The sequence below is a fragment of the Erythrolamprus reginae genome, chromosome 5 (assembly GCF_031021105.1).
Source record: "Erythrolamprus reginae isolate rEryReg1 chromosome 5, rEryReg1.hap1, whole genome shotgun sequence".
In the NCBI taxonomy this organism is placed as follows: Eukaryota; Metazoa; Chordata; class Lepidosauria; order Squamata; family Dipsadidae; genus Erythrolamprus; species Erythrolamprus reginae.
The window spans coordinates 116,564,013-116,635,932 of NC_091954.1; the positions used below are offsets into that span (position 1 = coordinate 116,564,013).

The 71,920-nt window shown below is 44.0% G+C and overlaps 2 protein-coding genes across 2 annotated transcripts; one reads left to right on the forward strand and one right to left on the reverse strand.

Annotated features, from left to right (window-relative positions):
• The first annotated feature begins 14,109 nt into the window (after positions 1 to 14,109).
• On the forward strand, positions 14,110 to 31,730 carry SLC51A (solute carrier family 51 member A). The gene is made up of 9 exons (XM_070753835.1): positions 14,110 to 14,242; positions 19,706 to 19,800; positions 21,875 to 22,029; positions 22,739 to 22,812; positions 23,889 to 24,047; positions 24,152 to 24,263; positions 25,818 to 25,964; positions 29,364 to 29,469; positions 31,198 to 31,730. The coding sequence occupies exons 1-9, from the start codon at positions 14,187 to 14,189 to the stop codon at positions 31,332 to 31,334; spliced, it is 1,041 nt and encodes a 346-aa protein (XP_070609936.1). The 5' UTR covers positions 14,110 to 14,186; the 3' UTR covers positions 31,335 to 31,730.
• A 3,148-nt stretch (positions 31,731 to 34,878) lies between these two features.
• Positions 34,879 to 58,904, reverse strand: PCYT1A (phosphate cytidylyltransferase 1A, choline). The gene is given in 12 exon segments (XM_070753834.1): positions 34,879 to 36,338; positions 38,886 to 39,074; positions 40,378 to 40,520; positions 41,386 to 41,422; positions 41,424 to 41,465; positions 42,388 to 42,507; positions 42,509 to 42,540; positions 42,880 to 42,996; positions 46,541 to 46,640; positions 48,905 to 48,970; positions 48,972 to 49,058; positions 58,817 to 58,904. Coding segments are annotated over 11 exon segments (1,104 nt in total). The 5' UTR covers positions 49,023 to 49,058; positions 58,817 to 58,904; the 3' UTR covers positions 34,879 to 36,131.
• Between the last annotated feature and the right edge of the window lie 13,016 nt (positions 58,905 to 71,920).

Below are 71,920 nucleotides of genomic sequence, written 5' to 3' on the forward strand. Positions count from 1 at the left end.
TAACACACCAGACATCCTGATTGGAGAAAAAGAAAGTATGGATCATCGACATCGCAATCCCAGGAGACAGCAGAATTGAGGAGAAGCAGCTAGAGAAATGAGTGAAATACAAAGATCTAAAAATCGAGCTGCAACGACTCTGGCATAAGCCCGTGAAAGTGGTCCCAGTGGTACCTGACACGCTGGGCGCAGGGTCAAAGGATCTCAGCGGACATTTGAAAACCATTGGAATTGACAAAATCTCCATCTGTCAATTGCAAAAGGCCGCTTTACTGGGATCGGCAAACATAATTCGCTGCTACATCAGGCAGTCCTAGGTGCTTGGGAAGCGCCCGACTGGTGATGAAATACGAAATCCATCATAGTGATCTCATTTGCTGTGTTGTACTGACATAATAATAATAATAATAATAATAATAATAATAATAATAATAATAATAATCTCTCTCTCTTTCTCTCTCTCTCTCTCTCACTCTCTCTCTTTCATTTTTCTTTCTTTCTTTCTCTCTCTCCCTCTCTCCACCCACACCTGTCAATGACCAGAGCAGACGAGATGGAGGAAATCAGCCCTTTCGCTTTATCTTCCCAATACAAAAACACCGGGCGGGATCTGGCTGGCGGGCACTGAGGGAGGGTCCTCAGATGTCGGAGACGGAGAGCAGCATGGCGGTGGGAGAGGAGGGGGCCCGCCTGCTGCTGTGGATCTGACCCTTCCAGTGGAGCTCCTGCACTGCCTCCGGGTGGTCTCCGGATTCCAGGATGTCGGGGACTGGACAGGAACAAAAACCGGCAGGTTACCATTCATCGCACTGGAGGATTTCGATTGGATGATGTCTCAAAGGGTAGAGGCTTGAGCCGGGGGCTGGACTAGATGACCTGCCAGGTCCCTTCCGACTCTAATCAATCGAATAAAATAAAATGAAATAAAATAATAAAATGAAATAAGATAATAAAATAAAATAAAATGAAATAATAAAATAAAATAATGAAATGAAATAATGAAATAAAATAAAAATAAAATATGAAATAAAATAAATAAAATAAAATAAAATAATAAAATGAAATAAAATGAAATTAAAAAATAAAATAAAATAAAATAAAATAAAATATGAAATAAAATAAAATAAAATAAAATAAATAAAATAAAATAATAAAATGAAATGAAATGAAAAAATAAAATAATATAAAGTAAAATAATAAAATAAAATAATGAAATGAAATGAAAAAATAAAATAAAATAAAATAAAATATGAAATAAAATAAATAAAATAAAATAATAAAATGAAATAAAATGAAATGAAAAAATAAAATATAAAGTAAAATAATAACATAAAATAATAAAATAAAATAAAATATAAAATAAAATGAAATAATAAAATGAAATAAAATGAAAAGAAAAAATAAAATAATATAAAGTAAAATAATAACATAAAATAATAAAATAAAATAAAATATAAAATAAAATAAAATAATAAAATGAAATAAAATGAAATAAAAAAATAATATAATATAAAATAAAATAAAATATGAAGTAAAATAAAATAATAAAATAAAATGAAAAAATAATATATAAAATAAAATAATAAAATAAAATATGAAATAAAATAAAATGATAAAATGAAATAAAATAAATAAAATAAAATAAAATAAAATAAAATAATAAAAGGACTGCCTAGGTATAGGGCCCACCGCCTTGGGCACAGGGGCTGGACTAGAAGACCTTTAAGACCTCCTTTCCAGCAGCTTAGTTTGCAGGATCTTTCTGGAAGAACTCACTTGTGATTGCCATACTTCTGTTGTCGGTGTTCAGCTGCCACAGGTTTTCTTTCTGGTTCACCTGCCAGGGCAAAAAGGGGGGGAAAAACCACTTTCAGAAATATCCCCCACTTCCCTTCAGATTCCCCCCAAAACCTCCAAATACAAGCTGAATAAACAAGACCTTGCAGGCAGCCCTCACTCCATAAAAGACCTTGGAAGGGTGGGGGCGGTACAAATCTCCAGGGGGAGCTGATTCCAGAAGGCCGGGGCCGCCACAGGGAAGGCTCTTCCCATAGGCCCCGCCAAACAATATTGTCTGGTTGACGGGACCTGGAGAAGGCCGACTTTGTGGGACCTAACCAGCTGCTGGGATTTGTGTGGGAGAAGGCGGTCCTGTAAGTAATCTGGTCCGATGCCACGTAGGGCTTTGTAGGTCATCACCAACACTTTGAATTGTGTCCGGAAAGCAATCGGCAACCAGTGCAGTCTGCAGAGTGTTGGAGAGACATGGGGATGCCTGGGGAGGCATCCCCATGTCTTTCTGAACACTCTTCAAAGGTAGCCCCAAGTATCCTTCTATCTTCTGGTCCTCGAAATCTGTGACCCAGTTTTTGTTGTGGTTAGCTCTGGTCCAGCTCCTGCCCCAAGGAATGTGGAGGTGGATGCAGGGGAAACATCAACATGTCATAGGCCTGTTTTATTGCCGGCAGAGTCAGGTAGTGAAGTTTCCTCAGAAGAAGAAGGAGGTGGGGGTGACTTGGAAGAGGGGGGGCTTGGCACACAGCCCAGGAAGCCAATCTCCATTATCTGTTCGACACCCGAGCTCAAATTCGGGATACGAGCCGAGCATCCACTAGGTGGTGCAAGAATTCGATTTTTTCCAGTTATCTCAGCGCAAAAAGCCAAATCTAAATGCATTCATTCGAGATACGAATTGATCGACATACGAGGTCGGCTCTGGCACGAATTAAACTCGTATGTTGAGGTACCACTGTACCGCCTTGTTTATACAAGAAATCCCTTTGAATTCTAAAAGGGAGTTTTGCTTGTCTTTTGTTGAGATAAAAAACATTTACTGGACTTCTACTGTGTGTGTGTGTGTCTGTTTTGAACCAATTTCCTTTTCATTGGAGGCTTGTACTAGAAGCCGGCAGAACAAGTTTGGCCACATTCATCCCCTTGGGGTCTTCCCCAGCTCGGATGCAACACCCACTTGTGCACCTGTGCGAACACACAGCCCACTCACCTCCTGAGCATCTTTTCCTGACCGGGTGTCCACACAGGGGCGCAGGAATTGGCCCACGGCTGAGAGCAACTGTCCCCATGACTTCAGCACCTTTGGCTCGCGACGACGGTCCGGCAGATGGGCAGGCGGTTTGGAGGCAGGGATGGCGGTGCTGGTGATCCAGAGGCTGGAGAAAGGCTTGGCTCCCTTCGTGCCGGGCCTTGCCGCTGCCACCCAGACTGAGCTCCTTTGCGGCCTGTGGGAAGAGACATTTGGCTGGGGCAGCGAAATGGGGAAGTCCGAAAGGGATAAGAGGAGAGCAAAAATTGAGCAGAGCTTGGAACTGGCAGAGAGAGAGGCAGTTAGATGCTGGGTTAGAGACCAGGAGAAGGACTGGGACGGTTCTGATCCTGTTACTCTAAATCCTGTTACTCTCTTAAATCCTCCTCTCCTAAATCCTGTTGCTAAATCCTGTTACTCTCTTAAATCCTCCTCGCCTTGATCCTGTTACTCTCCTAAATTCTCCTCTAAATCCTGTTACAGGTATATCCTCCTCTCCTAAATCTTGTTACTAAATCCTGTTACTCTCTTCAATTCTCCACCCCTAAATCCTGCTGCTAAATCCTGTTATTCTCTTAAATCCTTCCCTAAATCCTATTACTCTCTTAAATCCTCCTATCCATATTCTTTCACTAATTCTATTTCCTCGAAGGTGTCCTCTATTACCTTCATTGTGTATTATTGTGTATTGGACAAAATAAATAAAAAGTAAATAAATAAATAAATAAATAAATCCTTGATCCTGTTACTCTCCTAAATTCTACTCTAAATCCCGTTAGTCTCTAAATCCTCCTCGCCTTGATCCTGTTACTCTCCTAAATTCTCCTCTAAATCCTGTTACAGGTAAATCCTCCTCTCCTAAATCTTGTTACTAAATCCTGTTATTCTCTTAAATCCTCCTATCCATATTATTTCACTAGTTCTATTTCCTCAAAGGTGTCCTCTATTACCTTCATTGTGTATTATTGTGTACTGGACAAAATAAATAAAAAATAAATAAATAAATCCTTGATCTTGTTACTCTCCTAAATTCTACTCTAAATCCTGTTACTCTCTTAAATCCTCCTCTCCTTGATCCTGTTACTCTCCTAAATTCTACTCTAAACCCTGTTACTAAATCCTGTTACTCTCCTAAATCCTGCTGCTAAATCCTGTTACTCTCTTATGTCCTCCTCTCCTAAATCTTGTTACTAAATCCTGTTACTCTCCTAAATCCCTCTTTCTGACCCTTCCTCTTACTTACTTGGCATCTCTCAGCTTGCACAGCGTAAAGAAATGGCGGCTCCAGGCTGAAGGGCAGCTGTCTGAGGGATCCTGGGGAAGGAAACAAAGCTTGAGCCAGGCATTCACTTATTTTATTTTGGAAGATGCCTTAATCCCTGGGAGCCAATCCCGGCTGAGACTAGAAGAACTTGTCAGATGGGCAGCTAGACAGCAATAGACAACAATAGGTAGGTAGGTAGGTAGGTAAGTAGATATAGATAGATGATAGAAGAGAGAGATGGTCACAAATAGATTATAGATATAAATGGATGAGAGAGAGACAGATGATAATGATAGACAGACAGACAGACAGACAGACAGACAGACAGACAGACAGATAGTTGGTATATAGATAGGTAGGCAGGCAGGTAGGTAGGTAGGTAGACAGACAGACAGACAGACAGATACATACATACATACATACATACATAGGTACATAGGTACATAGATACATTATACATAGATAGGAAGATAGATGGATGGATGGATGGATGGATAGATGGATGGATACATAGATGATATATATGTAGGTACAGATAAACAGATAGACAGACAGACAGACAGAGATAGATAATGGGTGGATTGATGGATAGATCAATGGATAGATAGATGAAGATATTAATTGATTAACAAGATAGGTAGGTAGATAGATAGATAGATAGATAGATAGATAGATAGATAGACAGACAGACAGATAGACAGATAAGACAGATGATAGAGATAGGTAGATAGGTAGGTAGATAGATGGATGGATGGATGTGAGAGAGAGGGATAGATAGATAGATAGATAGATAGATAGGTAGGTAGGTAGGTAGGTATAGACGATAGATAGATAGACAGATAGACAGACATATGATAGAGATAGATAGGTAGGTAGGTAGATAGATGGATGGATGGATGGATGGATGGATGTGTGAGAGAGATGGATAGATAGATAGATAAATAAATAGACAGACAGATAGACAGATAGGCAGATGTTATAGACAGACAGACATAGAGATATGGATTAGATAGTTGAAAGACAGACAGAAGACAGACAGATGGACTGAGGTAGACAGATAGAGTGAAAAGGGGAAGCAACCTTGAATCCCTATGTAGCCACAAACTCCAGCCTCCCCGATCCCACCCTTAGCAAGTGAGATGGCTCTTTACGAAAATTCCCTGCGCGTAAACTTTTAGTAGTACAAGACACTTAGGTGACCCTCCAGTCTCTGGACTTGCCTGCACCCAATAGGAAAGTCCCCCACCATAGCTCTCTGGACCTCCCCACTCTGCCTCTCTTTGCCATACCTCCCACCCACTGCAGTCCGATTCTCTCCAAGAAGCTGACCTTGAACATGCCCGAGTCTTGAGCAGCTCCGAACCGGATGATTTGGTGGGTGAGCAGGGTGAGCAGCGGCACAAGGGTGGAGGCAGCAGCAATGGACAGGAGAAGCCTGGCCCAGGTCACCCCGTTAAGGTTGATGTGGGACAAGAGAGGAGTTGGGGGTTGGGGCTGCCTCGAGTGGGGTTGTGGTGCAGGGTTCCAGAAACATGGACCCAGATGGGAGCTCCAGAGGTCAATTGGGCGTGCACGACCTTCAGACGGCATCTACCTGCAGAGAAGGTGCTTCAGCCTGTTAACAGAATCACAGCAGTTGGAAGGGACCCTGGAGGTCTTCTAGTCCAACCCCCTGCTTAGGCAGGAGACCCTACAATACTTCAGACAGATGGTTATCCAACATCTTCTTACAAACTTCCAGTGTTGGAGCATTCACAACTTCTGGTGACAAGTTGTTCCACTGATCAACTGTTCTGAGTGTCAGGAAATTCCTCCCTAGTTCTAAGTTGCTTCTCTCCTTGTTTAGTTTCCATCCATTGCTTCTAGTTCTACCCTCAGGTGTTTTGGAGAATAGTTCGACTCCCTCTTCTTTGTTGAAACCCCTGAGAGATTGGAAGACTGTTATCCTGTCTCCCCTGGTCCTGCTTTTCATTAAATTAGACATGTCTTCTGTCCATCCATGATTTGCTCAGATCTATCTATCTTTCTTTCTTTCTTTCTTTTTTTCTTTCACTTCGCAGAGCATGGAATGTTCAAATATCTTGAAACAAACGGAGACAGGATCGCAGTCTTCCAATATCTCAGGGGTTGCCGCAAAGAGGCACCTGAGGGCAGAACAAGAAGCAATGGGTGGAAACTAAACAAGGAGAGAAGTAACTTAGAACTAAAAAGAAATTTCCTGACGGTGAGAACAATTAACCAGTGGAACTACTTGCCTCCAGAAGTTGTGAATGCTCCAACACTGGAGGTTTTTAAGCAGATGTTGGATAACCATCTGTCTGAAGTATTGTAGGGTTTCCTGCCTATGCAGGGGGTTGGACTAGAAGACCTCCAAGGTCCCTTCCAACTCTGTTTTTTTTGTTGTTGTTGTTGTTGTTGTTGTTATTATTATTATTATTATTATTATTATTATTATTATTATTATACAGAAGGGAAAGGGGGGACATGATTGAAACATTTAAATACGTTGAAGGTTTAAATAAGATCCAGGAGGGAAGTGTTTTTAATAGGAAAGTGAACACAAGAACAAGGAGGCACAATCTGAAGTTAGTTGTGGGAAAGATCAGAAGCCACGTGAGAAAATATTATTTTACTGAAAGAGTAGTAGATGCTTGGAACAAACTTCCAGCAGACGTGGTTGGTAAATCCACAGTAACTGAATTTAAACATGTCTGGGATAAACATCCATCCACCCTAAGATAAAATATAGGAAATAGTATAAGACTATTTGGACCAGGTGGTCTTTTTCTGCCGTCAATCTTTTATGGTTGTTGTTGTTGTTGTTGTTGTTGTTATTATTATTATTATTATTTGGATGTAAGAAATGTAAGAAAACGGGCAAAGATCTGTATCATTCAATTATAGGGATGTTTTTAAATTGAAAAACAAATAAATAAAACTTTTAAATAAATACAATCTCCGACCTTTTCCCCCCTCCCCATCTCCACTAACCTCCCCCCCCCCACCGTCTCTCTTTCCCACTGCGTGTCCAAAGGACTCATTTCCCACTGCTGATGTGATAGAAGGCTGGCCTGTTGCTTTTTTTTCTAACCTGCATTGTATAATTTTTTTATAAGAGCCGGCCGCCATCTTGACTTTTTTGACCTCACCCCCCCAGCCAACATGGGGACAAAAGAGGCTCAAAAGAAAAGAGAGGCGGGCGCTGGGCCAAGGATACGTGCAGATCTTCTCCACGCCGAAGGGCTGCTGGGAGTTGAGGGCCAGGTAGGTGAAGCAGGCCAGGAGCACAGCCAGGTCGTAGCTGGTGAGGAAGAAGATGAAGAGCAGGAAGAAACGGACGTTGTGGCAGCCGATACAGTTGTTCACCCACAGGCAGTGATGGTCGAACTCCTGCGCCAAGCGGCCAGAGAGAGAGGTGGGAGGGTGGGGGAGGGTGAGAAAATTGACATTTGGGGGGGGGCGTCTTCTATGGAAAGGGGGCCCTCCCTTACTACATTCACACAACCTAGAACTAGCCAATTCGGTTCAGCTGGCTGGGTGACTTTGGGCCAATCACCAGGAGACGGGGAGTTCTAGTCCCGCCTTAGGCATGAAAGCCCACTGGGTGACTTTGGGCCAATCACCAGGAGATGGGGAGTTCTAGTCCCACCTTAGGCATGATAGCCCACTGGGTGACTTTGGGCCAATCACCAGGAGACGGGGAGTTCTAGTCCCGCCTTAGGCATGAAAGCCCACTGGGTGACTTTGGGCCAATCACCAGGAGATGGGGAGTTCTAGTCCCACCTTAGGCATGAAAGCCCATTGGGTGACTTTGGGCCAATCACCAGGAGATGGGGAGTTCTAGTCCCGCCTTAGGCATGAAAGCCCACTGGGTGACTTTGGGCCCATCAGCCGGAGATTTCCTCTGAGAGAAAATTTCACGGACGTTCAGCTTTGCTACTTGATGGGGGAGAAATTGTGTTGTTTGTGTCTTCCGGCTGTACCTTACCTCCACGCAAATGTTGCACCACTGACAGTGAAAAGTGTGCGGCAAGCCGTACAGCTGGCAGTGGTTGCACCAGTGTTGCTGAGCGCTACCCAGTGTGATTGCCTGGTTCTCCAGCTCTTCTTCAATGCCTGGGAGGGAAGGAAAGGAGACCACAAGGTGTGAAAACTGGCTCAGCAAACGAGATCACTATGCTGGATATTGTACTATTATTATTATTGTTGTTGTTGTTGTTATTATTATTATTATTATTATTATTATTATTATTATTATTATTATGTCTGTTTTTCTCCCAGTGCCTAGCCAGCTAGGTGCACAGATGAATTGGCTGCGTTGCCTGTGGGCAGGACATGCGCATAAGCAAAAAATCACCAAAATCTCTCTCGCCCGCACATGCGCATGAAGCAAAAATACAGTGGGACGCGCATACGTGCATGTTGTTCATGTTGTTTTACTACTGTTGTTGGCCGCCCCGAGTCTGCGGAGGGGGCGGCATACAAATCCAATTAATAATAATAATAATAATAATAATAATAATAATAATAATAATAATGCAAGGGAACTGAAGCGCAACATTCGCTACCGGTGCTCCGTCCTCTACTGTCCCGGCAACTGCCCACTCCTGGAAGGGAGGCGGCCTCCCGCTTACCTTTGTGGAGGATGCCGGTGTCGGTGAAACTGGTGAGGAAGAAGTAGAGGATGGTCGGGAAGAGGAGGTGGCTGCAAATGATGGGGAAGGCCCAGGAGACATTCAGGCCCAGCCAGGAGCCCCTGGGGAAGGAGGACAGGCTGGGTCAGGCGCACCAACTTCTTCTCTCCAACACACGGGTTGTGGCCTGCACGGCTGGGAGCGGATTCAGGCAGAGAGGAGGCTGGGGGGGGGGGTGATTTGCCAGCAGCCTGTGCAACTGGCTCCCTCCTCCTCCTTTTCTTCCTCCTCCTCCTTTTCCTCCCCCCTTCCTCCTCCTCCCCGTCACCAGCCTCTTTCTCCTCCTTTTCCTCCTCCTCCTCCTCCTCCTTTTCCTCCTCCTCCTCCTCCTCCTCCTCCTCCTCCTCCTCCTACTACTACTACTACTACTACTACTACTCCTTTTTCTCCTCTTTCCTTTCCTCCTGCCTTTCTCCACCTCCCCACCAGCCTCTTCCTCCTCCTCATTCTCCTCCTCCTCTTCCTCTTCCTCCTCCCTTTCTCCTCCTTCTGCACTTCACCAGCCTGTTTCTCCTCCTCCTCATTTTCCTCCTCCTTTTCTTCTTCTTCTTCCTCCTCCTCCTCCTTTTCCTCCTGCATTTCTCCACCTCCTCTTCACCAGCCTCTTTCTCCTCCTCCTCCTCTCCTCGACCCCCCTTGCCTCCTAGCCCTGATGATGCTCCCTAGCTGGGCCAGGAAATGTCTGCCAGAAATCGGCCAGTCTCCGAGAGCACCCGGGAACCACCCCATACATTTCAACCCCTTGAGCGACCCCTCTTCTCCTTCATCCACCCATCTTCCGCCCCCGAGAACCACCAGAGGAAGGCAGCGACCACGTCTCTCCTCCTCCTTACTCACGGGAAAGTGAAAAACAGGCAGCTCAGGGCCAGGAGGGTGCTGAAGTGGAAAGAGGCGAAGGACCCCGAAATCAGTGGGTGGCACCCACCCCTGCCGGACGCCATGGCTGCAGGAAGAGACCCCCCCGGACGCTCTTGGCCCAAGCCAAATGGGGAACTCAAGTGGAGGCAGTTGTCATGGCAAGGCGGTGACAATGGCTGGAAGAGGGGAGGGGGCGACAGAATGTTGCTGGGTGGCAGTTGGAGAAGCTGCTGGGACCCCCAACCTCCTCTTCCCTTGTGGGGGGGGGGGGTTGAGGGGTGGTTGTTAGCACTGTGTACATAACTGGTTGGGTTTGGTAATCGAGTTGTCGAAGCGTGGCATTCACTACCGGACTCTGTAGTCTCATCCCCTAACCCCCAACACTTTACCCTTAGACTATCCACGGTTTGACCTCACCAAGTCCCTAAGAGGTCAGTAAGGGGAGTACATAAGTGCACCAGAGTGCCTACCATCCCCTGTCCTATTGTCTCTCCTATATCTCCTATATCTTCTCTTCTATCCCTGTATCTTTTTCTGCTATTCTCTCATAGTTATATTTTACTCCTTTATTTTCTCCTCTATTCTCCCTTTAATACATTCTACCTGATTACATCCTCTATAACCCTCATTGTGTATTATTGTGTATTGGACAAAACAAACAAACAAATAAATATATAAACAAACTAACAATGTATGTTTAAATGTATTAAAACACTATTGCTTTAAGAGTTAGTTTTGCTGTTAGCCATAAGAGGGAGCCAAAAGCATGGTTCCCTTTCTGATCATTCTCTGATTACTTTCTGGTATTACTGTTCTCTGTGACTACTAATTTATATATTTGTTAGCTAAATAAGCTGTCTAGTCTGGAGGACCAAAGAGAAAGGGGGGACACAATCGAAGCCTTTAAATACGTGAAACGGTTCAATAAGGTTCAGGAAGGAAGTGTTTTGAATAGGAAAGTGAACACAAGAACAAGGGGGCACAATCTGAACTTAGTTGGGGAAAAGATCAGAAGCAACGTGAGAAAATATTTTATGGAAAGAATAGTAGATGCTTGGAACAAACTCCCAGCAGACGTGGTTGGTAAATCCACAGGAACTGAATGTAAACATGCCTGGGGAAAACATAGATCCATCCTAAGTTAAAATATAGGAAATAGTATAAGGGCAGACTAGATGGACCAGGAGGTCTTTTTCTGCAATCAATATGTTTCTATTGACTGACTTAACTGTGTATGACTAGGACTATTCTTGACTAAGGTGCTTGCCAAAATAAATAATAATAATAATAATAATAATAATTATTATTATTATTATTATTTATTGGATTTGTATGCCGCCCCTCTCCAGAGACTCGGGGTGGCTAACAGTAATAATAAAACAGTGTACAGTAATAATCCAATCCTAAAAATGATTAAAAACCCATTAATATAAAAAACCAAACATACGTACAGACATACCATGCATAAATTGTAAAGGCCTAGGGGGAAAGAGCATCTCAATTCCCCCATGCCTGGCGGCAGAGGTGGGTTTTAAGTAGCTTAATATTTTATACACTTACCGTATCTGGGTTGTATTACTGAACCATTACTCGTATCTGTGGCCTATCAGCTGGATATCTGCTAGGCAAACCCATGATTACATGATGATCATGGCTTACATTAGCCTTTCCCTTGGTTACAAATCATTTACCTGCATTGTAATATTACCTCCAGAAATAAACTTACCGGTATTTCTGACAACGCTTCTGAGTAGTGTGAATAACAGTGGTGAAGATGTCCCATCAATTTTGTGGCCTGCAAACCCAGACGCCCCGAATCTGGGGTAGAGCCGAGAAGAATTTGACCCCTCAATTTGACAATCAGGTGTCATTCCCTCCCTTTGCAAAGGGGGTCCTTGGTTCACCCCAAAATAGGAATATCTACGTAACTCAGGTCAGGCAAAAAAACACATTTATTAAAGCGGATTTTTTTTTCCAGATATTTATTAAGAGGAATTTCCTGACAGCAAAGACAATTCACCAGCGGAACGACTTGCCACAAGAAGTTGTAGGTGCTCCATCAATGGAAGTATATAAAGAATAGCAGTAGCATTTAGACTTATATACCGTTTCCTAGTGCTTTTACAGCCCTCTCTAAGGTGTTGACAGAATCAGTCTCTTGCAAATCCCAACAATCTGGGTCCTCATTTGACCCCCCTCGGAAGGATGGAAGGTTGAGTCAACCTTGAGCTGGTGGTGAGATTTGAACTGCTGAACCTACAGATAGAGTCTTTGGAGAGGGGTGGCATACAAATCTAATAAATAATAAAATAATAATAATAGAAGTTAGCCGAAGCAGCCTGCAGTGCTGCACTCTAACCACTGCTCCACCATTGCTGGCTTCCTTCCTTCCTTCCTTCCTTCCTTCCTTCCTTCCTTCCTTCCTTCCTTCCTTCCTTCCTTCCTTCCTTCCTTCCTTCCTTCCTCTCCTTCTTTGTCTTTCTTTCTCTTTCTCTCTCTTCCTTCCTTCCTCTCCTTCTTTGTCTTTCTCTCCCTCCCTCCTTCCCTTCCTTCCTCACCTTCCTCACCTTCCTTCCTTCCTCTCCTTCTTTGTCTTTCTCTTTCTCTCTCTTTCTCCTTTCCTTCCCTCCTTCCTCTCCTTCCTTCCTTCCTCTTCTTTGTCTTTCTCTTTCTCCCTTCCTTCCTTCCTTCCTCACTTTCTCCTGTTTCTTTTTCTTTCTTTCTTTCTTTCTTTCTTTCTTTCTTTCTTTCTTTCTTTCGCATTTAGATTTATATCCCACTTCCTAGTGCTGTTCCAGCTCTCTAAGCGGTTGACAGAATCAGCCTCTTTTACCCCCAACAATCCTGGTCCTCATTTTTACCCACTTAGGAAGGATGGAAGGCTGAGTCAACCTTGAGCCGATGATGAGATTTGAACCGATGACCTGCAGATCTAGCAGTCAGCTTGAGTGGCCTGCAGTACTGCCCTCTACCCACTGCGCCACCTCGGCTCATCTTTTATGACGGTCGCCATATCCCAGGGTTGCGCGATTCCCTTTTGCAACTTTTTGATGAGCAAAGTCCACGGGGGCCAATTGAACAAATTCAGTGGTTCACTTAATGACGATGTGAAGAAAGGTCACAAAATGAGGCCAAACGCATTTGGCCACGAACTCACTGGGCACAATTTGGGTATCTACGAGACCGCCTTCTGCCACACGAATCCCAGCGACCAATTAGGTCCCACAGAGTTGGTCTCCTCCGGGTCCCGTCAACTAAACAATGTTGTTTGGCGGGACCCAGAGGAAGAGCCTTCTCTGTGGTAGCTCCGACCCTCTGGAATCAGCTCCCTCCAGAGATTAGAACAGCCCCCCACCCTCCTTGCCTTTCGTAAACTCCTTAAAACCCACCTCTGTCGTCAGGCATGGGGGAACTGAAACATCTCCCCCTGCCTATGTAGGTTTTTATGTATGATATGACTGTATGTATGTTTTTATATATTGGGGGTTTCTTGCTTTTTAGCCTTTTTAAATGTATTATTGTTATTTTAGACTCTAATTATTAGATTTGTTGTTATATATTGTTTGTATCATTGCTGTAAGCCGCCCCGAGTCTACGGAGAGGGGCGGCATACAAATCTAAATAATAATAATAATAATAATAATAATAATAATAATAATAATAATAATAATAATAATAATAGCTTCCCGTGAGATATACCAGCACTGAGAAGCGATATATACTGAAACATCTCCCCCGGGCACGTACAATTTATGTATGGTATGTTTGTGTGTGTGCTTGTTAGTATATCGGGGTTTTTTAAAAAACTTTTTTAAATACTTAAATTTATTTGAATCTACTCTATCTGGATTTGTACGATTTGTTTATGCCTGTTGTGAGCCGCCCCAAGTTCACAGAGAGGGGCGGCATACAAATCTAAATAATAAATAAATAAATAAATAAATAAAATAAATAAAATAAATAAATATAAGTCTAAATATAAGGCTATTGCTGTTGCCTGCACAAACCTGGGCATTTTCTCGGTTCATTTTTATTTTTTAATTATTGGCACGTTTTGCCAGTTCCTGGTTCATTAACCCAGCAGCCTCTCAGGTGAGGGGAACTGGCATCTCTGCCAATGAACTCCAGCGCTTGGCATCAAGAGCAGAGAAAGGAGAGAGAGAAAGCAAATTCAGGACCGAGATAAAATTATTCCCGGCGGCCCCAGGCAGAAGGACTCTGACCCCAATTTGCCAGAGAAAGCCAAGCTTCCCGAAAGACCAGATCTTTTTCAACGGCGGCTTCTCGTGGGATCCAGAAGGTCTGATAAGCCTGGGATAAACCACCGATGGAAGCAAGCATGGAAGAAGTCTCTTCTTTGGAGAACTTGATGCCAAATCCAAGGTAGGGCCCCCTTTCTTCTCTCTGAAGACCCCTCGGCGCTAGTTTGATATGATGGTTAAATAAAATACCGATGGAACAGAACAGAACAACAGAGTTGGGAGGGGGTCTTAGAGGTCTTCTAGTCCAACCCCCTGCTTAGGCAGGAAACCCTACACTACTTCCGACAGATGGTGATCCAACATCTTCTTAAAAACATCCAGTGATTATGATTTATTAGATTTGTATGCCACCCCTCTCCGGTGTTGGAACATTCACAACTTCTGGAGTCAAGCAGTTTATTTTATTTTATTTATTTATTTATTTATTTTGTCCAATACATAATACACATTGAAGAGAATAGATATGTAATAATATAAATAAAGAATAGAAGAAAACATAGAAACACAGAAGATTGACAGCAGAAAAAGACCTCCTGGTCCATTTAGTCTGCCCTTATACTATTTCCTGTATTTTATATTACAATGGATATATGTTTATCCCAGGCATGTTTCAATTCAGTGACTGTGGATTTACCAACCACGTCTGCTGGAAGTTTGTTCCAAGCATCTACTACTCTTTCAGTGAAATAATATTTTCTCACATTGCTTTTGATCTTTCCCCCAACTAACTTCAGATTGTGTCCCCTTGTTCTTGTGTTCACTTTCCTATTAAAAACACTTCCCTCCTGGACCTTATTTAACCCTTTAACATATTTAAATGTTTCAATCATGTCCCCCCTTTTTCCTTCTGTCCTCCAGACTATACAGATTGAGTTCATGAAGTCTTTCCTGATACGTTTTATGCTTAAGACCTTCCACCATTCTTGTAGCCCGTCTTTGCACCCGTTCAATTTTGTCAATATCTTTTTGTAGGTGAGGTCTCCAGAACTGAACACAGTACTCCAAATGTGGTCTCACCAGCATTCTATATAAGGGGATCACAATCTCCCTCTTCCTGCTTGTTATAATTCTAGCTATGCAGCCAAGCATCCTACTTGCTTTTCCTACCGCCCAACCACACTGCTCACCCATTTTGAGACTGTCAGAAATCACGACCCCTAAATCCTTCTCTTCTGAAGTTTTTGCTAACACAGAACTGCCAATACAATACTCAGATTGAGGATTCCTTTTCCCCAAGTGCATTATTTTACATTTGGAAACATTAAACTGCAGTTTCCATTGCTTTGACCATTTATCTAGTAAAGCTAAATCATTTACCATATTACAGACCCCTCCAGGAATATCAACCCTATTGCACACTTTAGAGTCATCGGCAAATAGGCAAACCTTCCCTACCAAACCTTCCCCTATGTCACTCACAAACATATTAAAAAGAATAGGACCCAGAACAGACCCTTGTGGCACACCGCTTGTAACCTGTCTCTGCTCAGAATACTCGCCATTAACAATATCAATAAACAATATTAACAATAACATTAACAATAAAGATATAAAAGTATAGGTGAACATATTTGAAAGGAAGAAAAGATAAATGAGATATGGAGAGACAATTGGATAGGGGACGGAAGGCACACTGGTGCACTTATGCACTCCCCTTACTGACCTCTAAGGGACCTGGAGAGGTCAATCGTGGAGAGTCTAAGGGAGAAGTGTTGGGGGTTGACAGGTAATGAGTTCCACACTTTGAAAACTCGGTTGCTGAAGTCATATTTTTTACAGTCAGGTTCCACTGGTTAATTGTTCTCCCTGTCAGGAAATGCTTGATTATTTTATATTTATTTATATTTGTATTTTTTATTTTATTTTAAAAGGACTTTATTAAATCATTTAAAATAACACAGTTAAAGAAATAGTTGATATTCAGTTGATAGACCTATTAAACATTGGTTGCAGTTTGAAGGTATACATGTCATCAATTTACCATTCCTCCCTCTATGTAAGATTTCTATCAGCTAAGTGCCTTTACAATAATTTATTCTTATTTAGTTATGTAGTTGTCTTCTTCTGTATACAGGCCAATTTAATGTATTTATTTTATTTACAATAATTTATTCTTATTTAGTTACATAGTTGTTTTCTTCTGTATGCTTAGGCCAATTTTATGTATTTATTTTATTTTATTTTATTTTTGTTTGTTTGTTTGTTTGTTTACTTACTTACTTACTTACTTACTTACATATATTTCTTACAATCGGTAAATCGCATTTGAAAAGGCAGCTTGCCCTCAATTTACAACAGCAGGGGTTTTTTGTTTTCTTTGAAATGGTTTTGGTTCAGTCAGAACCGAGGAAGCTCCTTAGATGAGAAATGAAACATTTTTAAGGGGAGGAAAAAAATCTAGAATATCCAGTTGCTTTAAAAAAAAAAAAAACACCTGTGGGATAAAAGAAGAGCAATATTTACTTAGCAAATGAATGTCTTAAGGCAAGGGGTCCCCAAACTTGGCAACTTTATGAACTTGTGGACTTCAACTCCCAGAATTCACCAGACAGCATAGCTGGCTGGAGAATTCTGGGAGTTGAAGTCCACAAGTTCTTAAAGTTACCAAGTTTGAAGACCTCTGGTTTAAAAGCACTGAAGCACATGGTCCTTTCCAATGTGCTTTGAACCGCTGGTAGGTCATTCAACTCTCCAAGGTCATGGGACGTCTTTCCAAATTGAAACCGCCTCTCACCGACCTGCGCATGGCCCTCGCTGGTTCTTTCTAGAGGCAGGGAAACCGGTGTAAAAGGTCAAAAAAGTCAAGATGGAGGCTTTGATCCCCAGGGATCAAAGAGGCACCTTTTTATTTGCGTTGGAATTCCAATGTGAGAAGGAGCTTCAATCAACTCGTACAATCCGAATGGAGCTGGAAGGGACCTTGGAGGTCATCTAGTCCAGCCCCCTGCTCTAGCAGGAGACCCTATATGGGATGAGTGTGGATGATTGCTTTTAATGTATTGGGATTTTAGATCTAATTTTAAAGTTAGATTTCTTATATACTGTATTATTGTATTTATTTTGTTGTGAGCTGCCCTGAGTCTACGGAGAAGGCAGCATAGAAATCAAATCAAATCAATCAATCAATCAATCAATCAATCAATCAATCAATCAATCAATCAAACAAACAAGCAAACAAGAGGAGGAGGAAGAGAAGGAGGACTATGGGACTATCCTTGGTGCTCTCTGAACTTGGTGACTTTCTTGCAAACGTTTCATAGAAACATAGAAGATTGATGGCAGAAAAAGACCTCCTGGTCCATCTAGTTTTGCCCTTATACTATTTCCTGATTTTTTATCTTAGGATGGATCTATGTTTATCCCAGGCAGGTTTAAATTCAGTTGCTGAGGATTGACCAACCACGTCTGCTGGAAGTTTGTTCCAAGCATCTACTACTCTTTCAGTGAAATAATCTTTTCTCACATTGCTTCCGATCTTTCCCCAACTAACCTCAGATCGTGCCCCTTGTTCTTGTGTTCACTTAGAAACATAGAAACAATAGAAGTCTGACGGCAGAAAAAGACCCCATGGTCCATCTAGTCTGCCCTTAGACTATTTCTGTATTTTATCTTAGGATGGATATATGTTTATCCCAGGCATGTTTAAATTCAGTTACTGTGGATTTATCTACCACGTCTGCTGGAAGTTTGTTCCAAGGATCTACTACTCTTTCAGTAAAATAATATTTTCTCATGTTGCTTTTGATCTTTCCCCCAACTAACCTCAGATTGTGCCCCCTTGTTCTTGTGTTCACTTTTCTATTAAAAGCTCTCCTGAACATTATTTAACCCTTTAACATATTTAAATGTTTTGATCATGTCCCCCCTTTTCCTTCTGTCCTCCAGACTAGACAGATTGAGTCCATTGAGTCTTTCCTGATACGTTTTATGCTTAAGACCTTCCACCATTCTTGTAGCCCGTCTTTGGGCCCCTTCAATTTGATCCACCTGTTTTTGTAGGTGAGGTCTCCAGAACTGAACACAGTATTATTCCAAATGGGGTCTCACCAGTGCTCTATATAAGGGGATCATAATCTCCCTCTTCCTGCTTGTGATACCTCTAGCTATGCAGCCAAGCATCCTACTTGCTTTCCCTACCGCCCGACTGCACTGTTCACCCATTTGGAGACTGTCAGAAATCATTACCCCTAAATCCTTCTCTTCTGAAGTTTTTGCTAACACAGAACTGCCAATACAAGACTCAGATTGAGGATTCATGACCCAACTAGGCAACATCTTCAGTGTCACAAGGGAGAGGGGTTTGTATAGCAGAGGGAGGAGGAGGAGGAAAACGGTGGGGGTCCTTGGTCCTTAGCGGGGCTCTCCCTCCTTTTAAACACGAGTAAGAAAACCACCAAACTCAGAGAACTAAGGAGAATTTTCCTGACAGTTAGGACAATTAACCAGTGGAACAGCTTGCCTCCAGAAGTTGTGAATGCTCCAACACTGGACATTTTAAAGAAGATGTTGTATAACCATCTGTCTGAAGTAGTGTAGGGTTTCCTGCTTAAGCAGGGGGTTGAACTAAAAGACCTCCAAGGTCCCTTCCCACTCTGTTGTTGCTGTTGTTATTATTATTATTATTGTTGTTGTTGTTATTGTTATTATTATTATTGTTGTTGTTATTGTTATTATTATTATTATTTTCTTTTGATTGGCATTGCCATCAGCTAATCAGGAGGCCACAGAGGCGGGAGAAATCCCTTTGACAGTTGGAGAGGGGCGGAGCAAAGCAAAAAAGGCGGGAAATAATCCCAGGCGAGATGGAAATCATTCCATTCAATATGTCAATAATGCACATTTTTTTCCTTCAACCATTATTTACTGAACACAAAGAAACTTACACCCAAGAAAGAATGCTGTTTCTTCTACACTCCCTATTTTTGCACGTAATCTCCGTCCCGTTCTGTGGCCTCCCTCCAGCGAGACACAAGGGCGTGTAGGCCCTGTCGGTACCACTCCTTGTTCTGGCCACTAAGCCATTTCTGCCCTGTGCGAATCACTTCTAATGGCCTCACCCTCCATGCCCGGCGACTAACCGTACTTCTGTCGACCACAGATTCTTCATAAACTGCGCACAAATGTTTGTGAATGTTCCCAACAGTTTCTCCGCAGTGAGAAATTCAAGGACAACACACTGCTTGTAACATACGTCACTTACAGATGCCATTTCGAAACACGGCTGCAGCTACGCTATCTGTCTGAAGAAACGCAAAATTTACACACGCACTCCTGACAATTCAAATAATGTATATTTAAAGTTTTGCATTTGTACCATTACTGTAGGTGGAGGAAAAAAAATGTGGTGCATTGCTTTCTGGGCGACCCTCGCATGTTTAATCTGCGCTCCGTTTTTACTGTTGAGCAATAACAAGAAACTCCGGCCTAAAGTGATGAATGATTGACAGATTAATGTTTTTATTTTTTGTGTTTTAATTATTGCATATTGTTTTTATTGTTGTATGATGTGCTGAGTCTATCAGGAAAGAAGCAGCCTATAAATCGAATTCATTAAATTGAATTAAAATTAAATTCTTTTGAGCAGTTTATCCCTGGATTTGATCCATTTGCTGATCGACAACTTCAGCGTCCCCGCGGCGTGTTTCTCCCACCCGTCTTCTGCGCTGCAGCTGCTGCGACGTAAGTGTGCAAGACAACAACCAAGGTGGAGGCCACAATTATGAGGAACCTCGTGCAGCTAGTCCTCAACTTTATAACCGTTCGTTGGGCTGTGACCGCTAGGACTTACGACACCACAGGCAGCTTTCGACGTATAACCACGATCGAATGCAAAACTTCCACTGCTAAATGAGACTCCTGTTAAATCTCCTTTCTATGACCTTTCTTGGAAAAGTTGCTAAGGGAATCACTGGAGAGGTGAAACTAAAAAAATTAGAATACAGTGATACCTCGTCTTACAAACCCTTCGTCATACAAACTTTTCGAGATACAAACCCGGGGTTTAAGATTTTTTTGCCTCTTCTTACAAACTATTTTCACCTTACAAACCTACTGCCGCCGCTGGGATGCCCTGCCTCCAGACTTCCATTGCCAGCCAAAGCTCCCGTTTTTGCGCTGCTGGGATTCCCCTGAGGCTCCCCTCCATGGGAAACCCCACCTCTGGACTTCCGTGTTTTTGTGATGCTGCAGGGAATCCCACCAGGGGAATCCCAGTAGCGCAAAAACAGGCACTTCACTGGCAATGGAAGTCTGGAGGTGGGGTTTCCCAGCGAGGGGAGCCTCAGTGAAATCGCAGCATCACAAAAACATAGAGGTCCGGAGGTGGGGTTTTGAGGACTTCGATGTTTTTGTGATGCTGCAATTTCACTGATGCTCCCTTCGCTGGGAAACCCCACCTCTGGACTTCCGTTGCCAGCGAAGCGCTCGTTTTTGCGATGCTGGGATTCCCCTGCAGCATAACAAAAACACAGAACTCCGGAGGTGGGTTTTCCCATGGAGGGGAGCCTCAGGTGAATCCCAGCAGCACAAAAACAGGTGCTTTGGCTGGCAAAAGGGGTGAGTTTTGGGCTTGCACGCATTAATCGCTTTCCCATTGATTCCTATGGGAAACATTGTTTCGTCTTACAAACTTTTCACCTTAAGAACCTCGTCCCGGAACCAATTAAGTTTGTAAGACAAGGTATCACTGTACTGTATTGTGCTAATGTTCATTTATTTCAGAAATGTAACTTAAAATTTGAAACTTCATATATGAGAGAGTCTCATAACATGATTGGTCATAATTGTGATGATTATGGGGTGTTACAGCTCATGAAACCCCCAAATCCATCACAGAAATATATACTGCTCAAAAAAATAAAGGGAACACTCAAAGAACACATACTCATTCTGAACGAATGAAATATTACCATTGAACACTTTATTCTGTACAAAGTTGAATGTGCACAACAGCAGGTGAAATTGACTGTCAATCAGTGTTGCTTCCTAAGTGGACAGTTTGATTTCACAGAAGTTTGATTTACATGGAGTTATATTGGGTTGTGTAAGTGTTCCCTTTATTTTTTTGAGCAATATATATATTGCTCAAAAATATACACACCACTTTTCTACTTAACTATATAAATTAGTGCATGTTTTTTACCATTAGTAAATTATTCTGTAATTTCATATATACTTAAATAATTTATCATTCTGGCTTTATTTATTTATTATGCCCTCCCCCGCCGCCCATTTCTTACATTAATTCCTAATTTCTGGCCAATTGTAAAATCTAAACTTTATTTGATGCATACTTTAAATTAGAAAGAAAATATAAATAATAAATATACTGCTAAAAAAAAATATATAGGGAACACTTAAATAACACAATATAACTCCAACTAAATCAAACTTCTGTGGAATCAAACTGACCACTTAGGAAGCAACACTGATGGACAATCAATTTCACATGTTGTCAGCACATTCAACCTTTTACAGAACAAAGGATTCAATGAGAACATTTCATTCATTCAGATCTAGGATGGGGTCTTGGAGGGTTCCCTTTATTTTTTTCAGCAGTGTATTAAACCACCTATGCAACAAAAACCAACCTTTCTTATGTTAACGCATATTTCATCATTATATTTACCAGTCTAATTCGCTTTCATTCAGAAGCCTTTCCCCCCTATCTTGCTATTAGCTGCAAATGCAGGGCGGGGTGTGTGTGGTTTCAGCGCTTTTGCCGCTAATGGTTAAATTGTGTTGGCGGTTGCAGAGCAGAACTTTGTGGAGCTGGCCATCACAGGCATGGTGACCCTCCTGACCCTGGTGTCCGTGGTCATCTTCGTGGAGGACGCCCTCTACCTCTCCAAGAAGATCCGCTGCTTTGCCAAAATGAAAACCCTCATCTGGAGCAGCTCAGCCCCCACGGTGAGCCCACCCCATGGAGCTCTGGTAACCAATAAAGGAAAGGAGGAGGAGGAGGAAGAGGAAGAGGAGGAGGTGGAAGAGGAAGAGGAGGAGGAGGAGGAGAAGGAGGAGGAAGAGGAGGAAGAAGAGGAGAAGGAGGAAGAGGAGGAGGAAGGAGAGGAGGAGGTGGAAGAGGAAGAGGAGGAGGAGGAGGAAGAGGAGGAAGAAGAGGAGAAGGAGGAAGAGGAGGAGGAAGGAGAGGAGGAGGTGGAAGAGGAGGAAGAGGAGGAAGAGGAGGAGGAGGAAGAAGAGGAGGAAGTAGAGGAGGAGGAAGAGGAGGAGGAAGAGGAGGAAGAAGAGGAGGAGGAGGAAGAGGAGGAGGAAGTAGAGGAGGAGGAGGAAGAGGAGAAGGAGGAAGAGGAGGAGGAAGGAGAGGAGGAGGTGAAAGAGGAGGAAGAGGAGGAGGAGGAAGGAGAGGAGGAGGAAGAGGAGGAGGAGGAAGAAGAGGAGGAGGAGGAAGAGGAGGAGGAAGTAGAGGAGGAGGAGGAAGAGGAGGGGGAGGAAGAGGAGGAGGAAGAGGAGAGAAAACTATGGGGTCCTTGCCGCTGGCTGGTATTGCTTTAAAAAAAAATCGGGACTTTTTACCAACCCCGCGGGACGTGGGACAAATTACCAAAAAGCGAGACATCTGGTCAGCTTTCACTAACCCCTTCTTTCCTTTCTCTACTAGGCCGTCTCGGTCTTCTGTCTGCTTGGACTGTGGGTGCCCCGGGCCATGACATATGTGGAGATGGCCATCGGCTCGTGAGTATCTCTCTCCAGGGGGATCTTCTGGAGCGGAGTGAAATTAACCCCCAGGAGTGGGGCTGGGGCTGAGGCTGGACCGGTCGGCCCTTTTGGTTGAACGTGGATGGAGAGTTGGCTGAAGACCTTTGAGAGGAAGGATGGGGTAGTCCAGGGGCAGGCGAAGTTGGCTCTTCTATGACATCTGTTAGCATGATTGGCTCAGGAATTCTGGGGGTTGAAGTCCACTAGTCATAGAAGAGCCAACTTCGCCTACCCCTAGCACAGTAGAACATAGAATCATTGGGCTGGAAGCAGTGAAGGGCTACCAAAATTTTTACTACCACGCTGTGGGCATGGCTCATGCATTTTCTTTCAACATCTTTCCATGCAAATTGGGTGCTCTGGGGTGGAGCTCCATTTTCACTATCCCATTGCGTTCCCCCGTTCCCAGTCTGGGCAGCAGCCCAACCCTGGCTGGAAGGAGCCTTGGAGGTCTTCTACTCCAACTTTTTGCTCAAGATCATAGAATCCTGAGGGTGGAAGGGACCTTGGAGGTCTTCTACTCCAACCACCTGTCCAAGATCATAGAATCCTAGTACTGGAAGGAACTTGGAGGTCTTCTACTCCAACTTATTGCTCAAAATCATAGAATTATGGGGCTGGAAAGGTCCTTGGAGGACTTCTACACCAACCACCTATCCAGGATCATAGAATCCTAGGGCTGGAAAGGTCCTTTAAGGACTTCTACTCCCACCATCTGTCCAGGATCATAGAAATTTAGGTCTGGAAGGGACCTTGGAGGTCTTCTAGTTTGTGTTCAATATCATAGAATCCTAGGGTTGAAAGGGACCTTGGAGGTCTTCTACTCCAACCACCTGTCCAAGATCATAGAATACTACGACTAGAAGGGATTTTGGAGGTCTTCTACCCCAACGTCTTGCTCAAGATCATAGAATCCTTTTAAAGAAGAGATTGGATTGAAATATGATAGAGTCAGGGGTTGGAATAGAAGACCTCCATGGCCCCTTCCAGCTAACGTTCTTCGGCTCTTCTGCTCCACTCTCTCTACCTAACGATGGCTTCTCCCCACGTAGCTATTTCGCCGTCTGTTTTTACCTGACGATGTTGGTCATGGTGGAAGGCTTTGGAGGGAAGGAAGGCGTGCTCAAGGCCTTGAAGGACACCCCCATTCTGATACGGACGGGGCCTTGCTGCTGTTGCTGCCCCTGTTGCCCTCCCATCACCATGTCCAAGTAAGTGGAAAGCAGGAAGGGGGGGCTGGGGTTCCAAGTAATATACTCACAGCAAACAGGACACCGAGGCAGGTAAATGGATCTTTTCCTTCTATCCCCTCCAGACGGAAACTCCGCGTGATGCTGCTGGCCACCTTCCAATATGCCTTCCTTAAGGTCTCCTGCACTTTCTTCGGCCTCGTTTTAAGCACCGAAGGCTTGTACGACACAGCAGATGTAAGTGGCAGGGACCAAAGACCTTGTTGTTGTTGTTGTTGTTGTTGTTGTTGTTGTTGTTGTTCTTCTTCTTCTTCTTCTTCTTCTTCTTCTTCTTCTTCTTCTTCTTGTTCTTCTTCTTCTTCTTGTTCTTCTTGTTCTTGTTCTTGTTCTTGTTCTTGTTCTTCTTCTTCTTCTTCTTCTTCTTCTTCTCCTCCTCCTCCTCCTCCTCCTCCTCCTCCTCTAAATCCCATTCCTTCCAGCACTGATGATGTCAGTTAATTGGGTCATGAGATGTCTACAAGAAAGCATCATGCTCAGAGACTACCAAGAACCCCACAAGCAGTGGTGGACTTCTACGGGTATGGTCAGGTACGCAGTACAGGTAGCAAAATTTTGGCCAGGTACACAATACCGGTACAAAATTTTGATCCCCCCCCTTCTTTTCCCCCCTTCTGGGTCTGTTTTTCCTATCACAGTAAATGAGTTCGAATGTCTATAATTTCAGAAGAGCTGTGCGTGCGTGTGTGTACATACACTTTATATAGTAGATAATCAGGGACGGGGGATAACACAGTGGGGTAGAAAAAATGGAGCTCCAGAGCCCCCAATTTGCACTGAAAGATGTTGAAACAAAATGCATAAGCCATGCCCACAGTGTGGTAGTAAAACTTTTGGTAGCCCATCACTGCCCACAAGTAACACAGTTCAGGCCCCCAAATTTCCAGGGATTCTGGGAATGGAAGTGTTCTGTCCCAGCGAGGAGGAAATAAGAAATACGTACACACACACACACACACACACACACACACAAGAATTTGACAAGATTTAATCATGTAATTCTGATAGCTCACTAGCAAGGAGGTTTAAATGTTTTAAAAGGCATCATCAAAGCAAGAGATAATTCCATTCGGCCTCAGCTCTTCATTAGAGTCTCAAGCAGTAAATCAAACTCCCCAAATATTTCTCTTTGATCACAAATCTCTCATTAACATGACTCACTCTGATTTGACAGGAAACCCAGAGACAAAGATTCCACTTCTGAATTAAATCTAATTAAACCTAATTTAATATTATCAAATGACTTAAGTGCCCAAGCCCACTGCAGCAACATCACCAAAAAGGCTTCAAGAGTTGTTAACCTAATCCTATGTAGCTTCACACTACTAACCAGTATACTTTTAGTAATTCTGCATTGGTTCATAGCAATGGGAAAAAAAACAGTCACATATCTGTATTTCATCACAATACTTCCATTCCGGAGTTATTTCTTTACCTCAATAAACAATATGTAGTTATAGTGTATATTCCTGTTTACATTTAGATAATTTTTATACCTTTTTATTTACGTATTTACAATTTGCATTGCTGCTAATTCTGAGTGTTATGATTTTCTGGTTTGTTTTTCTTAATTCCACCCATTTGCACCATTGTTCATCTGGTTCCTGATTCCATTGTGAGTTTATCCACTCGGAGCAATCGCAGGTCTCATTTATTATTGCTTTTTCTGGAGGTATCTCGGGGTTTTCCCAGAATTGGACAAAGACGGCGTCTCTTTCTTCCTCTTGCCTCTAGATTTCAGCCACCAGCGTGGCCCTTTGGATCAACACCTGCCTTGGCGTGTCCACCCTCTTCGCCCTCTGGGCACTGGCCGTCCTCTTTCGGCAAGCCAAATCTTACCTTGCGCACCAGAACGTGGCGGGCAAATTCATTTGCTTCCAGGTAATTTGAGGGGTATGCGAGGGTGTAGGGCAGTGGTGGCAAACCAGTGGCACATGTGCCACAGCTGGCGGGCGGAGCCGCAGCTGGCGGGTGGGCACGCCAGGCATTGCCCTATGTCAGCTCCAGCAGGAAGGCCATTTCGCCCTCCGGAAGCTTCCCTGAAGTGTGAAAACGGGCATACCGGAAGTCCAGTTTTGGCCGTTTTTTCACTGTCCCAGGCTTCGGTGAGGCCTGTGTGTGTTAGTACTATGTACAAACTGTTGGGTTCACAATATACTGTATAAACAAGCTAACAGTGCATGTTGTATGTATTGAAGTACAGTGATCCCTCGATTTTTGCTGGTTCAAACTTCGCGAAACGCTATACCACGGTTTTTCAAAAAATATTAATTAAAAAATACTCCGCGGTTTTTTTCCTATACCACGGTTTTTCCCACCCGATGACGTCATACGTCATCACCAGGAGTCACTTCTCTCTCTCTCTCTCTTTCTCTCCTGTCATTCTCTGCTTCAATCATTTTCTCATTTCTCTTTTTTCTCCCTTTTTCTATCATTTCTCTCTCTCTCTCTACCTTCCACTCTCCCCCCTCTTGCTCTCTCTCTCTTTCTCCCTCTCCCTCTCTGTGAGAACGTCTGCCCCCACCTCTCCTGCAGCCCCCTCGCTGATAGCTGGGACGAAAGTGCTCTCAGCTAAGGGACTGTGAGAGGGGCGAGGCAGGCATTCTCAAAGCGCTCAGAGCTGAATGAGGAGGATGAGAAGCCGTAGCCGCCAGCGCTGCTGCAGGAGGACCCGTGTCCGAAGAAAGCCGGTGAGAGGGGTGGATCGGGCGGGGCGGTAGTGGCAAGGGGGCCGGAGGTGCTGGGGGGCGGGGGCAGCCGACATTCAAAGCAATCTTTGCCAGCCTCTGCACTTTCATCGCTCCCTGCCCTAATTTCAAGCCCGGCTCCTTGCGCTGCCTTGAAAAAGGGTGCGTGGGGGTAGTTTTTGGCTGTCCATAGCCAAAAATGGTGTTTTTACTTCCGCACCACTACTTCGTGGAAAATCGACTTTCGCGGGAGGTCTTGGAACGTAACCCCCGCGAAAATTGAGGGAACACTGTACTGTACTATAGTTTTAAGAGGCAGTGTTGCAAATGGCCACTAGAGGGAGTCAGGATGCATGATTCTTTCTCTCTCTGCTCAATGTTTTTCTTGCTGATTCACTGTGACTGATGTAGTAAGCGCTGTGTTAGTCTGGTGTATTTGTAAGCTGTTGTGTATGTCTGATATGTAAGACAAAGACAGGCTGGTAACATTATTATTGTATTGAGAGGTATTGACAGATTTGAATGTGTATGACCGGACTTTTTAACTTGACTGTGCTATTTTTAAAAATAAACCCTGTTTTATACACTTTAATCTTTGGAGATTAATTTTTAGTCTTCGGAGACGGGCGGCATACAAATATAATAAATTATTTATTTATTTATTTATTTATTTATTATTATTATTATTATTATTATTATTATTATTATAATATCTGTCTTGTATGGCTGAATAATTACTCCTATCTCCTGTGTATCTTCCGGAATCCCACATTTTCCTCTGCGCATGTCCTTGAGAACTCAAGGGTTCTGCACACTCCTTAACAGTGTGCATGCATGGGGAGAGGGGGGACTGTATACATGCGCAAGGGGCAGCACAATGGTGTGCATGCATTTCTTCTGCACATGCACAGGAAGTAAAATCTCACGAGGGGGTGGGGACGCGCATGAGATTTTGGTAATTTTTTCCTTTTGCGCATGCACGAAAGCAAAAATTGTTGAAAACTCATGAAGATTTTACTTCTTGGGGCGGCACACATGCAGCTCTGTGTCACCGGTGTGCATGTGCGCTGCCCCAGGAAGCAAAATCCTGCGAGGACATGCGCATGAGTTTTCAACGATTTTTGCTTTCGTGCATGTGCGAAAGGAAAAAATTACCAAAATCTTGTGCACATCCGCATCCCCTCATGAGATTTTTATTCTTGCGCATGTGCAAAAAAATTGCACACCCTCATGCTGCCCCCTGTGCATGTATACAGTTCCCCCTCTCCCCATACATGCGCACTGTTAAGGAGTGTGCACAATCTTTGAATTCTCAAGGACATGCACACTGGTGACACAGAGCTTCATGTGCATTGTAGTGATAGCGGCGGTAAGTAGCAACCCCTGCCTGCCTCTGTGCATGCAGAAATGTTCTGGGCATGCGCAGAGGGTAAAAGAACCCAAATGGCAGTTTCGAGGTGGGTGGGCGGAGCCTTGTATTCCCTTTGGGACTGGCCCTCCGATGACCGACAGGCACAAGCGAACTGCATGCGCGGAAGGAAATCCTCACATGAATCCGCACATGAATCGTCAATCTGAGTATTGCATTGGCAGTTCTGTGTTAGCAAAAACTTCAGAAGAGAAGGATTTAGGGGTGGTGATTTCTGACAGTCTCAAAATGGGTGAGCAGTGTGGTCGGGCGGTAGGAAAAGCAAGTAGGATGCTTGGCTGCATAGCTAGAGGTATAACAAGCAGGAAGAGGGAGATTATGACCCCGCTATATAGAGCGCTGGTGAGACCCCATTTGGAATAATACTGTGTTCAGTTCTGGAGACCTCACCTACAAAAAGATATTGACAAAATTGAATGGGCCCAAAGACGGGCTACAAGAATGGCGGAAGGTCTTAAGCATAAAACGTATCAGGAAAGACTTCATGAACTCAATCTGTAGAGTCTGGAGGACAGAAGGAAAAGGGGGGACATGATCGAAACATTTAAATATGTTAAAGGGTTAAATAAGGTTCAGGAGGGAAGTGTTTTTAATAGGAAAGTGAACACAAGAACAAGGGGACACAATCTGAAGTTAGTTGGGGGAAAGATCAAAAGCAACAAGAGAAAATATTATTTTACTGAAAGAGTAGTAGATCCTTGGAACAAACTTCCAGCAGACGTGGTAGATAAATCCACAGTAACTGAATTTAAACATGCCTGGGATAAACATATATCCATCCTAAGATAAAATACAGGAAATAGTATAAGGGCAGACTAGATGGACCACGAGGTCTTTTTCTGCCGTCAGTCTTCTATGTTTCTATGTTTCTATCACCGAAATCTCGCTCACATGCGCATCCTCTCGTGCGATTTTTCTTCCTGCGCATGTGCAGAAGCAAAATCTCGCTTGGGTGTGCATGCATGCGCGCTGGAGAAGCGGGGCTGTGGACGCAGCTCCAGTTTCCCTACCGGAGCTACAGTGTGGCCCCTACCGGGACTCACCATCACTGGTCTAGGTTCTCCTGCTTGAGGAAGGGGCTGGACTAGAAGACCTTCAAGATCCCTTCCAACTCGATTCTGATTTTGAGACGTCAATCTCTCTCTGGCTCTGTCTGCTTCTCAGGTCCTGCTCATTCTGACGGCCTTGCAGCCGGCTATCTTCAGCGTCTTGGCCAACGGGGGTTCAATTGCCTGCTCCCCACCGTTCTCCTCCAGAGCTCGAGGGCAGCGTAAGTTTTTCTGGCAGGGGGTTCAATCTAGATTTCCGCAACCTGACCGCCTCTCCATCAGTTGCACTCTGGGTCCCGTCGTTCCCAGAATCCTCAGTGTGCACCTTTCCCACAATCAGGGGTTAAATCCCGCAGGTTCTCCCATTTTCTGGAAAACCGGTCATGGAAATTTGGAATAGTTTGGAGAACCGAGTGGGGTGGGACTGGAGATTTGGCAACTACGTCGCCTAAAACACGATCTAAGTATCGCCCACAAGATCCTATGCTGCAACGTTCTACCTGTCAATGGCTACTTCAGCTTCAATCGCAACAACACAAGAGCACACAACAGATTCAAGCTTAATATTAACCGCTCCAAACTTGACTGTAAAAAATATGATTTCAACAATCAAGTTATCGAAGCGTGGAACTCATTACCTGACTCAGTAGTGTCATCCCCAAACCCCCAACACTTTACCCTTAGACTATCCACGATTGACCTCTCCAGGTTCCTTAGAGGTCAGTAAGGGGCGTGCATAAGTGCCCCAGTGTGCCTTCCGTCCCCTGTCCAAGTGTCTCTCCTTATCTCATTTATCTTTTCTTCCTTTCAAATATGTTCACCTATACTTTTATATCTTTTCTTCTATTCTTTTCTTTACTGATATTATTACATATCTATTCTCTTCAATGTGTATTATGTATTGGACAAAATAAATAAATAAATAAATAAAAAATAAAAATATCCTTCCCCTGTCACACCCACAGAACCGGTAGGGAACAATTTGGAATTTCACCCCTGCCCACAATGCTCTTGTACAAAAGAGCTCCTCTCACAACCCAGATCTGGGTTCTAGTTTTGCTAGAAGAGAGGGGGGGAACGATGGCTCCCTTATGACTTGTGGACTGCAACTCCCAGAATTCCTGAGACCGCATGGCTGGTTGAGGAATTCTGGGAGTTGAAGTCCATCATGGCTGGCTCCTCACCCCTGTGCTAGAATGAAATTTCCAGGATGCCCCAACATTTTCTAAGTTAGGTGATGTAAGTATAGTAAGAATTGTGCAAGAATAGAATAATGAACTTAGTTTGGTTTATCCCCCCCCCCCAAAAAAAAATTAAATAAATAAGATTCTTCTTGTAATTTTGTACAAATGATTTTACAGATCTTTTGTAATTTGGCTGGAGAATTCTGGGAGTTGAAGTCCACAAGTCTTAAAAGTTGCCAAGTTTGAAGACCTATGCAATAGAATAATGAACTTAGTTTGGTTTATTTTCCCCCACCCCCAAATTAAATAAATAAGATTCTTGTAATTTTACACAAATTATTTTACAGATCTTTAGTAATTTGGCTGGAGAATTCTGGGAGTTGAAGTCCACAAGTCTTAAAAGTTGCCAAATCTAGGAGCCCCTGATGGGGTGGGGTGGGGGCAGGGGTTGGACTAGATCAGAGGTAGGCAAAGTTGGCTCTTCTGTGACATGCGGACTTCAACTCCCAGAATTCCTGAGCTAGCATGATTGGCTCAGGAATTCTGGGAGTTGAAGTCCACAAGTCGTACAAGAGCCAACTTTGCCTACTCCTGACCTACAAGGTCCCTTCCAACTGTTAATCTGAATATCACTACTGGATTACACTTCCCAGCCAGCACGGCTACTGGGAAATGTAGTCCTAAAAACCTCCAGTAAGGCAACATCAAGACAGGAAGCAGCTGCCTTCAATGCTAATCCTCCTTTTTTCAACATTTTGCTCCCAGAAATGCACGCCCAGCTGCTGATCCTGGAAATATTTATCCTTGCCGTGTTGGTCAGGATATTTTACCGGAAACCGGACAACAAGCCAGGATGCTGCCTCCGCGAATCTCTGGAGCGCGAAGCTGAGATCAAGCAATAAAAGAGGGTCTGAAGCCCAGGGTCTCAACACCCAAAATGTTGGTCAAAAATGGACAAATCCCACTTTACAGTAGTCCTCAATTTATGACGAGAATTCAGCCCCAAATGGACGTCGCTGGGAAATTTGTCCTGTTTTACGGTTTGTTTGCAACAGGGTGTTAAGGGAAGGACAGCGGTTGTTAAATTAGTCACATTGTCCTTAAGGGAATCTGGCTACCCCCTTGAAGGTCGCAAAAGGGGATTTACAAAACCCTGGGACACTGGAACCATCATAAAATGTGAATCAGTTGACAAGCAACCAAATGGAAGTCACTTGAGATGCTGCAAAGTGTTGTAAATGCAAAAAACCCGGTCATTAAGTTGCTTTTTTAAATACAGTGGTGCCTTTACCTTCAAACGCCTCTGCTTACAAACATTTCTAGATAAGAGCCAGGTCTTGAAGATTTTTTTTGTCTCTTCTCAAGAACCATTTTCCACTTACAAACCCAAGCCTCCGAAACGGTGACCAGTAAAGGCAAGGAGAAGCCTCCGTGGGGCCTCTCTAGGAATCTCCTGGGAGGAAACAGGGCCGGAAAAGGCAGGAAGAAGCCTCCGTGGGGCCTCTCTAGGAATCTCCTGGGAGGAAACAGGGCCGGAAAAGGCGGGAAAAAGCCTATGTGGGGCCTCTCTAGGAATCTCCTGGGAGGAAACGGGGCCGGAAAAGGCGGGAAGAAGCCTCCGTGGGGCCTCTCTAGGAATCTCCTGGGAGGAAACAGGGCCGGAAAAGGCGGGAAGATGCCTCCGTGGGGCCTCTCTAGGAATCTCCTGGGAGGAAACAGGGCCGGAAAAGGCAGGAAGAAGCCTCCGTGGGGCCTCTCTAGGAATCTCCTGGGAGGAAACAGGGCCGGAAAAGGCGGGAAAAAGCCTCTGTGGGGCCTCTCTAGGAATCTCCTGGGAGGAAACGGGGCCGGAAAAGGCGGGAAGAAGCCTCCGTGGGGCCTCTCTAGGAATCTCCTGGGAGGAAACAGGGCCGGAAAAGGCGGGAAGATGCCTCCGTGGGGCCTCTCTAGGAATCTCCTGGGAGGAAACAGGGCCGGAAAAGGCAGGAAGAAGCCTCCGTGGGGCCTCTCTAGGAATCTCCTGGGAGGAAACAGGGCCGGAAAAGGCGGGAAAAAGCCTCTGTGGGGCCTCTCTAGGAATCTCCTGGGAGGAAACGGGGCCGGAAAAGGCGGGAAGAAGCCTCCGTGGGGCCTCTCTAGGAATCTCCTGGGAGGAAACAGGATGGAAAAGGTGGGGAGAAACCTCCGTGGGGCCTCTCTAGGAATCTCCTGGGAGGAAACAGGGCCGGAAAAGGCGGGAAGAAGCCTCCGTGGGGCCTCTCTAGGAATCTCCTGGGAGGAAACAGGATGGAAAAGGTGGGGAGAAACCTCCATGGGGCCTCTCTAGGAATCTCCTGGGAGGAAACAGGGCCGGAAAAGGCGGGAAGAAGCCTCCGTGGGGCCTCTCTAGGAATCTCCTGGGAGGAAACAGGGCCGGAAAAGGCGGGAAAAAGCCTCTGTGGGGCCTCTCTAGGAATCTCCTGGGAGGAAACGGGGCCGGAAAAGGCGGGAAGATGCCTCCGTGGGGCCTCTCTAGGAATCTCCTGGGAGGAAACGGGGCCGGAAAAGGCGGGGAGAAGCCTCCGTGGGGCCTCTCTAGGAATCTCCTGGGAGGAAATGGGGCCTCCGCCCGCCCTGTGGTTTCCATAATCACATGCATTACTTGCTTTTACATTGATTCCTATGGGAAAAATGGCTTCTTCTTACAAACTTTTCTACTTAAAAACCTGGTCACGGAATGAATTAAGTGCGTAAGTAGAGGGACCGCTGTACCACAATAACTTCAAAATAGCCACTAAGTGAACTGTTGTAAATCGAGGACTACCCATGTACATTTCCACAAAGAATTTTGCTGCTTGCCAGCGACCCAAGAGCGAGGAAAATCAACCTTTGCGGAATGACCCTTGGACTATTGGCACCAGCAGCCTATAGTTAAAAGTGCGCAAAGCTCCCCAAAATAAATCTCCCAGTTTTCTTCTCATGGGAAGGAGAGAATGGAAGCGTGGTACTTAAGCCGCTAAGCCTAGTTGTCTAATTTTTTATGTTTGAGAAGGTGTGGTCTGGGTGGGACCAATCCCTTCTGAGCCGAGATGAGAAACTAGGGCGCTGAGGCTCATTTGTATGCTTTTGTGTGCAAATATTCCTAAAAATTCTGGTTTGCGTAATAGTAGTAGCCTTTGGACTTATATACCACTTCCTAGTGTTTTTCCAGCCCTCTCTAAGCGGTTGACAGAATCAGCATATTTGCCCCCAACAATCTGAGTCCTCATTTGACCCCCTTGAGTCAACCTGGAGCCGGTGGTGAGATTTGAACTGCTAAACTACAGTTGAAGTTAGCTGAAGGAGCCTGCAATGATGCACTCTAACCACTGCTCCACTGTGGCTCCCTTCCTTCCTTCTTCTACTTCTTCCTTCCTTCCCTCCTTTCCAATTATCCGTGTGTTTGCAGAGTCAAATGCTAAAGAACCAGAGTAACAGAGACTTCAGAGGTCCTGGATGCTCTGAGCTTGTTTTTCTTGACGACGTTTCATAACCCAACTCGGTAACATCATCAGTGCTAAAAGGAAGTGGGATTTGCAGGAGAAGAGGACTGTGGAGTGCTTGATGCTCTCCGAGCTTTGTTGCTTCCTTGTGGATGGGGCACGACCCAACTAGGCAAGGTCACTATTGCTAGGAGTGGGGTTTGTGGAAGGAAGGGAGGGAGGGAGGGAGGGAGGGAAGGAAGGGGGGAAGGAAGGGGGAAGGAAGGAGGGAGGGAAGGAAGGAGGGAGGGAAGGAAGGAAGAGGGGAAGGAAGGAGGGAAGGAAGAAGGGAAGGAAGGAAGGAAGGGGGGAAGGAAGGAAGGAAGGGGGGAAGGAGAGTAAAGGAATAGATGACTGAAGAGGGAAGGGAAAGAAAGGGGAAAGGGAAGGAAAGGAATGGAGAGCTGAAGAGGAAAGGAAAGAGGAAGGAAAGGATGGATGAAGAGGAGAGGGAAGGGAAAGAAAGGAAGGAAGGAGGAAAGGAGATGGAATAGAAGGAAAAGAATGGAGGGCTAAAGAGGAAAGAAGTGATGGAAAGGAAAGGATGGATGTATGAAAATGGAAGAAGAGAAAGGAAAGGGAGGAGAGGGAGAGGAGGGCTGTGGGGTCTTTGACGCTCCTTGAATTTTGGTTGGTTTCTTGCAAACCTTTCACAACCAAACTACGCAACACCATCAATGCTAGCAATGGGCTTTGCTCTCACTTGTATCCTAGGGCCTTGACCCCTCCGTGTTGGGTGCAAACGGAGGTTTTTTGAACGAGCCGATGGCGTCAGATCCCACCGCTTCCACTAGGGGAGCGTGAGTGGGCATCCCGCGTGGAGAAACCGACTCCCCCAAACACCACCCGCCCTCAAAACGATCCTCTGAAGCTGCGGAAGGCAAACGGCGGCGCGGCGCCAAGTAGGAAAACGTCCACTCCAGACCCAGAAAAGCCTCCAGGAAGCGTCAGTCAAACCCGAACATTTATTACGTAGAGTTAAGAACAACAGCCAACGAGAAGTGGGGGCCAAACGAACGGGCGCTGGGCCAGGACCAGCTGTTGCGGGGCATCCTCCAGAGGAGCGGGGCGCGGTGAGACGGCAGGGCACCCGCTCCAAATCCTGCAAATGGGGGATGACTAGGCCCCCACTTTGGTTCGGGCCGGGCCTGGTGCATCTCCCCTCGGTTGACCGCGAGGGGCAGAATTTGGGCAGAAGCTGGACAGCACGCGTGGAGAGAGAGACTCGAGACCAGCCGCCCACAGAAATCGTGGGACGGGATGCGCAGAGGGCCAAACGTTACTGAAATCAGGTGCGGCTTCCCCCAAACGGCACTTTGCAAACAGCTTGGAGCAGGAGGGGAAGGATGGACTGAGAGTTGGGAGGTTCCGTGGGTCGAAAACGGGATTGACGTGTCTCCATCGGCGGCTTTTGAGTGCAACGGACAGCCCCCCCCTCCCGCCAAAGGGCCAACGACAACAATCGGAGAATATTCTCAGCTGAGCTGGGACGGATAGAAGAATTCCTCGCTTTTTTTTTGCCCCGCTCCATCCGCCTCTTTCTGCGCCTGCGGCTTGGACTCCCTTGCGGGATATTGCCCCACCCCCAAAATTGGAGGGCGGGGCACATACAAAGGAAGAGTGGGGAACCTGAAACATGGGTGCGAGTCTCTTGGGGAGGGGGAACCCCCGAAGCCACCTTTCGTTCCGCGTCGCCTTCTTCTGCTTTCTCTCTCTTGAGGACTAGAAACTTGGGGAGGCCACAAGATGACAACGCTCTCTCTCTCCCTCTCCCGCTAAGAGTGGGGAGGAACGGTATTTTTTGCAGCGTCTTCCTTTCTTCCCCAAGTCGCCCCTGACGCGCCCATTCACCCGCTTTTAAGGGCCCTTGTAGACCAAGCAGAGATGATGCCAATGTGAAGGGGTTGAGAAGAAGTCCTTCCGTCTCCAAATTTGATGCTTTCGGCGACTGGCCCAAAAATAATAATAAAATGTCTGGTTTTTAAAAAGGGAGAGCGAGCGTTTTTCCCTCCGTCCCGCCGAAGGAGGGGCAAGAAATAACCAGCGAAAGGGAGGAGACGAAATAAAAGACGAAAAAAATGCTACAACGTAGATTGGGGGGGGGGGGAGAGAAGACACCTCTGGCGGTGTGACGGGCTCAGCTCTTGAATTCGGGTGGGGGGCAGCCAGGCGGAGGTTTCGAGGGTCTGGGGGCTTCGCTCAGTCCTCCTCGTCCTCGCTGATGTCGTAGCTGGTGGTCGACTTGTTCCGGGAGAGGCTGGCCGGAGAGAGGGGGGGCGTCCGGGAGGTGAAAGGCCAGCGGAAGGAGGGCGAAGGGGAGCGGTCGTGCGTGGGGCTGCTGCTGGGGCTTTGCTTGGGGCTGATGGCCTGCAGCATCCGGCCCTTCCCTTCTTTCAGCATGTGCTTCTGCAAAGGGAGGAAGAAAGAAGGCAGGGGGGGGGGGGTTTAAATAAAAAAGTCAATTTCCAAACGGAGACAGCGGTCCTCGAGTTGCGACCGTTGCGTTGAATTTGTATTTAGCGGCAAAGAAATAAAAAAAGACTCTTAGCTCTCTTCTCAATTTCTTCCCTTCCTTTCTTCCTTCTCAATTTCCCTTCCTTCCTTCCTAATTTATTTTCCTTCCTTCCCTCCTTCCTTGTTTTCCTTGTCTCTCTTTTTTCCTTTTTCCTTCCTCCCTTCCTTCTTCCCTTCTTTCATTCCCAATTTCTTTCCTTTCCCCCTTCTTTTCATCATCATCTCCCTTCCCTCTCCCTTCTCAATTTTCCTTCCTTCCTTCCTTCTTTTCCTTGTCTCTTTTTTCCTCTTTTTCCTTCCTTCCTCCTTCCCTCCATCTCCCCTTCTTTCCTTCTCAATTTTCCTTCCCCCCTTCTTTTCATCATCATCTCCCTTCCCTCTCCCTTCTTTCCTTCTCAATTTATTTTCCTTCCTTCCATCCTGCCTCAATTTTCCTTCCTTCTTTTCCTTGTCTCTCTTCCCTCTCTTTTTCCTCCCTCCCTCCTTTTCTCCCTCCATCTCCCCTTCTTTCCTTTCCCCCTTCTTTTCATCATCATCTCCCTTCCCTCTCCCTTCTCAATTTTCCTTCCTTCCTTCCTTCCTTCCTTCCTTCCTTCCTTCCTTCCTTCCACGAAAGAGGCCTAAAGCAAGACGGATGGAAAGGCAATCAACAAATATGGCGGACCCGACTGGTGATAGCGACCGCAGACCTGCATAAGAGGCCTTCTTCGTCCTGCAATGGAGAGATCATGGCTAGAATAATGGTGGTTGACGATGACAAGGTTTATATTCCCACCCACCCAGCTATCCAGTCAGAAGCTTCTTGGAGGAGGAGCGAAATGTCTATTTGGACTCTGTCCAAAGCTGTTGGGTTGGCAATATTTTGGCTGCAGGTGTTGCAGACTACCACAAGAGGGAGCTAGAGTTTATAGCTTATTTCTCTGAGTAATCCTCTCTGTTTCTCTTTCTCTGGCTGCTCACTGTTAAGTTTGCTCTGCACTTTCCCTGCAATCTCTCTGTATCGTAGTTATGTATATCGGCTAAAATGTGTTTAGGCTGGATAACTTTGTTTACTGATTGTGACAAAGTCAACTGGGAAAAAAGACTATGTACTTGGTAATATCTGGATTGCTATTCTGACTTATTATGTGTATGACTTTAGACTGTTTATCAGAAGACATTATTTCTCAAAGTAAACTTTAATTCAAGTTAGTGTAACTGAGTGTGGCTGAGTAGTTATCCACAACTCATCTCTCACTGCCAACCCACACTCTGTAAAAGACCTTGGAATACTAATATCGAATGACCTAAGTGCTAAAGCCCACTGCAACAGCATCGCCAAAAAGGCCTCTAGAGTTGTTAACCTGATCCTACGCAGCTTCTGCTCAGGCAATCTCACACTACTCACAAGAGCCTACAAAACTTTTGCCAGACCCATCCTAGACTACTGCTCATCTGTCTGGAACCCATACCACATCTCAGACATCAACACCCTCAAAAATGTTCAAAGATATTTCACCATAAGAGCCCTTCACTCCTCCACTCGAAACAGAATATCCTACGAAAATAGACTAACAATCCTGGGCCTAGAAAGCCTAGAACTACGGTGCCTAAAACACGATTTGAGTATTGCCCACAAGATCATATGCTGCAATGTCCTACCGGTCAATGACTACTTCAGCTTCAACCACAAGAACAACAGATTCAAACTTAATATTAACCGCTCCAAACATAACTCTAAAAAATATGATTTCAACAATCGAGTTATCGAAGTGTGGAACTCATTACCGGACTCAATTGTGTCAACCCCTAAACCCCAACATTTCTTCCTTAGACTCTCCACCATTGACCTCTCCAGGTTCCTAAGAGGCCAGTAAGGGGCGTACATAAGTACCTATCATATATATTCTCTTCCTCTCATATATCCTCTCCTCTAAGTTCACTTTCACCCTCTTTTATATTATCACATGTCTATTTTTTCTTCCTATGTATTTGTGTATTGGACAAATGAATAAATGAAAATAAATAAATGAACAACTCAACATCTCAATCTAAACGTTTCTGTGTGTTCACAACCTTGGGAAACAAGGATTGCTCTGCTCGTACGTTAACAATGTCTTCAAAGAAAAACCAGAAAGTCCAATTGCCTCTTGAAAAAAGAAAATGACAAACGCAGCTTTGGAGAAAACCGTGACCTGGAAGGCTTGAGAAATTCCAGAAGCACTCACCTAATTTCCCCAGGAAGGAGCAAAATGGACACAAAAATGGTCACTAAGTGTGGAACGACAGGGATTAAGCCTCATTTTTTTTCCTGCGCCAGTAAATGAATGGTTATAAGTCGAGGACCTCCTAGTACAGCTAATTCAGACAGGTCAAAGTCACAAAATCACTCACCCCGAGACCATGCAGGAATGGTAACTGGGATTTGCACACACACACACACACACACACACAAATTACCAAGGCGCCTTCAGGGCCGAACATCTCCAAGAAGTTCCCGATGAATTCCCGCGATTTCTCTTCCCACTTCTGGATGAGGTCGATGCTTTTCTCTTCCACCTTCTGGACAAATTCCTTCGATTTCTCCTCCACGTCCTTCACCCTCTTCTTCACCTTGTCCACCCTCTCTTGCAAGTGGTACTTCTTCTCCTAAAACAGGCAGGAGGGGGGGTGACAAAAAGATTACCAAGGCAGGGGGAGGGGGGGGAGAGGGAGCATCAGCTGAGCTCCACCCCTTCTTGGTTGTGGTGGTGGTGGTGGGAGGGCTGCTTTCTCCCTGGGGAGTCCTTCCTTCCTTCCTTCCTTCCATCCATCCATCCATCCTTTCTTTCCTCCCTGCCTTCCTTCCTGTAAGGGACCTCAGAGGCCTTCTATTTGTCTGGAATGGTATAAGGTTTCCTGCCTGAGCAGCGGATTGGACTAGAAGACCTCAAAGGTCCCTACCGACTGTGTTATTCCTCGGTTCTGTCCTGTTCTATTCCATTCTTTTTCTTATTTCATTTCATTCCATCCTATTCTGCATTCTATTCTATTCTGCATTCTATTCTATTCTATTCTGCATTCTATTCTATTCTTATTTTATTCTATTCTATTCTGCATTCTATTTTATTCTTATTTCATTTCATTCCATCCTATTCTGCATTCTATTCTATTCTATTCTTATTTCATTCTATTCTGCATTCTATTATTTTCTGCACATTAAGACAACTAGACACAAGAACAGTTTCCCCCTGAATGCCATCACTCTGCTAAACAAATAATTCCCTCAACACTATCAGACTTTTTACTAAATCTGCACTTCTATTTCTACTAGTTTTTTCTCATCATTCTTATCACCCTTTTCCTCCCACTTAGGACTGTAGGACTGTAACCTGTTGCTTGTATCTTTAAGATTTTTATTAATATTGATTGTTTCTTCATTGCTTATTTGACCCCTGTGACCATCATTAAGTGTTGCACCACATGATTCTTGACAAATGTCTCTTTTTCTTTTATGTCCACTGAGAGCATCTGCACCAAAGACAAATTCCTTGTGTGTCCAATCACACTTGGCCAATAAAGAATTAGATACTATTCTATTCTAATATCTTAATTCTATTCTATTGTGTCGAATTCTATTCCATTCCATCTTATGATTCCTGACAAATGTATATTTTCTTTTATGTACACTGAGAGCATCTGCACCAAAGACAAATTCCTTGTGTGTCCAATCACACTTGGCCAATAAAGAATTAGATTCTATTCTTATTTCATTCTATTCTATTCTGTTCTCTTCTATTCTATCCTATCTCTATATTCCCTTCCCTTCCGTTCTCTATTCCATCCTATCTGAACTCTGTGGGTTTGCGTGGGAATCAGGTAGAGCTTTGCTTTGCCATTCAACGCTGCCGAAATGATGCAAAAAAGTTTTGCACGGAGGCCCAGACTTCAGCCGGCATCGCTGACCACTCACGTTGATGAAGCTGACGTTGAGCTCCTTGGCCGTGTAGCCCCTCTGCAGGTTCCGCCGGGCGTAGACGTCGTAGTCCCGGACGATGCGGGTGATGATATCCGAGGTGGAGATGCCTTCGGTCCGTTGCGTGGGGGCAAACATTCCTAGGGGGGGGGGAAGGAGTGGGTCAGTGACACAACAAACACGCCGACAGATGTAACATGGGAAGAAGGCAGTGAATGTCATGGAGGGAAAACTTCAAAAGGACCCACAATGCAGATTCCCACCCACATTAATGTATATAGACAGAGAACAAACCCCACTTCCTCCTAACCCTGATGACGCCACCTATCTAGGTCACGAAACGTCCAGAAAGAAAGCCGCCCCGAGTCTATGGAGAGGGGCGGCATACAAATCTAATAAATAAATAAATAAATAATAATAATAATAATAACAAGTGCATTAGCGCCAACAATTGATAAGGGCCCACAGGGTTGGTCTTCTCCAGGTCCCGTCAGCTAAGCAGTGTCGGCTGGCGGGCCCGCAGGGGAGGGCCTTCTCTGTGGCTGCTCCAACTCTTTGGAACTAGCTACCTCCTGAGATCTGGACTTTCCCCACCCGACTGGGCTTCCGGAAAGCCGTAAAAATCTGGCTTTTCCAGCAGGCCTGAATCCAGGATTCTTTAGTGGCTGGGATCCGGACACTAAAGACATACATGGTTTTTTTAAACTGTTTTAATTGTTGGTTTTCAACTGTTTTCAGACAGCCATTAGATCCCAATTAATTCTCAGACACAGGGTTGGGAAGTATAATAGCCTCAAAGCCTTGAAAAACCACCAATTAAAGCAAAGAAGGTCCTTTGAAGGCCCTTTGACTGCCAAAATTCAAAGCCTTCACAGTCCTCACTTCCTTGTGTGGCTGAAGATGTTCCCTAGCTGGGTCGTGAAAGGTCTTGAAGGAAACCGCCCGACTCTCCCAGGCCAGAGAAGCGGAGAAGAGGTGGCAGAGTTTGGAGGGCAGCCAACTCACCGGCTTCTTTTATGTGTTTGTAGACGTCATCGCTGCCGGGCCGAGGAGTAGGGGATGTCATCGTGGGCGACAAAGTCGATCTGGAGGAAGGAAAGGATGAGTGTGAGAGGAGGCGGAGCTCGGGGCAGAGGCCGAAAGGTTGCCAGCATTAGGGACCTTGCTATCCGAGAAGAACTGGAGGGAGGAGGGAAGGAAAATGAGAGAGAAGAAAGGAAGAAAAGGAGAAGAACTGGAGAAGGAAGGAAAGAAAATTGAGAAGAAAGGAAGAAAAGGAGGAAGAACTAGAGAAAGAAGGAAGGAAGGAAAGAGAGGGAGGAAGGAAGGAAGGAAAAGAAATTGGGAAGGAAAGAAGGAAGGAAGGAAGGGGAGAGAAGGAGGGAGGGGAGGACGTGAAATTGAGAAAGGACAGAAGGAACGAAGAGAAATTGAGAAGGAAGGAAGAAAGGAAGAGAAATTGGAAAGGAAAGAAAGAAGGGAAGGAGGGAGGGAGGAAGGGAAATTAAGGAAAGACAGAAGCAAGGGAAGGAAACTGAGAAAAAAGGAAGGAAAGAAGAAACTGAGAAAAAAGGAAGGAAAGGAGAAGAACTGGAGAAGGAAAGGAATGAAAACTGAGAAGGAAAGAAGGGAGAGGAGAGGGGGAAGGAAGGAAGATGATGATAAAAAGAAAAGAGGGAAGGAAAGAAACTGGGAAGGAAAGAAGGGGAGAGGGAGGGAAGGAAGGAAGGAAAATCAAAGAATGATGGAAGGCATTAAAAGAAATTGAGAAAAAGGAAATGAAGGAAGAAAGAAAGGAAGGAAGGAAGGAAGGAAGAAAGGAAGGAAGGCGGAAATAAACTACTAAAGTTCTTAACTTGTGATCATTGTCTAGATATATCTGGTAACTCCCACACCCCTATCCCAACCTGGGGCAGGCTCCCACCCTCGATTCCCGCTGAGGCCTCGACCGATCCCTCTCCCGCCAGGGCCTCCTGTCCCGGAGGGGTCTCCCCACTTCCGCCTTACCCTGTGCTCCGCCAGGAACTCCGGGCTGAGGGTCCAGGGGGCGTTCCTCACCACCTCATCCACGTAGCGGCAGTGCTGCACGGCGTCGTAGCGCTCGGCTTCGTTCATGACGGTGAAGCCCCTTCAAGTTGTGCGTCAGCTCATCGCTGCAGACTGCAGAGATTTGGGGGGGCTTTCTCGGAATCTCCCCTCGGATCCCTCCGCCTTAAGCCCCCCCGTCCCCACCCGGAGGGTCTCCTTCCACAAGGGCCACCAGAGACCAGATCTTCCTCATCTGGGCTCCTTCCCACCTGCCCAATTTCTTTTTTTAAAAAATATATTTTTTAGTAGAAAACAGAAAACTTACAATGACCTTGCTCTCTCTTTCCTTAAACATTTTCACTTATACAGTGGTACCTCTACCTAAGAAGGCCTCTACTTACGACGTTCTAGACAGGAAACCTTATTCCAAAACCTCTTTCACGTGCTCCGATTCAAGGTCGCCTCTCTTACCTCCCACGATGAGGTAGGTGTTGGGGAAGAGGTTCTTGGCCTGCATGAGAGCTCGGGCATGTCCCGGAATGGAAGAGGTCAAAAATCCATCGGCGTAAACCCTGACGGGCCGGTTCACTAAAAAGAGAGGGGACAAATACTGTGTCCAGTTCTGGAGACCACACCTACAAAAGGATATTGATAACATTGAACGGGAGGCCTCAAGCATAAAACCTCTCAGAGGAAAGACTTCATGGACTCCATCTGTATAGTCTGGAGGACAGAAGGGAAAGGGGGGGACAGGATCGAAACATTTAAATATGTTAAAGGGTTAAATAAGGTTCAGGAAGGAAGTGTTTTTAATAGGAAGTGAACACAAGAACAAGGGGACACAATCTGAGAAAATGTGATTTTGACTGAGAGAATAGTAGATGCTTGGAGCAAACTTCCAGCAGATGTGGTTGGCAAATCCACAGTACAACTGGAATTGAAACATGCCTGGGGTAAACATAGATCCATCCTAAGATAAAATACAAGAAGTAGTAGAAGGGCAGACTAGATGGACCAGGTTTTTTTCTGCTCTCAATCTTCTATGTTTCTTTGTTTCTATGTTTCTGATTCTATGAAATATTATTTGACTGAAAGAGGAGTAGATGCTTGGAACAAACTTCCAGCAGACGTGGTGGTCAATCTACAGGAACTGAATGTAAACATGCCTGGGATAACATAGATCCACCCTAAGATAAAATACAGGAAATAGTAGAAGGGCAGAGTAGATGGACCAGGAGGTCTTTTTCTGCTGTCCATCTTCTATGTTTCTATGTAACAAGAAAAAGGTGGACAAAAAGCAAATTGCGCAATCTGGAGGCCGCCACTTGTGCGCCGTCCCCTACTATGCTGGTAGCAACCCATTGCTGAAAAGAGACGTGTAAGGAAGGAGCCTGAACAGTTTGCAATGTACACACACTGCACTCGTGCAAAAGCTCAGCCAGAAATATCTGTGTCGGGAGTGGGACTGATACGAGTGGAAGTGTGAGGCGACAGATACCAAGTCAGGATGCTGCTCGGATGCCGTCACTGCCCACTTTGGGCCCATGAAACACAACCCCCCCCCCCCCCGCTGAACAGAAACTCAATGACAACAGACGTATATAGCACAGGAGGTGTAACAGGGACACAAAAGGGGAAGGGAATCTTGGGAGCTTTGTGCTCTGAGTTGGGAAACATCAGCAGTGCTAGAAGGGAGGGGGGGTTGCAGGAAGAGGAGGAGGAAGGGAAGAAGAGGAAGAGGAGGAAGGGAAGGAGGAGAAGAGGAGGAGGAGGACTGTGGGATTCTGCATGCTCTCTGAGGTTGGAGAGTTTTTTGCAGACTTTTTAAGACCTAACTACCGTGTTTCCCCGAAAATAAGACACTGTCTTATATTAATTTTTGCTCCAAAAGTTGTGCTACGTCTTATTTTCGGGGGGTGCCTTATATTTCTCAAATAAGACAAATTCACAGGCAGAAAAGCTGACACCCCCAAAGAAAGTGTACTGTACGGTACTGATTACGGTACGGTACCTGTCAGTATGGCACCCACACACACAAACGACGGCACTTATATGGTACAACAGAATACTCCCCGCTACTGCAGCTTCCGGCCACCAGAGGAGCTACAGTCTACGCACTGTCGTGGAGACTGTAATGGCGGTGAGACAGCAGCAGACTGTGTCTGCTGTACTGGACGGTACAAAGCGATGGAAGGGGCCAGCAGGGGACGCCACATTATTACGGTACCGCTATGAACAGCTTTGAATGGTACCGTATGTTTTTCCCACCGTACCGTATGTAAACTTGACTACGCCTTATTTTCGGGGGGGTGCCTTATATTAGCAAATTCTGCAAAACCTCTGACATGCCTTACTTTCGGGGTACATCTTATTTTTGGGGAAACAGGGTAGGTAGCAATATCAATGATGGAAGAGAGTGGGGCTTAGAAAGAGGAGGAAGAGGAAGAGGAAGAGAAGAGGGGGAGGAAGAAGGAAGAGGAAGAGAAGAGGCTGTGGGATCCTGCATAACCTCTGAGCTTGGTGGATATTTTTTTGCAGATCTTTCATTAGCCAACTCGTTAACTTCTCCCGTGCTAGAAAAGGCCTTTGGGAGTTGGGGCTGCAAACGTCCTTCATCTCAGTTGCAATCCTGACCTTTGCAGGATGGGCTGAAGTTACTTTCCTCATCCCCCCCCCCCCCCCTTAAATCTCAGAAAGTTTACTCTAGCAGCTGCCAAAACTGAAAGGGTTTCATCACTACAACAAACGTCTCAGTTTGCAAAAGTTGTATGTAGGTTAGAACTTGAGATGGGGAGGCCTGGCCAAAAAACACCCCCCCCCCCCCCGCTATTTATTTCCCAATTTTTCTGGCTTTTTTCCCCAGGCCATCCCATCTTTCGGTTATCCTTCTGGGTATTCTGGACCTCACCTTATGACCATAACGGGAGCCTGCTCATCATGGTCATTAACAACCAAGAGACTAACTTAACGACAGCGGTGATTTGCCAAACAATGGCGGTGAGAAATGTTGTAAAATTGGGCCAACGGACACGCACCCATCATAAATACGAATCACTTGCCGAACATTTCAACTTTGAACATGTGAGCATACTATGCTCAGTTCTGGAGACCTCGCCTACAAAAAGATATGGATCAAATTGAAGGGGTCCAAAGACGGGCTACAAAAACGGTGGACGGTCTTAAGCATAAAACCTCTCAGGAAAGACTTCATGAACTCCATCTGTAGAGTCTGGAGGACAGAAGGGAAAGGGGGGACATGATCGAAACATTTAAATGTGTGAAATGGTTAAAATAGGTTCAGGAGGGAAGTGTTTTTAATAGGAAAGTGAACACAAGAACAGGGGGGGGCACAATCTGAAATTAGTTGGGGGAAAGATCAGAAGCAGCGTGAGAAAATATTATTTGACTGAAAGAATAGTAGATGCTTGGAACAAACTTCCAGCGGACCTGGTTGATAAAATTTATCAGGAAAGACTTCATGAACTCAATCTGTATAGTCTGGAGGACAGAAGGGGGGACATGATCGAAACATTTAAATATGTTAAAGGGTTAAATAAGGTTCAGGAGGGAAGTGTTTTTAATCGAACAGAAGTACAATGGGGCACAATCTGAGGTTATTTGGGGAAAATATCAGAAGCAACATGAGAAATTATTATTTGACTGAAAGAGGAGTAGATGCTGGGAACAAACTTCCAGCAGATGTGGTTGGTCAATCCACAGTAACTGAATTTAAACATGCCTGGGATAAACATAGATCCATCCTAAGATAAAATACAGGAAATAGTATAAGGGCAGACTAGATGGACCATGAGGTCTTTTTCTGCCGTCAATCTTCTATGTTTCTATTTACGGATTTTATCTTAAGGAAGAATGTGCTAATTAGCTCTGCCTCTCTCTTGGCCCATTTGAGCATGGCCTCTGCCAGCATAAACTGAAAAATCTACTCCTGTCTGTACAAAGCATCTAAAAGTGTTTGAATTAAATCCTTTGCTTGTGGGGGCTTTCTTTATTCCGATGCTGTAAGCCCAAAGCAGAACAGTAACTTTGAAGGGTCGCGTTGTAAGACAAGGACTTGCCTTCATACCAAGAATTTTGCTGGTTCTTTGATTTCGTCTTACAGATAAACACTTACGGGGCGTGCCTCTCGTTGCCTCCTCAAATGTGACTCGCGTATAGGGCTTGCTGTAATCCACTTCCAGTTCATCGGAAAACGGCGCTGGCTCTCGCAGGCCCTGGGTTCAAACAATACAACCCCAAGAAAAATCAGGAAAAATAAATTACCATATTTTCCAGACTATAAGACTCACCAGAATAATGGATTGCGTATAAAAATCAATTAAGGATACTATAAAGATTAATAAGATTGACATTTAGTTAAATGACCGAATCTTAGACCATAAAAAGAATATATTTATGTATAGGACACCACAAAAAGGTTGCAGGGAATGATAGTCAACAGGATGGTTGACATTTATGTTAAACGTTTTGTATTCAAACTTTTTGATATAGATTTGTATATATTTATTTTTTCTCTGTGTGTGTTTCTTGTAGTATGTTTGCTTGACTTTTAAAAATATTTATACCTAATAAAGATTATTTTTTTAAAAAGAAAAAAAAAATTACCATATTTTTCAGACTATAAGACGCACCAAGATTTCAAAGAAATAAGTAAGGAAAAAATGTTTTTATCCTCCCCGGCCCCAGGAGCACTCTGCAGGCCTCCCAAACCCTCTGTGTACCCCCTTTTTTATTTTTTATTTGCAAAAAACAGTTTATAAACAGGCCCATTTTAACAAAAAAATAGGGAAGAAACGGGCCCATTTTTATAAAAAATAGGTAAAAAACAAGCCCATTTTTACAAAAAATAGGTGAAAAACAGGCCCATTTTTACAAAAAAACAGGTAAGAAACGGGGCCCATTTTAATAAAAAAAAATAGGTTAAAAATGGGCCCATTTTTATAAAAAACAGGTGAAAAACAGGCCTATTTTTACAAAAAGTAGGTGAAAAACAGGCCCATTTTTACAAAAAAATAGGGAAGAAACGGCCCATTTTTATAAAAAATAGGTTAAAAACAGGCCTATTTTTACAAAAAAAAAACAGGTAAGAAACGGGGCCATTTTAAAAAAAATACAGGTTAAAAACGGGCCCATTTTTACAAAAAAAAACCCAAGTAAGAAACGGGCCCATTTTTATAAAAAATAGGTGAAAAACAGGCCCATTTTTGCAAAAAAAAACCCTTTGGGGTTTGGGAGGCCTGCAGAGTGCTCCTAACTTTGAAATCTTGGTGCGTCTTATACACCAGTGTGTCTTATAGTCTGGAAAAATACGGTAGGTTTTGTTTGTTTGTTTATTTATTTACTTACTTACTTATTTACTTTATATATTTATTTATTTCTGAAGTTGAACTGGCAGTGATCTTTGCCGTGATGCTGACATTCTCACATTCTCACACGGGGCAGAAGATGTGACTGCAACCTTTCGCGTTGAGTTCAAGATGTTAAAAATACTACCGGTTGCAAGGTTTAAAAATTGTGGTTGCAGAGGGGAAGTTTCTCCCCCCCAGAGTGGGTAACGTGTCGGTAGGAGGAAGACGCAGCTGGAAGGAGTGTGAATGTGCAATTAAAGCCAGCCAGAGTCGTTTCGAAACGAGACGGGTGGGAAACATAAATAAAAATATAATAAATACAATAAATATATCAATCAAATCAAAATTAAAAAACCCAATAAAATAAGAATTTAAAAAAACACGGGGAAATCAAAATAAAAAAGTGAACGAAAAATAATAAAGTGAGGTAAAAATAAAATAAAAGGAAAAGAAATCAAAACAAGCAAAAAAATTTTAAAGAAAGCAAAATAAAAAATAAGTAAAATAAAAAATAAACTAAAACTAAAATGAAATAAAAAATAAATGAAATAAAAATAAGTAAAATAAAAAATAAACTAAAACTAAAATGAAATACAAAATGAATTAAAACCAAAATGAAATAAAAAATAAATAAGATAAAAATAAGTAAAATAAAAAATAAACTAAAATGAAATAAAAATAAATAAAATTAAAATTAAGTAAAAATTAAGTCCTCGGAGAGGGGTGGCATACAAATAAAATAAATAAATAAATAAATATATATATACATCAAAATGAAAATTGAATGAACATTAAATAAAAAATAACTAAAATAAAATAAAGCACAATACAATAAAATAAAGTAATAAAGGAAGAGGACGTTTGTGTCAAGCAAAGTTGCCTATAAGATCTGAACCTGAGGTAAAAAACAGAGGAGAACACAACTACAATTAACAACTGTGATCTTTTTCCCTCAGCAGAGCAAGAGCCACCCTAAGAGCTGTCAATCTCAAACCCTTCAAAGTAGGTGGACTTCAATTCCCAGAATTCCTCCCTGTGGAATTCTGGGAGTTGAAACCCGCCCACTTTCTGGGCATTCTGGGAGTCGAAGTCCACCCCTCCGTTCTTTGCATGCCGCCTTTTCGACTTACGAAACAGTTGCGAGATAGCTTCAAAGGGATGCCGTCCGACTCGGTGGCTCCATTGGGACCCCCCTTCTTCTTTCCTCCTCTTCCGGGAGTTCAATCTAGCAGAGATCTGGGGATCCATCCCGTAAATCGCCTCAGGCAGCTCAGCCGGAAACCCCTGGAAGATCCAAGCAGGCGGCATTAAGGCCTCTCAAAGCTTCAGAGGGAAGGAAAAGGGGAGGTAGCCGGCCGGCCGACTCAACGGCAAACGGAGCAGAGGGTTCACGCTGGCAACGGGCCTCCTGGCATGTCGGGTCGGGAGGTTTGGCACAAGGAGGGAGGGAATTTGTGTGGCTCGGTGACACACAAATTGTTTGCGTCTGCTGTCCGGGCAGTAAATATTGAGTACAGTGGTTCCTCTATGTACGAACTTAATTCGTTCCATGACCAGGTTCTTAAGTAGAAAAGTTTGTAAGAAGAAGCAATTTTTCCCATAGGAATCAATGTAAAAGCAAATAATGTGTGCGGTTGGGGAAACCACAGGGAGGGTGGAGGCCCTGTTTGCTCCCAGGAGATTCCTAGAGAGGCCCCACGGAGGCTTCTCCCCGCCTTTCCCGGCCCTGTTTCCTCCCAGGAGATTCCTAGAGAGGCCCCACGGAGGCTTCTCCCCGCCTTTCCCGGCCCTGTTTCCTCCCAGGAGATTCCTAGAGAGGCCCCACGGAGGCTTCTCCCCGCCTTTCCCGGCCCTGTTTCCTCCCAGGAGATTCCTAGAGAGGCCCCACGGAGGCTTCTCCCCGCCTTTCCCGGCCCTGTTTCCTCCCAGGAGATTCCTAGAGAGGCCCCACGGAGGCTTCTCCCCGCCTTTCCCGGCCCTGTTTCCTCCCAGGAGATTCCTAGAGAGGCCCCACGGAGGCTTCTCCCCGCCTTTCCCGGCCCTGTTTCCTCCCAGGAGATTCCTAGAGAGGCCCCATGGAGGCTTCTCCCTGCCTTTTCTGGTTACCGTTTCGGAGGCTCAGGTTTGTAAATGGAAAATAGTTCTTGAGAAGAGGCAAAAAAATCTTGAATACCCGGTTCTTATCTAGAAAAGTTCATAAGTAGAGGCGTTCTTAGGATGTGTTCTTTGAGGGTTCCCTTTATTTGTATCTTTGACTTCTTTTTAATTGCTTTTTGTATTTCATATTGTTGTAAATTGGGCAGCATAGCAGTCTGTCTGTCTGTCTCTGTCTGTCTGTCTGTCTGTCTGTCTGTCTGTCTGTCTGTCTGTCTGTCTGTCTGTCTGTCTGTCTGTCTGTCTATCTATTTATTTGATTTGTATGCCATCCCTCTCCGTAGACTCGGGGTGGCTAACAACAATAATAAGACAATATAAACAAATCTAATATTTAAGTTTAAGTTAAATTAAAAAACCCTAATTTAAGAAACCAATCACACATACAGAAATACCAAGCATACAATTTATAAGGAGTTTACGAAAGGCAAGGAGGGTAGGGGCAACTCTGATCTCTGGGGGGAGTTGGTTCCAGAGGGTCGGGGCCGCCACAGAGAAGGCTCTTCCCCTGGGTCCCGCCAGACGGCACTGTTTAGTCAACGGGACCCCAAGAAGGCCAACTCTGTTGGACCTAACTGGTCGTTGGGATTCGTGCGGCAGAAGGCGGTCCCGGAGATATTCTGGTCCGATGCCATGAAGGGCTTTATAGGTCATAACCAACACTTTGAATTGTGACCGGAAACCGATCGGCAACCAATGCAGACTGCGGAGTGTTGGTGTAACATGGGCATACTTAGAGAAGCCCATAATTGCTCTCGCAGCTGCATTCTGCGCGATCTGAAGTTTCCAAATACTTTTCAAAGGTAGCCCCATGTAGAGAGCATTACAGTAGTCGAGCCTCGAGGTGATGAGGGCATGAGTGACTGTGAGCACACAAACAAACAAACAAAAACCTCTGCCTCCAAGTCACCCCTATCTTTTTTGCGGGTGGGGGAGTTTAGGATCTGCGGTCCAATCCGCGCTGACGTGTGCATTCACCTATGGATTGCACCAGCTCTGCGCACAATCACGCACGATTCTCCTTATTAAGTCCCTGATCCTACGTTGTTTCTCACCCGCTCACTGCCCCACTTGAGGCCGTGATTTCGTCCATCTGCCAAAGGTCAGATTTCACAACGTCTCTTGGCTACGCTAACACGACACCGCCCAAGCTTGGGATTATTGGAAAAGCACGCAATGTTTAAAGAGCATTTTGGAATGTTGTGCCAAGCAGCTGAGAAAACAAACCTTGATAGGATCAGGATGAAAGAGAAGGAACTAACAAATTGATGGCCGGCCTGGTCTGGAGAGGACATCAGTGTCCGGCCCTTTATCCTGCCACCAGATCCTCAGGACTCTAGGGACGCAGGTCATTTGAGCCGGGGTGGCGCAGTGGTTAAGAGTACAGCACCGCAGGCTCCTTCAGCTAACTGCTAGCTGTAGTTCAGCCGTTCAAATCCCACCACTGGCTCCAGGTTGATTCAGCCTTCTGTCCTTCCCAGGTGGGTCAGATGAGGACCCAGATTGTTGGGGGCAAGAGGCTGATTCTGTCAACTGCTTAGAGAGGGCTGGAAAAACACTAGGAAGTGGTATATAAGTCTAAATGCTATTGCTATTGCTCCTTCCTTCCTTCCTTCCTTCCTTCCTTCCTTCCTTCCTTCCTTCCTTCCTTCCTTCCTTCCTTCCTTCCTTCTTTTCTTTCCTGGGATGGTTAGAGTGCAGCACTGCAGGCTACTTCAGCTAACTGCCAGCTGTAGTTCAGCAGTTCAAAGCTCACGGTTGACTCATCCTTCCGTCCTTCCAAGGTGGGTCAAATGAGGACCCAGATTGTTGTGGGGATATGCTGACTCTGTAAACCGCTTAGAGAGGGCTGTAAAAGCACTATGGAGCGGTATATAAGTCTAAATGCTAATAAATGCTAATGGGGAAGTGGTTCAATTGCCTGGTGTGTCTCCTGTCCAAGTCTCACTGGCAAACAGCAGGGTAGTTAGCACTACTGCTCGGTAGACTTTGAGCAAGGCTTATTCCATGTCATTTACACCATGTTGCTAACTTAACAACTGCTGTTATTCCCTTACCAACACAGGTCCAGGGACGGGTTACAAAAATGGTGGAAAGTCTTAAGCATAAAACGTATCAGGAAAGACTTCATAAACTCCATCTGTCTAGTCTGGAGGACAGAAGGGAAAGGGTGGACACGATCGAAACATTTAAAGATGTGAAAGGGTTAAATAAGGTTCAGGAGGGAGGTGTTTTTAATAGGAAAGTGAACACAATCTGAGGTTAGCTGGGGGAAAGATCAGAAGCAACACTGAAAGAGGAGTAGATGCTTGGAAGAAACTTCCAGCAGATGTGGTTGGTAAATCCACAGTCACTGAATTTAAACATGCCTGGGACAAACATTATTATTATTATTATTATTTATTAGATTTGTATGCCGCCCCTCTCTGAAGACTCGGGGCGGCTCACAGCAACAATAAAAACAATATTCTAGTGAAAACAAATCTAATATTAAAACAGCACGTAAAAACCCTATCATATTTAAAAAGCAAACAACACATACATACCCAAACATAAGTATAAAAAGCCTGGGGGAAAGGTGTCTCAATTCCCCCATGCCTAGCAGTATATGTTTATGTTTATGTTTATTTAGATTTGTATGCCGCCCCTCTCCGCAGACTCGGGGCGGCTCACAACAAAGTGCAAAAAAAATACAATTTATAACAAATCTAAATTTCTACTAAAAACATTTAAAAACCCCATTTCTAAACACACATACATACACACATACCATTCATAAATTGTATATGCCCGGAGGAGATGTCTCAGTTCCCCCATGCCTGACGACACAGGTGGGTCTTAAGGCGCTTGCGAAAGGCAAGGAGAGTAGGGGCAGTTCTAATCTCCAGGGGGAGTTGGTTCCAGAGGGTCGGGGCCGCCACAGAGAAGGCTCTTCCCCTGGGGCCCGCCAACCGACATTGTTTAGTTGACGGGACCCGGAGAAGGCCCACTCTGTGGGACCTAATTGGTCGCTGGGATTCGTGCGGCAGCAGGCGGTCTCGGAGATATTCTGGTCCAGTGCCATGAAGGGCTTTAAAGGTCATAACCAACACTTTGAATTGTGACCGGAAGTTGATCGGCAGCCAATGCAGACTGCGGAGTGTTGGTGTGACATGGGCATATTTGGGAAAGCCCATGACTGCTCTCGCAGCTGCATTCTGCACGATCTGAAGTTTCCGAACACTTTTCAAAGGTAGCCCCATGTAGAGAGCATTACAGTAGTCGAACCTCGAGGTGATGAGGGCATGAGTGACTGTGAGTAGCGAGTATAGATGGGTCTTGAGTAATTTACGAAAGAAAAAGAGGGTGGGGGCAGTTCTAATCTCCGGGGGGAGTTGATTCCAGAGGGCTGGGGCCACCACAGAGAAGGCTCTTCCCCTGGGACCCGGCAAACGACATTGTTTAGTCGAGGGGACCTGGAGAAGGCCAACTCTGGGATTGGTCGCTGGGATTTGTGCGGTAGCAGGCGATTCCGGAGGTATTCTGGTCCAATGCCATGTAGGGCTTTAAAGGTCATAACCAACACTATCTATCCTAAGATAAAATACAGGAAATAGTATAAGGGCAGACTAGATGGACCAGGAGGCCTTTTTCTGCTATCAATCTTTTAGGTTTCTATGTAACTCTGGTACCAGAGGTCATAAAATGGGGCAAACTCACTGAAAAAATGGCCTTGGTTAGCAGCAGAAATGTTAGGCTCAATCACAGTGGTGAGTCAAGGACTCCTTGTAATCCTACAAACGGCACAAGTAAGTGAGCAAGGCACTGAAAACACAATGTTGTGACTCTGGGCGGAATACACCACTAAAAAGAAAAGCTAACCAACCCACATCACATAAAAGCAACCGAGCAAAGCACAGCCACACCTCTGCATTCATGCAACCTGAGCCCAGCTGACCCCCGAGGCCAACCGCACCATTCCTGTCCTTTGCACAACGTCCTTGGGCACAACTGTGGCACACACCCCTGATGCAAACGGTTGTGTAAGCGCAGCAAGGCTGCCTCTGAGGCCCCACTTGTTGCGACGCCAGGCAACACCTGTTTATTTAATGAATTTGGGCTGTGGGGCTCCTCCTTTCTGGTTCACGCCCAGGCAGCCCTCGACTTACGACAGTGCATTTAGTGGCCATTCAAAATTACAAGGGCATTGGGGGGAAAAGGGACTTGGGACCGTTTTTCACACTTTAATGACCATTTGCAACATCCCCCCCCCCCCGTTTGCTGGTCAGGTGGTCACACGGGGGATCACATCACCTTGGGACCCAGGGACGGTCATATATATGAACTGCAAGGTCTGAATTTTGATCACACGATCATTGCTTATTTGACCCCTATGCCAATCATTAAGTGTTGTCCCTCATGATTCTTGACAAATGTCTCTTTTCTTTTATGTACACTGAGAGCATCTGCACCGAAGACAAATTCCTTGCGGATCCAATCACACTTGGCCCATAAAAAATTCTATTCTATTCTATTCTTCATTCCAATATTCTATTCTGTTGTTATGTTCTGTTGTGTTGTGTTGTGTTCTATTCTGTTCTATTCTATGAAAATCCTACAACGGTTGTTAAGTCTGAAAAACTGTCATATGTTACTTTGTTCAGTGCCATTAACATTGAACAGTCACTAAACGAACTACTGTACTACTATGACTTGAAGAAAACTTGTAGGACATATGTTAAATAAATAAATACATACATACATAGAAACATAGAAGACAGAAAGCAGAAAAAGGCCTCCTGGTCCATCTAGTCTGCCCTTATGCTATTTCCTGTATTTTATCTTAGGATGGATGGATGTTTATCCCAGGCATATTTAAATTCAGTTACTGTGGATTGACCAACCACCTCTGCTGGAAGTTTGTTCCAAGCATCTACTTTCAGTCAAATAATATTTTCTCATGTTGCTTCTGATCTTTCCCCCAACTCACCTCAGATTGTGCCCCCTTGTTCTTGGGTTCATTTTCCTATTAAAAACACTTCCCTCCTGAACCTTATTTAACCCTTTAACGTATTTAAATGTTTCCATCATGTCCCCCCTTTTCCTTCTGTCCTCCAGACTAGACAGATGGAGTTCATGAAGTCTTTCCTGATACGTTTTATGCTTAAGACCTTCCACCATTCTTGTAGCCCGTCTTTGGACCTGTTCAATTTTGTCAATATCTTTTTGTAGGTGAGGTCTCCAGAACTGGACACAGTATTATTCCAAATGGGGTCTCACCAGCGCTCTATACAGCGGGATCACAATCTCCTTTTTCCTGCTTGTGATACCTCTCTCTATACATAAATAAATAAACAACCTGTATGCCATATGCTAAATAAACAAACCATATGCCATATGCTAAACAAACTGCCTGTATGCCATATGCTAAATAAATAAATAAACTAAAAGTAGTCCTCAACTTACAACAACTTAGTGACTATTCAAAGTTACGACGACACCGACAAGTATCAGTGATGACCCATTTTCACCCTTACAACTCCTGTTAACATTTCCCGTTGATCAAAATTCAGCTGATTGACAATTGGGGCTATTACGGTCGCAGGATCCTGGGGTCAACGTGATCCCCCTTAACCAGATTCCCTTAACGACCGTGCGACCGACTTCAGAGCTACAGTGATTCGCTTCACGACAGTGGCGAGAAAGGTCACAAAGAGGGCCAAAAAAATTCATTATAAACAAATCTTTCTTTCAGCAACATTCATTTTAGGCACTAGGTTTCCGGACTCTGGATGGTTCCCAGTGGTGGAGGGGAGGAAAGACAGAATTAGTGGTTAGAAAAAAAGACACAAAGGACAAAAGAGTTGTTAGAATATATTAAAAAATAAACAAATAAAAGGGACATATAAATAATGGTAGAAACAGAGAACCCTACTATATAATGTATATAAATATAGAAACATAGAAACCTAGAAGACTGACGGCAGAAAAAGACCTCATGGTCCATCTAGTCTGCCCTTATACTATTTCCTGTATTTTATCTTAGGATGGATATATGTTTATCCCAGGCAGGTTTCAATTCAGTCCCTGTGGATTTACCAACCACGTCTGCTGGAAGTTTGTTCCAAGGATCTACTACTCTTTCAGTGAAATAATATTTCCTCACGTTGCTTTTGATCTTTCCCCCCAACTAACCTCAGATTGTGCCCCCTTGTTCTTGTGTTCACTTTCCTATTTAAAAATACTTAAACCCTCCTGAACCTTATTGAACCCTTTAACATATTTAAATGTTTCGATCATGTCCCCCCTTTTCCTTCTGTCCTCCGGACTATACAGATGGAGTTCATGAAGTCTTTCCTGATAAGTTTTATGCTTAAGACCTTCCACCATTCTTGTAGTCCGTCTTTGGACCTGTTCAATTTTGTCAATATCTTTTTGTAGGTGAGATCTCCAGAATATAATTGTATAATGCATGTATAAAGATAGAAATGAAAAATGAAAGAGGAAAAAACTATAAAATTGAAACCGCCACGGTGCGAATGTGTTGTGAAGAATGAAATAGTATACATTTCCATGTCTATCTTTTTAAATGTTATATCCATCCATCCATGCAGGTTTTTTTCTGTCGAATCACCCTGGTATACTGAAATATGGGAGAAAGCATACTGCTATCCTTTTACTTAGAGGTTAAAGCTACTGCCCTACAGGCAGACTCCCCAGGTTCAAATCCGGGAAGGGTATGGCTAGCTGATGAGAGCTAAATAGCTTAAAACAGATCTATACTAGTCTTCCTCCTTTTTCATTATCAGCAAAAATACATTACACATATGGAATATAGTTTGTTGGCTGGAGGAGCCAAGAGGCAAAAGGGAAGTGGTATGCTCCCTCCCATATTTGGGTATATCAGGGTGATTTGACAGAAACATAGCATTATACTGTATTCTACAAGGCAGTAGCTTTTACACCTCTAGGCCACAGGTTCTCCTCCTGTCTTAGCTTATACTGGGAAGAGTTATGTTTTGTCTCATCACCCTGGTATCCCCAAATATCGGAGGGAGCATGCTGCTTCTTTTTTGCCTCTTCCAGGGGCCATCCAGACAGTTAATTTTATAGCCGACAAATTATATTCTAACATATTTTTGCTGATAATGAATATGAAGGGAGACTAGTATAGATCTATTTCAAGCTATTTAGCTCTCATCAGCTAACCTTACCTTTTAATGAGATTTGAACCTGGGCAGTCTGCCTATAAGGCAGTATGCTCCCTCCCATATTTGGATATACTGTACCAGGGTGATTTGACAGAAACAAAACATATATAACTCTTCCCTGGTACAAGCTGAGACAAGAGGAGAACCTGTGGACTAGAGGTTATAAGCTAGCTTGCTCTTTCTTTCTCCCTTTCTTCATTCCTTCCTTTCTTCATTCCTTCCTTCATAATAATATAAAAACCCTAAAATCTATCCTTACAATCATGCCATATCACACATCCCAATCAGAACAGGCAGATTGCTCAGGTTCAAATCCCAGTAAGGGTATGGCTAGCTGATGAGAGCTAAATTGCTAGAAATATATCTATACTAGTCTCCCTTGCTTTTCATTATCAGCAAAAATATGTTACACACCTACCCACCCAAATATATATGTATATGTGTAACTATATATGTGTGTATGTATGTATGTGTATATCTTATCTGCCTTCATCATCATCCTTTTCATTATCAGCAAAAATATGTTACATCTATAGATTATAGTTGTCGGCTATAAAAAAGTTTATCTGCCTTGGAATATGACCCTTGGTAGGCAAAAAGGAAGCTGTAATGCTCCTTCAATATACCAGGGTGACTCGACAAAAAAATCACACATAACCCTTCCATGGTACAAACTGATACAGGAGATGTGCCTCTAGCTTAATGACTAAGGCTCCAGGTTCAAATCCCAATAAAAAGGGAGCAGCTACCTGATGAAGGCAAATAAGACCTAAATAGATCTATAGTAGTCTCCCTTCCTTTTCATTATCAGCAAAAATATGTTACATACACATATACAGTAATCCCTCGTTTTTCCCAGGGGATGCGTTCCATGACCACCCATGAAAAACGAATTTCCATGAAATAGAGGAAAGATATTTTTTAATGTATTTAATGAGTATTTGGACTTTTAAAACCATTTGCATTAAACAGTCACTCTATAATGCTTCTCAGCTGGAACTACATGTGATATCCTACCACTTTCTTTAATAGAGTACAGTAGTACTGTAGAAGGATTTTATGGATTTTTAATGGATTTAAAATTTTCAATGGGTTTAATGGATTTAAGCCCCCTTTGAAAACCTGTGAAATAGCAAATCTGTGAAAGATGAACCGCGAAGTAGCGAGGGATTACTGTATATCTATGTGTGCATGTATGCATATATATACATATGTATGTATGTGTATGTTTGTATATATGTATGTATGTGTATGTGTATGTATATGTATATATACATACATACATACATATATATAGACACACACACACACACACACACACACACACACACAGAATTAAAAACAGCAGCCAATATTTTAAATAACCCAAAAGGGCAGCAGCTCAGAATATCCCATGTTTCCCCCCCACCCATCTGTCTTTGAAACCCCCTGGAGGTCCTGAACCCATAAGGCTGAACTTGTCCTCACCCCCACCCACTTAGGACCCCTCCCCAGCTCTGACGTAACATCCCTGGGGAGGGGGTCACTTAAATCCCGCCCCCCTCCCAGCCCACCAGGACCCTCCCTCTTTTCTCTCTCCGCCCCCTCCCATCCCGGTTCCTGCTGCCGCCCCCCAAACAGAGCAGGCCTCCCTCCACTAGCTATGCTTTCCCCCCACCCCCAAAAAGGGGGCTCCGTCTTGCTCCCCCCCTTCCTCACCTGTCTTGCGCGGCTTCCCTCCTCGGATGCTCACGCCCGACTCCTGCCAACGGGGCTGGGCTGAACCGGAAATGCGTCCGGACGGACCCGACCGGAAGGGAATCTCGGCGGGCGCAGATTCCGGGCGGAAATGGTGTCCCCAGCGCCGGAAGTTCCGTTTGGAAACTTGTTAGAGGATTATATACGTATTGGGGGGTGGGGGGGCGGGAACTCGCCGCCTCCTCATGAGACGAGATTTCCCCAATCTGATTTCTTCCATTGATTTTTTTTTTTGAGTTGGAAGTGTCCTTGGAGGTCATCTAGTCCAACCCCCTCGCTCAAGCAGGAGTCCCCTACACCAGGGGTAGGCAACGTTGGCTCTTCTACAACATGTGGACTTCAACTCCCAGTATTCCTGAGCTAGCATGATTGGCTCAGGAATTCTGGGAGTTGAAGTCCACAAGTCATAGAAGAGCTAACTGCCTACCCCTGCCTACACCATTTCAGACAAATGGCAGTCCAATCTTCTCTTGAAAAGTCTCAAAGTGTTGGGAGATCTTTCAAACCATTATCTGTTGCAATGGTATATGGAGGGCACCAGCTTGGGTGCAAACAGAGTTTGCAATTAACTATGGTTAAGGAAATCGTGGTTCTGGACTGTCCTTTCTGCATTTTATTTGGTATAATAAAAATTGTCAATCTCATTGGCAACCCTGGTTGAGCAGGGGACTGGAAGGTCCCTTTCAACTGTTATTCTGGTTGTAGATAATTAGTATAATTAATACAAGATGCTTTTTCCTAGAATGACATGACATGGTTTTGTTCAGTTCATGATGCCATTCTTCTAATTCTCTAATACCCCCCCCCCCCCATTTTAAAATCGACAATATTTTCCACCTTTGTAAATAAGCACTTCTGGTTAACGACATAAATTTTTAAAATTAAAGCAATCCAAGCAGTTTGGGATCAACGTGTCCCTTTAACAGTTTTTAAACAAAACAGTCATTTTATCTATTTAAAATATTTTTATGCTGCATTTTACCATTACTGCAATAATTTCCAAGCAATAATATACATTGATCAATGGAAGTATAATGTATATAAACATTGTTATATCTTTACGTACTTTACGTACGTACACCAATACGTACTTGACAAAAACAAACAAACAAAACAAAATAAATAAAATAAAAATAGAGCATGAAGATTGTTTAATATCATTTGGCACCCAGATTTAAAATACAGATTTCTTAAACATTTCCACAGCTTCTGTTGCCAAAGGGCCCCACCAACCTGTTGTTCAACATTCCTTTTGGGACAAATGGAATGTTAGAGGTAACTGCAATCAAAACCAAGCAATTAAATATGTGGAAAGAAAATGTACACTTGATTTCTTTTAAAAATTCTCCAGATATTGACTGTGCCTTAAGCTACTATATGCAGGAAGCACATGTACTGAAAAATATTGGTCAAAGCATCGTTTTTGTGAGGATGAGTTTGCCAAGATTCAAGTTTTTCCACAGTCAGAAATTCCTTTCTTAAAAAAAAAGAATATTGAATTAATCCCAAAGATGTTCCATAACTCCATCTGGAGGAAGATATCATAATACATATTTAACTAATGATAAGAATAAAAAGGTGCAAAAGGTGCAATTAAATTTAGGTGCACTCAGTACAAATATCAGGCAGCCTGATATGCTACATAACATAGGAGTATCTAACTGTAAAACAATAAAAACAATAGCAGTAAAAATAGCCATCACACTCCAAAGTGATCTAGACAAAGAGCTTTTCTGGATCTTGCAATCAGATCCTTTTTAACTGGGTAGGCTGCCAGAAACCAAATCTCAGATTGTTTGCATGCGGAAAATAGGCTCTTTGATACATCTTTTCCAAATGCATCAAACCAAATTTCTCCAGTAAATTTTTTATTTTTTTATTTTGTCCAATACACAATAATACACAATGAAGGTAATAGAGGACACCTTCAAGGAAACAGAATTAGAGAAAGAATAGAAGAGAGAGTATAGGATAAAATAATAATGAGACAATAGAAGAAAGATACAGTATAGGGATAGAAGAGAAGATATATGGGATATAGGAGAGACAATAGGACAGAGGTCGGAAGGCACTCTAGTGCACTTATGCACGCCTCTTACTGACCTCTTAGGAATCTGGAGAGGTCAACCGTGGGCAGTCTAAGGGTAAAATGTTGGGGGTTAGGGGATGATATCACTGTTAACTACATCAAAGAGATACAAATGCACTTAAAGTGGGCTTTGGAACAGAATCCATATTCAATTGTGATACAGTATTTGCCTACTATGTGTGGATCAGGAGGAACCTTTAAATGAATTTCACAAGCCCCAATATATACTGTATTTTTCGGAGTATAAGATGCACTTTTTCCTCCCCTAAAAGGGGCTGAAAATTTGGATGGTCTTGTGCTCCAAATGTAGCTTTTGCTAAGCTTTTTTTTAGCCCTAATGAGGTGCTAACCCGATCTTCCCTTTGTCTGTTTCTTTCATTGCTGCTCCCTCCAACATTCAGCTGAGCCTTTTTTCAACCCTGAGAAGATGCTAACCAGTGAACCATCTTCCATGCTTTGCTAGCAAGTGATCTTCTGCCTTTTTTCCCCAGCCCTAATGAGGTGGTAATGAGTGAAGACATCTTCTGTGCTTTGCTAGCCAAGTGATGGTCCCTTTGCCTGATTTTCTCATTGTTTATCTCTGAAGAGAGAAGTGAAATGTTTTTTATCCCCAACCAGGAGATAAAAAAGCAAGCACGTGGGCTCAAAACCAGCAAACTAATGGGCTGAAGCTGACCAGATTAAAGACTAGCCAGATGAATACTGGGCAGGCAGATGTTGTGGTTAGCTCTGGCCCAGCTCCTGCCCCAAGGAATGTGCAGGTGGATGTGGGGGAAACATCTACATGCCACATGCCTGTTTTGCTCCCGATGGAATCTCCCGACGAAGCCTCCTCTGACCAAGGAAGCGTGAGTGACAGGGAAGAGGGGAGTTTGGCAGACAGCCCAGGAGGAGATCAGTCATCTGTATCATCCCTGGATTCTGAACAAGAATTAATGACACATCCACGCATGCGTAGAGTGATGCATAGGAGACAACAACTGAAGGATTATTAGAAGAGAAAATGAGGCCACCTGTGGTTGGGTAGGGCTGCTGTAATTAGTGCTACAGATAAAAGTGCAGCCTGGTGTTTTAGCCTCATGGCAGTTTATCTGATTAATTGTTTTGTCAAGATCATGGTTTTTGCTGTTCAGGATTGTGTGTGTGGACTCTCTGGACTTTAGAATTGGACTCAATTTCCCAGTTATTGGGTGAGCAATTGGATTGCATTTAACCTGTGCCTTGTGTGTACCAGAAAATCTCTTTGACATTTAAAAATGGAGCTGTTTCTGTTTTTCTGTTTATAAAAACTTTTGGGTTTTCCTTTTATCGTGTGGTGTGTGTCTTCCTGGACTAATTACCCTGTAATTATGGGTGGTTAAGACACGCCGGCAGAACAGGCAGATTATTTTTTCCCTATTTCCCTCCCCTAAAACTAAGATGCATCGTATACTCCAGTGTGTCTTATACTCTAAAAAATATGGTGTGTGTGTATATATATATATATGTATATGTGTACACATACACACACATGTTTTTGTTTTTATTTTGTTTGCTCTCTGTCAAATAAATAAAATAAAAATAAAAAATAAAACTGTATAGTGCAAAATTCAGGCATGGCGTTTGATGTGCAGGAAGTCCTCAACTTACGACCAAAAATTGAGCCCCAAATTTTCCTTTTGCCAAGCCACGGCACTTGTCAAGTGAGTTGTTCTCCATTTTATGATCTTTCTTGCCACAGTTGTTAAATGAATCATTTGCAACGTGGTTGTTAAGTGAATCTGGCTTTCCCTATTGACTTGGCACATCAAAAGGTCACAAAAACACGACCCAGGGGATACTGCAATTATCCTTAAGACATGTCAGTTTGCCATGCATCTAAATTTTGACCCATGAACATTCTGCAATGGTCATGAGTGCAAACAAGTCATCCGTCATTTGTCAGTGCTGTTTTGTGTCACTTTGGACTGTTGTACATCCAGGATGACCAGTTCTCTTGGAAAAAGCACCTTTGGGTGTGACCTCTGAAGGTTACCCCTTTCTGTTCCCTTGGTGTAAATCAGTGTTTCCCAACCTTGGCAACTTGAAGATATTTGGACTTCAACTCCCAGAATTCCCCAGTCAGCGAATGCGATAACCCACTGTCCTGCCAGAACGGAAGAAGCTTCTGAGACGAAAAGCGAAAAGTCTTCAAAGAAAAAAAAAACCCCCAGAAACTCCAGTTGCCTCTTGGAAAAAAACAAAAGCACCTTTGGGGCAACCATGACCTGGTCAAACGAAGAATCTCCATTCAGCTTTCAGCGCTCAGCTTTTGAGCCTGCATTCAAGGCCAAGTTCTGGGTTCGAAATTTTTTTAAAAACCCCAAAATAAAAAATTATACAGACAAGATTTGAGCCAAGACTGTAGGCTTAAAAAAAAAAATTAAATTAAATTTTAAAAATGAGCGACGTCTCAAACTTACCCAGTCCACCTTCCGGCTTTCGGAGTCCTCGTCCTCAACATCTAGATCTTTGGGGTCCCCCCCTGAGCAGGAGGAGGGGGAAGGGGCCCTGGGGTCCCGCCATTGGGACTCTAAGCCCCCCAAGGCTGAGCTGGAGGGGCTTAGAGGCTGCAGGGAGCAGCGGGGGCAGAGGTCCCCCTCCGCAGCCCCTGGGAAGGCAGCCTCGCAGAGGGCGCACCGCTTGGATTTCTGCCTGTGTTTGAGGGGTCGGTCCGACATGGCTGGCATGGGATTAAAAAGGGGGTTCAGGAACAGAGGGGAGCCAGAGAAAGAGGGGGGGTTCCTCCTCCGATGGTGTGGAGGACCTCCCTGCAGGCCTAGAAGTGGTGGTCTATTTGGCAGGAGCTCTCTTTTAGCTTGGGGGACTCTTTTGGGGCACCCCAAGGAGTCCACCAGAGACCAGCATGGAAGGTCTATCCATGCTCCAAGACTGGAGTTTTTGCTGGATCTTGAAACAAAAAAAATCCAGGATTTATGTTGCAAACTTGGAAGCTTCTCATTGACTCCCTCTGGTGGAAGGGAGGCCTGGGATAGAATAGGAATATAATTAGAATAATTACAATAATTAGAATAATAAGAATTAGAATCAGAATTAGAAGAATTAGAATCAGAAGAATTAGAATTAGAAGAATCAGAATTAGTTTAAATATTGAATGTTTAAATTCAGTTGCCAACCACGTCTGCTGGAAGTTTGTTCCAAGCATCTATGACTCTCGCAGTAAAATACTATTTTCTCACGTTGCTTCTGATCTTTCCCCCAACTAATCTCAGATTGTGCCCCCTTGTTCTTGTGTTCTATTAAACACTTCTTTCCTGAACCTTATTTAACCCTTGAACATATTTAAATGTTTTGATCATGTCCCCCCTTTCCCTTCTGCCCACCAGACCATACAGATTGAGTTCATGAAGTCTTTCCTGATACGTTTTATGCTTAAGACCTTCCCCCATTTTTGTAGCCCATCTTTGGACCTGTTCAATTTTATCAATATCTTTTTGTAGGTGAGAACTGAACGCAGTATTCCAAATGGGGTCTCACCAGCGCTCTATACAGCGGGATCACAATCTCCCTCTTCCTGCTTGTGATACCTCTAGATATGCAGCCAAGCATCTTACTTGCTTTCCCTACTGCCTGATTGCATTTGGAGACTGTCAGAAATCACTACCCTTAATCCTCTTCTGAAGTTTCTGCTAACACAAAACTGCCAATACAACACTCAGATTGAGGATTCATAGAATTAAAGAAAAATCTAGTGAGAAAAAATACAGTGGAACAACTTGCGTCCAGCGGTTGTGGGCGCAGGTTGGAAGGATGCGACAAAATGGACAATACAAAATTGGTACCGGTACATGGTGGATCATATTCAATTTGAGATTATGGATAAGAGGATGAACTCGGTTAATGAAACTGATTTGCGACAACTGATGAGACGAGGTAAGACGATATATGGTTAGAAGAATTCGAGACCAAACTATAAGGAATAAATTGGAATTACTTTATAATATGTAAACAGATATATTTCTCTTGAGTTAAAATGGTATATATAAGAAATGCCCCCATTCTGGTGGAGGGGTGTGAATCTTGTCCGGTGATTGGCACCAATCACAGAACACTTGTATGTTGTGTGTGTTGTATACTTTAGATTTTAAGATCAATTAAAAATATATTAAAAAACAAACAAACAGAAGTTGTGGACGCTCCAACTCTGGAGGTTTTCAAAAAGAGATTGGACAACCATTTGCCTGACATGGTATGGGGTCTCCACCTTTAGCAGGGGGTTGGACTATAAGACCTCCAAGGTCCCTTCCAGGTCTAGTTCGAATTGAATTAAACTCATTTATGCTAAACGCAAGGGTCCCCAAACTTTTTACACAGGGGACCAGTTCACTGTCCCTCGGACTGTTGGAGGGCCGGACTATAAAAAATACTATGAACAAGTTCCTATGCACACTGCACATACCTTATTTTAAAGTAAAAAACAAAATGGAAATGTACTATTTAGAGGGGGGAGAAGGTCTGAAATTCATATATGTTTATGTTTTGTTTTTAATTTTCTTTTGTTGACATCTGATTGGCTATACAAGGTTTTCTTGGCTTATGAAAAATGCATAAAGAAAGAAGGAAGCACTTTGGCATAATGGTTAATAAGTTAGAAATATAATTGGTGTTGTACTTTTTGAAGGAACATTAAGGAGGAAAGTTAATTAAAAGAAAATGAATGTAACTGGATGACAAAATTAGAAAAAAAACTTGCAACTTTTTTGATGATTGATATTAGTTACTAACAAAATACTGCATTTTATTCATGGAAAATTAGATGGTACACTGTATTGTTTGAATGTATGTTGAGAGAAAAATTAAAAAAAATTACCCCCCCAAAACAGTCCTTCCTTCCTCTGTCCCTCCATTCATTTCATTCTTCCTTCCTTCCTTTCTTGTTCCCTCCATTTCTCCTTCCTTCCTTCCCTCCTTCATTCCTCTCCTCCTTCCCTCCCTCTCTTTCCCTTTTCTTTCTTTCTCTTTCTTTTTCCTGTGCTTGTCACTCACCGGCGGGCCGGATAAATGGCCTCAGTGGGCCGCATGTGGCCCGCGGGCCGTAGTTTGGGGACCGCTGTGCTAAAGCATTAGAATGCCACCTTTGGCTCTCAAAACAATTCTGCTTAAACACAATGTCTGAAAATTATCATAATCTCCACAGTAGGAAAATCACCTTCATAGTCAGCGTGTGTATGTGTGTCAATTCCTGATCCTCAAGTTTTAATGACACAATGATAAGCAATTATCAGTTGTTAAATTCCTAAGGACAAGTAACTTGATTATGATAACTTGCAATGGAAACTATGAACGTGGACTGGAAAAATGTCTAAGTTGGGTTGCAATTATTTCCTTGTCAGATTAAGGTAAATATGCTGACTGCTGAAAAAAAAACCTCCACCCATCCACCCCCGTGGGTTTTTAAAAAGTTTCAAACGATTTGGAATCTGATAGCTAAGATAATCAGCGGTGTTGTCTTTTTCTCGCCCACAGTGAAGAGTTCTCTTCCATGATGAAGTTGGCTACAAAGGCCCTCTCCGAGGAGAAAGAATATTTTCTACAATAGATTTTAAATAATAATAGAAACATAGAAACATAGAAGTCTGACGGCAGAAAAAGACCTCATGGTCCATCTAGTCTACCCTTATACTATTTTCTGTATTTTATCTTAGGATGGATATATGTTTATCCCAGGCATGTTTCAATTCAGTGACTGTGGATTTACCAAGCATGTCTGCTGGAAGTTTGTTCCAAGGATCTACTACTCTTTCAGTCAAATAATATTTTCTCATGTTGCTTTTGATCTTTACCCCAACTAACTTCAGATTGTGCCCCCTTGTTCTTGTGTTCACTTTCCTATTAAAAACACTTCCCTCCTGGACCTTATTTAACCCTTTAATATATTTAAATGTTTCGACCATTTATTATTTATTTATTTATTATTTAGATTTGTATGCCGCCCCTCTCCGAAGACTCGGGGCGGCTCACAACAAGATATAACAAATCATAAATAATCAGAAAACTTTAAAATTTATACAAGATTTAAAAGAACCCCATATACTAACAGACGCACACACAAACATACCATGCATAAATTAAACATGCCCGGGGGAGGTGTTTCAATTCCCCCATGCCTGACGGCAGAGGTGGGTTTTAAGGAGTTTACGGAAGGCAGGGAGAGTAGGGGCAGTTCTAATCTCTGGGGGGAGTTGGTTCCAGAGAGTCGGTGCCGCCACAGAGAAGGCTCTTCCCCTGGGGCCCGCCAACCGACATTGTTTAGTTGACGGGACCCGGAGAAGGCCCACTCTGTGGGACCTAATCGGTCGCTGGGATTCGTGCGGCAGTAGGCGGTCTCGGAGATATTCTGGTCCAGTGCCATGAAGGGCTTTAAAGGTCATAACCAACACTTTGAATTGTGACCGGAAATTGATCGGCAGCCAATGCAGACTGCGGAGTGATGGTGAAACATGGGCATACCTAGGTAAGCCCATGACTGCTCTCGCAGCTGCATTCTGCACGATCTGAAGTTTCCGAACACTTTTCAAAGGTAGCCCCATGTAGAGAGCATTACAGTAGTCGAACCTCGAGGTGATGAGGGCATGAGTGACTGTGAGCAATGAGTCCCGGTCCAGATAGGGCCGCAACTGGTGCACCAGGCGAACCTGGGCAAACGCCCCCCTCGCCACAGCTGAAAGATGGTTCTCTATTGTGAGCTGTGGATCAAGGAGGACGCCCAAGTTGCGGACCCTCTCCGAGGGGGTCAACAATTCCCCGTCCAGGGTAATGGACGGACAGATGGAATTGTCCTTGGGAGGCAAAACCCACAGCCACTCCGTCTTATCCGGGTTGAGTTTGAGTCTGATGACACCCATCCAGGCCCCAACAGCCTCCAGGCACCGGCACATCACTTCCACTGCTTCGTTGACTGTGTCCCCCCTTTTCCTACTGTCCTCCAGACTAGACAGATTGAGTTCATTAAGTCTTTCCTGATACGTTTTATGCTTAAGACCATCCACCATTCTTGTAGCCCGTCTTTGGACCCGTTCAATTTTATCCATCTCTTTTTGTAGGTGAGGTCTCCAGAACTGAACACAGTATTCCAAATGTGGTCTCACCAGCATTCTATATAGCGGGATCATAATCTCCCTCTTCCTGCTTGTTATACCTCTAGCTACGCAGCCAAGCATACTACTTGCTTTCCCTACCGCCTGACTGCACTGTTCACCCATTTTGAGACTGTCAGAAATCACGACCCCTAAATCCTTTTCTTCTGAAGTATTTGCTAACACAGAACTGCCAATACAATACTCAGATTCAGGATTCCTTTTCCCCAAGTGCATTATTTTACACTTGGAAACATTAAACTGCAGTTTCCATTGCTTTGACCATTTATCTAGTAAAGCTAAATCATTTACCATTGTGGCACACCGCTTGTAACCTGACTCTGCTCAGAATACTCGCCATTAACAATAACTCTCTGATGTCTACGCTTCAGCCAGCTGCAAATCCATTGAACTATCCAGGGATTAAGCCCAATCTTCACTAATTTATCTATCAGCTCTTTATGTGGAACCTTATCAAAGGCTTTGCTGAAGTCCAGGTAGGCAATATCCACGGCACCATCTTCATCCAACACCTTTGTGACATAGTCAAAAAAATCAATGAGATTAGTCTGACATGATTTGCCTTCAGTAAAGCCATGCTGATTTGGGTCCAATAAGTTATTGTTTTTTAGGTGCTGATTACTCTTTTTGAGAAGAGTCTCCATCATTTTAACTACAACTGATAAAATTTCTTAAGCAACATTTATGCAACATTGAACAACCCTGATTCCAACTATAATTTAGATGCTCGTGGCAAAACAGTGTGTGTTTCCATATTGATCGAGCACAAAGCCAAAAGCACCAGCCTGAAGATGACGAGTGCATCCAGTTTTGGTCATCATGATGTAAAAAAGATGTTGAGACTCTAGAAAGAGTGCAGAGAAGAGCAACGAAGAGAATTAGGGGACTGGAGGCTAAAACATAGGAAGAACGGTTGCAGGAACTGGGCATGGCTAGTTGAATGAAAAGAAGAAATAGAGGAGACACGATAGCAGTCTTCCAGTACCCGAGGGTAGGACAAGAAGCAATGGGTGGAAACTAAACAAGGAGAGAAGCAACTTAGAACTATGGAGAAAATTCCTGACAGCTAGAACCATTAACCAGTGGAACAACTTGCTACCAGAAGTTGTGAATGCCCCAACACTGGAAGTTTTTAAGAAGAGATAGGACAGCCATTTGTTTGAAGTGACACAGGTTTCCTGCTTGAGCAGGGGGTTGGACTAAAAGACCTCTGAGGACCCTTCCAGCTCTGTCTATTCTATTCTACAGACAGTCCTCCACTTATGGCCACAATTGAGCCCAAAATTTCTGTTTCTGAGACATTTGTCAAGTGAGTTTTGCTCCATTTTACCACTTTTTCTTGTCGCAGTTTTTAAGACATTCACTGCAGTCGCTAAGTAAGTTACAGGGTTGTTAAATGAATCCTCCTTGACTTTGCAAAAGAGAATCTTACACGACCCCGGGATACTGCCATCATCAATATGAATCGGTTGCCAAGCAACTGAATTTTGATCATGTGACCACAGGGAGGCTCTAACGGTGGCAAGTGTGAATTACAGTCATAGGCTTCGGTGCTATTATTATTATTATTATTTAGATTTGTATGCCGCCCCTCTCTGCGGACTCGGTCAATAAATGAACTGTTCATTTAGTGACCGAAGTTGTAACTTCGGTCACTAAATGAACTGTTGTAAGTCAAGAACTATCTGTATATTTTGCATCAAGCATTTATCTATGTCTATCTGTCCATCCATCCATCCATATCTATCTCTGTCATCTATCCATTCATATCTATCTATCTATCTATCTATCTATCTATCTATCTATCTATCTATCTATCTATCTATCTACTTACCTATCTAATCTATCTATCTATCTATCTATCTATCTATCTATCTAATCAATCTATCTATCTATCTATCTATCTATCCATTTATCTATCTATCATATATCTTTCTATCTTTCTATTGGATTTATATGCCGCCCCTCTCTGAGGAATTGGGGTGCCTTACAACATATAAAAAGGAAACAATAAAACACAGTGGCTAAATCCAATTAATTAAAACTAGATAAAGTAATCTAAAATCTCCAATTATGCTAAAAAAGCCAAGCGTACATATTCAGACATCACCCATACATAACATTAGTCAGCCAGGGGTGCGAGATCTAATCGTCCCAAGCCTGGCAACATAAACGAGTCTTAAGACACTTGCAGAAGGCGAGGAGGGTGGGGGCAGATGTGAATCTCCGGGGGGAACTGATTCCAGAAGGCCGGAGCCCCCACAGAGAAGGCTCCTCTCCCTAGGCCCTGCCAAGCGACATTGTCTGGCTGACGGGACCTGGAGAAGGCCGATTCTGGGGGACCTAATTGATCACTGGGACTCATGCGGCAGAAGGTGGTCCCGTCGGTATTCTGGTCCAATGCCATGTAGGGCTTCATAGGTCTTAACCAACACTTTGAATTGCGTCCGGAAACCAATCAGCAACCAATGCAGTCTGTGGAGTGTTGTTGTAACATGGGCATATCTGGGCAAGCCCACGATTGCTCTCGCAGCTGCATTTTGGACAATCTGAAGTTTCCGAACACTCTTCAAAGGTAGCCCCATGTAGAGAGCATTGCAGTAGTCGAGCCTCGAGGTGATGAGGGCATGAGTGACTTTGAGCAGAGACCCCCTGTTCAAATAGGGCTGCAACTGATGCACCAGGTGAACCTGGGCAAACGTCCTCCTCGCCACAGCCGAGAGATGATGGTCCAAAGTCAGTTATGGATCAAGGAGGACACCTTCCTTCGGTATTGGGCGGCATAGAAGTCGAATAAATAATAATAGTAATGAATAATGCTTCCAGCAACTTTTAAGACTGCAATTTTAACAACAGTTTGTCCTTCCCGTGCTTCTTTTCCACGCTGATAATAAAACACAGAAGTAACATGGAAATATTTGTAAAAGAGAAGAGAACGATTTTTTTTAGCAGAGTACAGAATGGGACTCCTGTAGAACAGAGGTCCCCAACCTTTTTTGCACCAGGGACCGGCTTTAAGCTAGACCAGTTTTCCATGGCCCGGTGGTGGTGGTGGTGGGGATTTGGTCATATGGGGGTGGGGTTATGGAGGGATGGAGCCAGGGCCGCCATCAGGAATTTTGGGGCCCCATACAGCCTAAGTATCTGGGGGCCCCCCTCCCCACCATTTTAAAACTACTTTATTTTGCGACATACCAATTATGTATGAAATTTACCTTCTTTGGGGAGGGGTGAAAGGGGAGAGTAAGAGAGGAAGGAGTGAAAGAAGGGAATGAGGGAGGAAAGAAGGGAGGAAGGAAAAGGAAAGCAAGAAATGGAGGGAGGAAAGGAAGGAAAGAAAGAAAGAAAGAAAGAAAGAAAGGGGGAAGGGACAGGAACAGAGGAAGGAAGCAAGGAAACTTATGAAAGGGGAGAGTAAGAGAGGAAAGACTGAAGGAAGGGAAGGAGGGAAGAAGGTAGGAAGGAGAAAGAAAAGAAGAAATAGAGGAAGGGAAGGTAAAAGAGAGAAAGAAAAAGAGCAAGAAAGAAAGCAAGAAAGAAAGAGAATGAAAGAGAAATAAAAATAGAGAGGGGGAATGAAAGAAATGGAAGGAGAGAAAGCAAGAGAAAGAAAGAAAGCAAGAGAGAAAAAAAGAATGAAAGAGCAAGAGAGCAAGACAGCAAAAGAAAGAGAGAAAGAAAGAAAGAAAGGCAACTTCAAAGAAAGGCTCACTGAGCATCTCTCACTCTCTTTCTATCCCTCTTTCTTTCTCTCTCTTCCTTTCTATCTCTCCTCTTCCTTTATCTCCTCTCTCTCTCTCCCTCTCTCTTTCTCTCCCCCCCTCTCTCCCCCCCTCTTTC

Coding starts and splice junctions, on each gene's coding strand:
- SLC51A (XM_070753835.1), top strand. CDS start 14,187: ATGGAAGCAAGCATGGAAGAAGTCTCTTCTTTGGAGAACTTGATGCCA. Junction 19,801..21,874: donor TGCGCTGCAGCTGCTGCGAC/GTAAGTGTGCAA, acceptor TGGCGGTTGCAG/AGCAGAACTTTGTGGAGCTG. Junction 24,264..25,817: donor GCTTGTACGACACAGCAGAT/GTAAGTGGCAGG, acceptor TCTTGCCTCTAG/ATTTCAGCCACCAGCGTGGC.